Source organism: Haliotis rufescens, unplaced genomic scaffold, assembly GCF_023055435.1.
Source record: "Haliotis rufescens isolate VD_foot unplaced genomic scaffold, xgHalRufe1.0.p SCAF_22, whole genome shotgun sequence".
In the NCBI taxonomy this organism is placed as follows: domain Eukaryota; kingdom Metazoa; phylum Mollusca; class Gastropoda; order Lepetellida; family Haliotidae; genus Haliotis; species Haliotis rufescens.
The window spans coordinates 102,371-174,459 of record NW_025963913.1 but is presented as its reverse complement, the minus strand read 5'-3'; the positions used below and the strand labels follow the sequence as shown (position 1 = coordinate 174,459).

Here is a 72,089-nt window from a genome sequence, read left to right as displayed (position 1 = left end):
CAAAATAACTGACACGAATATGACCCCAAAAATATATAGGGGAAGCTCAGCGATTCAACAACATTGATACACTGGGTAAGGTAGATTGTACTCTACGGGCTTATACAAAGGGAAACCACTCCCATCTAGAGTATAAACTAAGATTAGCTGCCCTTGAGTTATCGAAAAGGTCACGGACGTTGCAAATCGCTTGCGTGACGACTTAGGTTTTTATCCTTCCCTTGTTTAGCGAAAAGGTATGTTGTTTTATATTTCTTTCAATATTGAGTCGGATGGGAATATTCCTTTTAGCTATCGACTCGATAGTTACGTATTTAACTATGGTAATTAACGATATTTCTGACGTTAAATTTGTGGTGCGTTCTTCATGTTGTTAAAGTGTCGATTCGAATGATAAAGTTTAGAAAAAAAGAGAGGCAATGTTTGAACGTAAAGCAGATTATTTATGTGAAACAGACTAAGCCTTGCACGCCATTTTGTCAAGTTTATTCAGGGACTACAACGATCTTAGATACTTAAGATTGGTCCGGACCAATTGTAAGTTTCGATTGTAGCTTACAATGATCTTAGCCTACAATCGCTTTGTGCAAGTGGATGACGATTGTAGCCGAAACCTAAGATCGCGATCTTAAGGATTTACAATAATTGTAGCGCTAAGATCGCTTTGTGCAAGTGGACCCTGGAGCGAGCATGATAATTTAATCATAGCATGCCAAATAACAAAGATGTGAGTACAGCATGATTTCCATAGGATGGGTGGTGCTGGGGTGGGTGGTGATGGGATGGGTGGTACTGGGGTGGGTGGTACTGGGGTGGGTGGTGCTGGGGTGGGTGGTGATGGGATGGGTGGTACTGGGGTGGGTGGTACTGGGGTGGGTGGTGCTGGGGTGGGTGGTGATGGGTTGGGTGGTACTGGGGTGGGTGGTACTGGGGTGGGTGGTGCTGGGGTGGGTGGTACTGGGGTGGGTGGTGCTGGGGTGGGTGGTACTGGGGTAGGTGGTACTGGGGTTGGTGGTACATGGGCATGGGCAGGCGGTACGTGGATCGGTTGCACTGGGTTAGGTGGTACTGGGTGGTACGTACTTGTCATCGGTGGGTGGTACTTGGCCAGTGTCACTGGTTCTTTGGTGGGTGTTACAGGGAATTGTGTAAGTGAGGCGGGTGGTACTGGGAATTGTGATAGTGTGGTTGGTATTACTAGGATGGTTGTTACTGGGATAGATGGCACTAGGGTGACTGAAACTTGGGTGGGTGGTCCTGGTATGTGTGCCGGTTGGGTCGGCGTATTGGAATGTGTTGCACTGGGGTGGTTGGTAGTGTGATGGGTGGTACTGGGGTGTGTGCCGGTTGTGTCGGCGTATTGGAATGTGTTGCACTGGGGTGGTTGGTAGTGTGATGAGTGGTACTGGGATGTGTGCCGGTTGGGTCGGCGTATTGGAATGTGTTGCACTGGGGTGGTTGGTAGTGTGATGGGTGGTACTGGGATGTGTGCCGGTTGTGTCGGCGTATTGGAATGTGTTGCACTGGGGTGGTTGGTAGTGTGATGGGTGGTACTGGGGTGTGTGCCGGTTGGGTCGGCGTCTTGGAATGTGTTGCACTGGGGTGGTTGGTAGTGTGATGGGTGGTACTGGGATGTTTGCCGGTTGGGTCGGCGTATTGGAATGTGTTGCACTGGGGTGGTTGGTAGTGTGATGGGTGGTACTGGGATGTGTGCCGGTTGGGTCGGCGTATTGGAATGTGTTGCACTGGGGTGGTTGGTAGTGTGATGAGTGGTACTGGGATGTTTGCCGGTTGGGTCGGCGTATTGGAATGTGTTGCACTGGGGTGGTTGGTAGTGTGATGAGTGGTACTGGGATGTGTGCCGGTTGGGTCGGCGTATTGGAATGTGTTGCACTGGGGTGGTTGGTAGTGTGATGAGTGGTACTGGGGTGTGTGCCGGTTGGGTCGGCGTATTGGAATGTGTTGCACTGGGGTGGTTGGTAGTGTGATAGGTGGTACGGGGACGGGTAACCTGGTCAGTCATATCATGATTACCAACCCTCGGAATTGTCAGGGTTATAAATTTCACGATGGTCCTCAGACGTATCATCCTTCATAAACGCTATATTATTTGTACCGGCCATTACATCATTCATCTCCTACCACTGATCAAAAACACCATCATTCCCATAAATTTTCTTTCCAAACGAAACACTTTCGTCAAGAGGGTTCAGCAATAGTGTCATGGACCTACGAGGACACTTTAATCCAGGAGAATTGCCACACTTATGTAGTGATTGTTTAGCAGCGATATCCAGTAAATTCTATTAACACGCCGTATTGGAAAGCCTAATGACATGACAGTGACAATGACCTTGGCCGTTAACATCCCTTGTTCGATTTGTATGCAAATTGCATTGAGTGTACTGGTCTGGATTTCATGGAGAAACCTGATGGGCAGATCTTATCAAAGTCTCATATGGGGACATCTTCAACAAGATGAGTAAGGATGCGGAAGCATGTGAATGGGTTTTACGCTGCAGTCATCGCAAGAAAATATAGGTCTTGGCGATTGCCAATTTGTCTTGTTTTGATAAAGACAATCAGTGGTTCATAACAAAATGTGAACTCTGAAACGAAATGCGACAAACTGGCATTGGTGTCCTGTAATCGACATGTGAACATCAGTTTGTTTCTTTGTTCTTTGTTTAACACCATACTCTACAATATTCGAACTATTATGACGGCAGCCTGTAGCTGATCGAGCCTGGACCAGACTATCCAGTGATTGTAATTGTGAACAACGATCCTGTACTGTCGTGAATAGAAATATGTTGGGTATTTTAGGGTAAATCAGCACCTCGACAGCATCTCACAATTGTCGTACATTAAGCAACGGGCATTTTAGGGTAAAACATTACCTCGACAACATATCATACTTGTAGATTGAGCTAAGAGCATTTCAGGTTAAAACAGTACCTCGACAGCATCTGACACTTGTAGATTGAGCTATGGTGATGTTAGTGTAAATCAGCACCTCTGTACTATTGGAAATAAAGTCCGTTTGGGTCTTTACATTTTCGCGTTAAGGTTTTGTTAATCATGAAAACTAACTGAACAAAGTTATTACTACCTGTGGTTTCAACAGGATCGACAAATAATTTACAGGTTAGAAAATCATGCCAAAATACAGAGAAATGATATATTGTTTTTATTACATAATAGCTATGGAACCTATGTAAATGTTTTTTGAGTCAAACCCCTGTCGCCAGGTGTGTTGTGACTCCTGTCAGGCGTTTTGCAGGGCGTTACTACCTTGTGCGCATTACCTTGCGACGATGACCTGTCAAGGCACACTAAATATTTCATCTATTGTGTCCCTGGGTTGCATTTTATGTATGCTCAACACATTTTTACGTGTAAATATTATTTTCCATAGATCCTTAGATGGCCAACGTGTCCGTGTTCCGGTGCTGTAACACAGGAAGCTATAAGAAATAATGATTGTCATTAGCTGCCGCTCACGTCTGGGACTACATGTACATCATTATTTTGCACAAAATCGCTATTAACCTGTAGTGGGTTGAAAAAAGTTAACCCTTATCAAAATATCATCCCTGTGAACTTTCAGACAACGCAATCTATATTCTCTCGGTATCATCGCCTCATTACCACGCGGTCCCCATTAATCTACTTTGCGAGAATATTTCAGGTTTTCCACTCCCTTTAAACTTTGATTTCGATACACCATAAGCAATTGCATACCAGATGTCCCTCTAGCCGGAAATTTATAGCTATTATTTGCGAAATTCATAACGATTTTATTCTGTACTGGACGTCCTATATTTAGAATCAACAACTCGAGATAACATGTCGGGCTTTTCATGGATGTAGTGATTACGGACCAATTCCGTTTCTAGGATTTAATTTGCAACATGCATTTCTTGGAGTTCTCTGCGAGGCATGTTAATCTTCTATTTCGTAATGGTAATTGGGAGCATCTGCAGATTATTTGAAAACCAGTCGATCAGAGTAAATCGCGTCCTGCACTTAGGCCGGGTACTTCCTTTGCCCCCGGTGTTAAAGTTGTGAATTTATCCGTTTGAGTGGTTTTACACTGCTTTTGGAAACTGTACATCTTAACCATGCAGCGGGTCGTACATTGATTTTAAGCAGGGTGAGAGAAATTTGAACCACCTGGCTAACCCACTGCCTGAACAATACAGTTTTTGGACTTATTGGATATTAACTGTTTCAAACCTAGAGCAGACAAGGTGTGCATACGAATAGGTTTATATACACTGACACACCGGTCACAAGTAGCATGGTGTACAAGGTTGTAGTCACGAAGACGCAATCGTCGAATTCGCGTTAAGGAGAAAACAGCACAAGGGCATTAAATTTTTGGTGGCGTTTGATTCTTCGCAAATGAATGACTGATCATTTTGAAGGACGTACGTGTTCATGTTCAGGTGTAAAAGCACACGTAGGCACGGTCGACCTTGGGTTTTTAAGGCCACAATTTCGTGTGTAGTGCGTCAGGAACCGCTGTTTCGAATACTAGACACTACTCCGGTATGATCTAAATGTCTTTACACATTGACAGTCACTGCAGACATGCAGTTTGTAGGTCGTTGTTAGCAACAGAGTGTCACACCGTGACATAAACACCTGTATTCATTAATACGCTGGTTTTATTTGTATTGTTCATTGTTATTTTAGGTTTGTTCCAGTTTAGTATATCAATTTATTTCACTTCATTGCCAATTGATCTTTAGTTGCTCATCCTACATTGCACAATAACTTAAGTATTCTTCCAATCTGAATCAAATATTGCACAAACAAAAATGTTAATTTCTATCTGTTAATGCAACTTGAGTAACGGATGTTGATACACTAACGTACAATACATATGCCAGGTTCAGGAAGCTATTTGTTTGATAGCAAAATGTTCATGACACACCTCAGCATAACAAGGATATTGCACAAAATGTGCATGTTATAGTCAGCAGTACAATGCACGAGTTGCCCGGTTATTTCAAATTGTAATGATCCATTAACGTGTCATTAAACCTCCATTGACTAATGTGCCATTAAATTCGGTGGTATCAAACTTTTAATGCCACCAACTGTTTATTGTATATTGTGTTTTGCACTTACACTCCAAAACACTTAAAGGACACAACAAAACGTCCGCAAAGAAATGATGCATTTGGTATGAATTACCTGCGACAAAGAGTGTTCACCGGTAATGAAAAGAGTCTCCTAAGCAATCTTCTTGTACACAGATCGTTTAACATCATTCGACATTTGCCAAGAAGGGAAGGCAGGGGTATTCGGCAACCACGTCACACAAGATGTGTGTTTATTTGTTTGTTTCTTTCTTTCTCTGTTGTTTAACGCAACACTCACGATTCTGTCGGAATAAAAGGTTCTGCAGAGATATTTTGTCTGATGATTTGATTAGATTTTTTAGCTGCAAAACCAGATAGTTTTTTTAATTACAACTATAAGCCTGGATACAATTTATTTTTTGTGGCTGACAATTTCTTCTTCTTTTTCAACAGTTTGGTGCATAATTATTTTTTTCAAGACATTTCTGGGACAATATTTTGTTTTCACTCAAATTCCAGCCCGAATACAGAACATCAATTTGTCGGACGCTTAACCGGTATTGATTTAATGTATCGAGTTAATGAAGCTATGGTTTACTGCCCATGGACTAATTACTGTGAAAACTTGACAGGGAAAACGAGATTGTTTAGCCATTATTTCCCATACAGCTATTTCGAATTTACCGACATAAGACGACCTCAGCTGACACTACAACTGCCTTTCTACGGTAACTGGGGTATCATTGGGTGTGGACAGCACCCGCAACTCACTCTTACACTTCACCATGAATGCGGAAGGTTATACTTTCCCCACTACTCGGAACATTCTGACCAGCAAAATACACCCCTATATCTACTGACCACATTCTTCACAGGGAAAGTCCAGCATGTCACAGCTTTCTCAGAATGGAGCCCACGTGACCACGGACAGATGTAGTGTGTAACCCATGTCCAGGCACCTTGGTCGTCTAGGTATAACATACTATAATAGTAGAAGCGCGTTTACATTCAATAGAGGTCACCATGACAATAGAACATTTCGACCTAAAAGGGTAATGCCGGTTTTTGCCCGTAGTGCCTGAAAAGATTCTGCAGGGACGACAAAGCTGTATCATCCTAGCTAAGTGATATAATTATCAACGAGTGAAGAGTGTAGGGAGTAGAGAGTAGAGACTAGATCGAATTAAGGAGGTTTCACCTAAACAGCCCTATGTTTCAGTTGATGTCTAGACCAAACCGTTGGGTCCTGCATCTTACTAATTATTGTCCAGTGGTTAGTCCTGGATATTGGGAGTTAGGTCTGGTTTTCCTACCAGCTACATATTGATATTTGAATAGGCTACGACAACCAATGTTTATGGAGACATTTGCTTTGATTGAAACATTATGCTATACACACTCCTTTTCACACACATGGTACATTACCTACAGAAACAAAAGGAGAGATATTGCCTTTTTGGACAAAAATATTACCTTGTGCTTGGAAAAAACGAGACAATGTATGCCTTTGTAGTATACAAACATACGCTACAGACTGATTTCAGACTTGTAGGAACTTATACCAACATTGACAAAACACGTCTTAGGTTCATCTTCATTCATTTGTCAAATCAAAGTAAAGCGAAGTCATGGTTTCCAGAAAAGATCCTCAACAAACATTGCAGTGCAATTGATAATGATACATTTTCGGCAGAAATTACAGGTCATTTCCTATTATTAGACACCTATTGAGACTTTACTAAAATGACGAAACAAGTTTCCGTGAACAGAAGTGTATGATATAAAATGGCGCTAAAGGGATGAGAGTGAGTGAGTGAGTAAGTGATTGAGTATGGTTTTACGCCGCTTTTAGCAATATTCCAGCAATATTACGGCGGGGGACACCAGAAATGGGCTTCACACATTGTACCCATGTCGGGAATCGAACCCGGGTCTTCGGCGTGACGAGCGAACGCTTTAACCCCTAGGCTACCCGACCGCCCCTAAAGCGATGAGAAGGCGAATTGTAAGTTCCATATCATTTGCAAATTATACCCATAGACGCAGGAAATCAGAAATCAGGTCCTTTTAACAGTTCTTTTTTATCCTCGCAAGTTGAAGCCAACTGAGTTTACAACTCAGCGAGGTATCCTGTTACATGAATACGTCGACTTTCAAAAAGGGAACCTAACCGGAAGCTGTACAGCTGGCCCGTATAACGGATGGATATTTATTTAAAATGAAAATTAGATGCTAGCAAGATTGACATAGGGTTTTCTGAATAAGTTTCTCGATGAATCTAGATGTAAAACGTTTTACATATGTGATTTGAATTTCAAGTGCTGCCAATGTTTTTAATGATGGCGGTAAATGTGGCGATGTGTTGAAATATAAATTGGCTGAATTGGGACGCAAACAATTCAATGAAGCTGAAATATCTGAAGTATCAAGTACCATTGTGATTTCTACAATCAGTATATGTCAGTGTTAATGCTGCCACTTGGATGCTAGTGGGACTTTTGCAACATATGGGGAATCATCTTAATGTTAACTGTCACAGTCGACAAGGTTTAAAGCGTGAACTACCTAAATAGTTCTGATCATGAATGTAAGCTCGCAAAAAGAACGAAATGTTGTCGTTTTGGTTTGAAACAAAAGCAGTACTGCAGAACCGTTATGAGAAGATGCATATCTTGTCAGAGAAGTCGTTTATTTATTTTAAAGATTTACTAAATCCAAAACTCTTTGTAACAGCTGTGATGGGTCGGATGCAACTATCAATGATTACATGACACACCATAATTGTATTATCAGATACGAGATTGAGAAATCGATCAAGTCACTTAAAATGAACTTTTTAACCATATTCAAAATAAACCATATTTAGAAATGGTATTCAATACTTTATTTGATATCGGTGTTTTTTCCCGATAGTTGGAATGCCGGCATGTGTATAAAAAGGGGATGTTTATGATTCAAATAATTCCCGTGGTATTTTTGTGTTAAATGTAATGGGTAAATTATTCACATATATCATAGAATCTAGAAAGAGGATATGGTAAGATGTACATGAGTGAGTGAGTGAGTTGGGTTTAACGCAGCTTTTAACAGTATTCCAGTCATATCACGGCGTGTCAGCTTAATGTGGGAGGAAAGCCCGAAGTGATGCAGGTCTCAGACGTTTACCACTTCGGTGAAACCCACGAGCACGGGGCTGACAAACCTAGAAACATAATCAGGGCGAACCGGGATTCGAACCCACAATCATAGGTTTCTGGCGTGCCCAAGGGACGCAACTCTGCACAGCGAATCGCGGCGCCTTAGACGACTGGGCCACCCGTGCCCCCCACATGTACATGAAGTATCACATGAATACCAAGCATGTTTTAGACATGACTATTCTACAATTATTTTCTAACATCTGTCAAAAGTTTTTGAGAAACCCAAAACACAGATTCTGTGCTGCTTTCATGGATTGACTTTGTTTGCAGAAATTAGCTATTGTGTGTAATTATGAAAGGTGTAGATGGAAAATTGTTTGACCAGGTGTGTTGCAATCGTAACTTAAAAAACTGAAATATTCACATCATGTGGAGTACGCCAAGAATGTTTGTAGAGTCCTGTTTTATTTTAAATGAGCTGACAGATGAAATAGAGAAACGTGGACTGAGAGGGGATTTTGTCAGAGATGGACAAAACGATATCATGCTGCTATTATTTGCAGATGACTGATGACACTGTAATAGGCCTACAAAGAACACTTGCTGTGTAAAATGCTTTCGTAACAAATGGGGCCTAGAAGTTAACCTAGAGGAGTTATGTATTATTGTTTTCAGAAATGGTGGATATACCTAAGTTATGCACAAAAATGACTTATGATGGTAAACGTATGAAAGTAGTATCCCTCTATAAATAGCTAGGTATTGTCTTCACATCAAGATTAATTTGGTCAAAAGCATGTAAAGCATTAGCACTACAAGCTGCTAAGGCTTCGTTTCCTACTCGTACTTTATTAAAGGATTTTCCAAATATTTCTCTTAAGGTATACAATACAATATTCGACAATCACATAGCTCACCAATTGTTATATGGTTAGGAAATATGGGGGTTACACTTCTAGTGCAAATATTGAAAAGATTCAGATATTTTACTTTAAACGATATTTATGTGTTAATAGGTAGAGGGTGGAACATACTTATGTGTTGATTATTTTAGTCGTTGATAGAAATTAAGAACTGGCATGCTAAAATTATTCCTTCATTATTTCTAAACAATTATTCTACATATAATTCTGTACCCGAACCAGAGAAATATATCATGTAGTTTGGTCCAAATAAAGATCTTGTCCGCATATTATGTAAATTCCGATGTCTGAGCCATAAGTTGGGTATTCAACAGTTTCGTTCCAATGACAAAGTTAATACTGATTTACTTAAGAGCAATAAATGTAATCATAATATAATGGAAGACGAATACCTAATAGTTTGTCCATTTAATATGGAAAACAGAAAGCTCTACATCCCAAGCTCCTATTACCAGTATCCATCACGAGTGAAATTCAATCAACTAGTAGCAACAAAATGTTAAGTTAATTAAAATATTGCTATATATTTGAAACGAAAATATGCCTGTGTAATGTATCATAAATATTGTATTGAGATAGTATAACATTTGTCCCACCTGTCCATGTGTAAAAGTTTTATCTCATCTGTTGAACTCTGTGGATGTGGACTTTGATACTGAATAAACGTCTTGTTCTGATATTGGTAAGATCAGTATTTTAGGTTCACCGCCAATTGAAATTACACACAACAGCAGAGGGAGTATTTATCGACATGCGTTGGTTTTTTTAATATAGTTTCTGTAAATTGAATTGATGGTGCTGTAGCCTAGTGATTTTACACGCGCTTGCCGTGCATTACAGAATTCTATTTTATATTACTCATAGTTGTGGCTGAATTATTGCTCAAAGCAAACATTATTGGAATAATCTTAACGTTTAATCTTCAATCGTGGTACGCGAAATAATCTGTGCAGTGACAAGCCTAATAACTGAAGTAAGAATATTTGAAAGTTAATGTAACATCGTTGGTCAAACACCTCTTACGTACCTTCGTACTTTTTACTCGAATTATTAAGACATCGAGGGAATAGCATTAAACAGCACACGCCAGAAAGGGTGATTGTCATGTTTTCGCTCAGGATCCTGCCTACGAGTATCATCATCAAGAACTGACAGCGCCCTTACGTCTTTGATACTCTATACCATTTGACTCCTCAATAAGGACATATATCAATATAGGCCCGATAAATGATGTAATAAACATGATTGAGTTTCGTATGTACATTGGTATTGTAGATTTAGATTTAGATTTTAAAATGAAATGTTATATTATAATTATTCGTTGCGATGTAGTCAAAGCCAATTAGCACTTTTACTTTCGACACTTCAATGGAAAGAGGTACAATTAGAGCAGTTTTCATCATACATATCATATCATTTCATCATATTCGAAACAGTGTCATGTAAAAGTTATTTTCGCAAGGTTAATTCATCTGAGAGGCATCGTGACTCCGAGCAAAAGTGAGTCATACTCAGCAACTGAGTAAATGGCTTTGTAGTGTTTCATTATTTGCAAAAAGAAACTTGCCACATAGCTTTTACAAACTTTTGCAGTTCATTTATTTTCTCATTGATCATGACATGATTAACAACCCGCCACTTTGTTCCTAATAAAGGCTCAACTTGAAATTCGCTGTTTTAGGCGTATATTATCACGGATCATGTTTGTGACAGTCATATCTCAACGAAGGTCACCAAGGGTGGACAAAACAGTACACATGGCATCAAGTTAGGGAAGCGAACATATGTTTTAAATGGAGTCGGTCATCTTCCTGAAGCAAGGGAGGTAACTGACTGTAAAAGTCCAGTTTCCTCTTTTATAGTCAGTTAACCCCTTTGACTCGGGAATATGGGGACGATTCACTAACGCACTGAATTTATAAGCGGTTTCTAAAGTTACTTCATAGAGAGAAATTAGGACATCGATTGGTATAATAAATGTTCGAATTCCTGGTATATTTCGCAATCGGCCGATGACTATCTCTTCTGCAATAAGGACGGCAACTATATTTACTCTACATCCGTGCCCCGCTCCACAAAGCGATCTAAGGGTTAAGATGGTCTTATCTGCCGTTAGTTAGTCATAGACTAAGGAAGTGGACTAGGGGCAGTCGGAGCCCTATGTATGTATGTATGTATGTATGTATGTATGTATGTGATGGATAGGTGGATATGAGTGAATGGATGGATAGTTCGATATGAGTGAGTGAGAATAATCTACGCCGCATTCACCAATTAACCAGTGTTGCCTTATAGCAGAAATACAATTGCAGGGGACACAGAAAATGAACCTCACTCAATACGTACCCATCTAAAATAAGAACTCTTGAGTCATATCAGTGTACACAGCGGGTACAAGTAAATTGGACTGTGATTCTCTCATAGAATGCATGACCATGCATGCACTCTTCGCAAGAGAAAAAAAAAGACGAAAAATAATTGTTACATTGAAATATTGACTCTCGCGTAGCAATTAAGGCGTCCAGCGCACGGCACATGGACGTACGGAATCACGTATCAAGGATCGGCATCTGCCGTACCAAAAGGAGCAGCCTTTGTAACCACCAAGCTACCTCGGCTTTATTAAAAAAATCCTGTCCGTATATAGAGTCAGAAACAATACTACAATAGTACCCTCCAGGTGTACATAGGAACTGTTTTATATCGATCATAACCTCAATATACCAAGCTGTCACTGCGGTACAACGCGTTTCAGGGAATCTCTACAACCCAAGCATATTGCTAAAAGCGTGGTCAGACCCTTGTCTGTCATACAGACACTGATACAAATATATATCAAATACAGCCCATGCAAGTCTATAATGTTTGGCAAGTCTAGATTACTGCAGTATCTGAATATGAAGAGAGTCACTGGGCTCCCTATTATTATATTAAGATATTATATTATATATTAAGATAACTGAACAACTGTTTTTTTTCTGTACGATATGTTTATTTCAAAGACTAGATGTTAGTCTGGTCAGACCCTTCATCACTATTAGTGAGTGAGTGAATGAGTATGGTTTTACGTCGCTTTTAGCAATATTCCAGCAGTATCACGGCGGGGGACACCATAAATGGACTTGTAGCATTGAACCCATGTCGGAATTCGAACCCGGGTCTTCGAACGTTTTAACCACTAGGCTACCCGACCGCCCCTAAATCACTATTACTGTGTTACAACTGGGCAATTCTGAATATGTGATACATTACAAAGCCACGAACTACATGTTTCATTTTATGTTCCTGCACTTACCTTATCGTTATTTTCAACGTTCCATTGAAAGTCACAGTGGGGCAAGAAATCACTTTGAAAAATCTTTCTTTCTGAAAAGCCTTCTTATTAATGCACGTCAAAAACCGAGAAAAAAATTCACTGTAGCCGTATTTAGCAGAAACATCAATAGTACGTCTCTGTTGTCATGTGAATCTTGATTAATAATGAATTTCTCATCAGTTTGATGGAATTAATTTGATATGCACCGTTGTTAATTGTACTTTACGTCTGCTTCCCGTCATGGTGTCTCGTGTTAACGCTCATCAAAACTCGTGCAGCGGAAGTGGGCCCTGATTGGTTTAATTTACAACAACCACATCACGTGACAATGCTGGCGAACACCTGCGTGAAATATACAAGGCTTCAAGCCTGATTTGACATGTGTTTATATAAACAGAGCGAAACGACGAAGCAAATTCTACAGAGGGATAGGGCGGTGGGTTCGACCCAACCTAGAAACATAATCGGGGCGAACCGGGATTCGAACCCACGATCATAGGTTTCTGGCGTGCCCAAGGGACGAAACTCTGCACAGCGAATCGCAGCGCCTTAGACGACTGGGCCACCCGTGCCCCCAGCACTGTGTAGAAAGTGTTGGAAGTTGGTTAGATTATGTAAGTGGATCGGGCGCATCCCTGTCACATCTCACATTTCATCTGACATCACATGAAGACCAGTTTTCGTGTGAGGATTACTTTTCACCCTGGTGTTCAGCCTTGGCCTATCTCCGAGGCTTGACCACTGTTGCATCGAGGTGATATTGTTCTTGTCATTGCAACTGCTCTCACATTTTATACTGCCACTGAATATTGTACTACCACTCTATTGTGTACGACCATTGTAATTGCTGGGTAGTTTTTAAATTTTTTGTATTGATTTCTAAACGTTGTTAATTTTGTAATACAATTATTGATTGTATAACATTTGTTGGTTGTTTGTTGTTTTCACACTAAATTCTTTTATGTACAGATTTCTGGATTAACATACTGTTTCAATTTGGGAATTGACATATAACAACAGACTGCCGTCATATAGCTGGATTATTGCGGCGCTAAATAAGAAACAAACAAACAAACTTGAGCTACTAACAACATAACGAGACATCCTTGCTTGCACATAATTTTACTTGCAAGGTAAACAATATATTATTATGAAACAATATGATACAAAAGATGAAGAATGATACAAGAATTGAGTACATGGTCGTTCAGTGGGACTCCTCGCAGCACACACATAGCATGTTCACTCTCAACGGTCTATGGACTTCGCTCGTGCACTGTCTGGAAGGTGGGCGTACAACAGCGTACAGGTAGAGTATAATGTGTACATAGTAGGGTATGTGAACAGGGTACATGTACTGATTGTGAACTATAATGAAATGACTTACTTTGTGTAAACAAATGTATTTAGTATTATCTAAAAATGCCAAAGTTGCAAATACATGGTAAATATCATCTTCCCGAGGCAAGAGAGTTAACTGACTTTAAAAGTCCAGTTTCCACCCTTGCAAGGGTGGAAACTGAACTTTCATAGTCAGTTAACTCACTTGCCTCGGGAAGATGTGTAAATAAATAAATAACATTCATCTCGTCTTGCCAAATACCAAACTTCTTTCATCCAGTGAAAGAATGAAAACAACACCTATATTTTACTGAGTGAGACTGCCACAATGTGAAAATACTTTTCGGTTATACTTAATACACGAGGTGACAATAAAGGTATTAGGCAAGGCAGTATGTCTAAATTGTTGATTTCATGGATTAGTCTCAGAATGGTAGTGTTTGGTATTCACCTCTGCACATGATGTCATTTACTTTATAGTGAGTGAATGTGAGTGAGCTTTGGTTTTACGCCGCTTTTAGCAATATTCAAGCAATATCACGGCGGGGGACACCAGAAATGGGCTTCACACATTGTACCCATGTCGGGAATCGAACCCGGGTCTTCGGCGTGACGAGCGAACGCTTTAACCACTAGGCTACCCGACCGCTCCCATTTCCTTATTAAGTGCCATCGTTGCAGTCTACATTTTCTAGAGTGACCATGTCAGATTGTTATCACCTTGGAGAGATATGGGACTTAGTCCAACTACATGATACTCCTACAGTATGTTGCTGTGTTACAGTTACAGTGTGCACAAATAATGCTACAGTGTTACATACAGAGTATAGAGACACCGTTACATACTGAATTAGAAGTGTAACCTGTACACAGACACTTTACATTGTATTATTGTATTGTTTGTTTTTTAACGCCGCACTCGGCAATATTCCAGCTATATGACGGCGGTCAGTAAATAATCGAGTCTGGACCAGACAATCCACTGATTTGATATCATGAGCATCGATCGACGAAAGTTGGATATGAGGACACGCATCAACCATTCCAGTAAGTCGCCTCATACGACAAGCATGAGTTGCAGAAGACCTATTTTACCCCGGATCTTCACAGGTCAGACACTTTACATGTACTTTACATATACAGTGATAAGAAACTACTAATGGAAAACGTGTATAGCATAAAGACACAGTTCTGCATACAAAGATGTGACACAATGTAACGTGTAAAGATGCTGTGTGTAGAGCAAAGAAACTGCAAATGGTGGACTGGAAATAGAACCGACAAATAGTGTACAAAGAGTGTTAAGAGTACATACACTGTTCAACATACAAAGTGTCAATTTACACAGTGTGGTGTAGCTGTGTACATACAGTGTAAAGAGTAGACACAGCTCTACATACAAAGTGTTAATTTACACAGCATAGTGTAGCTGTGTACAACCAGTGTAAAGAGTACAGACACAGCTTTACATACAAAGTGTCAATTTACACAGCATAGTGTAGCTGTGTACAACCAGTGTAAAGAGTACAGACACAGCTCTACATACAAAGTGTCAATTTACACAGTGTAGTGTAGCTGTGTACAACCAGTGTAAAGAGTAGACACAGCTCTACATACAAAGTGTTAATTTACACAGTGTGGTGTAGCTGTGTAGATACAGTGTAAAGAGTACAGACAAAGCTCTACATACAAAGTGTTAATTTACACAGTGTAGTGTAGCTGTGTACAACCAGTGTAAAGAGTAGACACAGCTCTACATACAAAGTATCAATTTACACAGTGTAGTGTAGCTGTGTAGATACAGTGTAAAGAGTACAGACAAAGCTCTACATACAAAGTGTTAATTTACACAGTGTAGTGTAGCTGTGTAGATCGGTGTAAAGAGTACATACACAGCTCTACATACAAAGTATCAATTTACACAGTGTAGTGTAGCTGTGTAGATACAGTGTAAAGAGTAGACACAGCTCTACATACAAAGTATCAATTTACACAGTGTAGTGTAGCTGTGTAGATCGGTGTAAAGAGTACATACACAGCTCTACATACAAAGTGTCAATTTACACAGTGTAGTGTAGCTGGGTAGACACAGTGTAATAAGTAGACACAGCTCCACATAAAAAGTGTTCATTTACAGTGTAGGGTAGCTGTGTAGATCTCATTCAAATCAGATCTAAGTTCTCCCTACCACAAAATTGAGATCTGATTTTGATGAGATTGAGATACAGCGTAAAGAGTACACTCCTCTGGTTGATGTTAGAGCAGGGATTGGTATTGGTGTGCTGGAGGAACAAGTAACACACTACACATGTCAATTGTGTTACAGAAAATGAGATTGTTTAAGTCGTGAGTGTACTAACTGAAAAATAAACTTAAATAATGAACAAACTTTGAATAATGTCCACCTTTGGCATCTATATCAAGTGTCATGAGGGGTATACCACCATATTTACAGTATTCAGTATTATCACAGGGGTCACTCTTACATACTGGGGTGAGTGACCTAATTTGCTGAAACACCAGTTTGAAAAGTTTTTCACTTCATTATCACTGTATGCCTTCTGAATGAAAGCCAAAATGGACCCAGTGATGAAATCCACAAGCATGGGGGGCGGTCGGGTAGCCTAGTGGTCAAAGCGTTCGCTCGTCACGCCGAAGGCCTGGGTTTGATTCCTGACATGGGTACAATGTGTGAAGCCCATTTCTGGTGTCCCTCGCCGTGATATTACTGGAATATTGCTAAAAGCGGCTTAAAACCATACTCACTCACTCACCTACCCTCAAGCATGGATATTGTGCTGACAGACCAAGGATCATAATCTGGGAAAAATATCAGATTGTCTGCGGATCCTGACACAATAAATGGACATAACTTTGAACTGTGGTGCTTTTAGTCCACCAGAAACCATTAACAAAAGATAGCATCCATTGTTCAGATTATTTTGTAACACAAATTAAAATAAATGGGCTTCCTGACCTCTTCAAAAATAAGAGAACATATTTTCATAACAAAACATGAATTCTAACTGGTATTTATTCAGTAATGACATATGATGACACATGTACACTTGTTAGTTTTAGGCTGAGATTATGTTTTTGCTTGTATGGACCAGCATACTCTAATGCTTTCAAACATATGTTCTTTTAAAAGAAAAACAGTTTGAATGAAAGCACGCTTATACTCTATATCCCTAAATGGGAGAGGACATGTTCAATGTTTCAGTCAGTAGGAGTGAGTGAGTTGGGTCTAAGTGTGCTTTGAACAGTGTTTTGGGTTTATCATGATGTGCCAGTGGGATGCGATAGGTAAGCCACAGTGATAGAGGTTGTCAACTTCTACTCTGTTGAAGAATCTCAAGGTGCCACACAGCAATATTCCAGCCATAACATAGGATACTGTTAATAATTGGGCCAGGCAAACCAGTGGTCAATAACATGAGCACTTAACCACATGGATCACAATACCCCATCATTAGCCATGTGACATACTGCAGCCACTGGTCGTCATCAGTCATGTCACACACTGTAGCCACTGGATGTCATCAGTCATGTCACACACTGTAGCCATTGGTCGTCATCAGTCATGTCACACACTCTGGCCACTGGATGTCATCAGTCATGTCACACACTGTAGCCACTGGTCGTCAGTCATATCACACAGTGAAGACACTGGTCGTCATCAGTCATGTCACACACTGAAGACACTGGTCGTCATCAGTCATGTCACACACTGTAGCCACTGGATGTCATCAGTCATGTCACACACTGTAGCCACTGGTCGTCAGTCATGTCACACAGTGAAGACACTGGTCGTCATCAGTCATGTCACACACTGAAGACACTGGTCGTCATCAGTCATATCACACACTGTAGCCATTGGTCGTCATCAGTCATGTCACACAGTGAAGACACTGGTCGTCATCAGTCATGTCACACACTGAAGACACTGGTCGTCATCAGTCATGTCACACACTGTAGCCACTGTATGTCATCAGTCATGTCACACACTGTAGCCATTGGTCGTCATCAGTCATGTCACACAGTGAAGACACTGGTCGTCATCAGTCATGTCACACACTGAAGACACTGGTCGTCATCAGTCATGTCACACACTGTAGCCACTGTATGTCATCAGTCATGTCACACACACTGTAGCCACTGGATGTCATCAGTCATGTCACACACACTGTAGCCACTGGATGTCATCAGTCATGTCACACACTGTAGCCACTGGATGTCATCAGTCATGTCACACACTGTAGCCACTGTATGTCATCAGTCATGTCACACACTGAAGACACTGGTCGTCATCAGTCATATCACACACTGTAGCCATTGGTCGTCATCAGTCATGTCACACAGTGAAGACACTGGTCGTCATCAGTCATGTCACACACTGAAGACACTGGTCGTCATCAGTCATGTCACACACTGTAGCCACTGTATGTCATCAGTCATGTCACACACTGTAGCCACTGGTCGTCAGTCATGTCACACACATTGTAACCACTGGATGTCATCAGTCATGTCACACACACTGTAGCCACTGGATGTCATCAGTCATGTCACACACATTGTAACCACTGGATGTCATCAGTCGTGTCACACACTGTAGCCATTGGTCGTCATCAGTCATATCACACACTGTAGCCATTGGTCGTCATCAGTCATGTCACACACTGTAGCCATTTGTCGTCATCAGTCATGTCACACACTGTAGCCACTGGTCGTCATCAGTCATGTCACACACTGTAGCCACTGGATGTCATCAGTCATGTCACACACTGTAGTCACTAGATGTTATCAGCCATATCACACACTGTAGCCACTGGTCGTCATCACACTTACAGCAAGCATGGCAAATTGAGCCCCTATTCTACCCCACAATTTCCACAGGGTGTCCTGACTGTGAGGCCAGGATAATGCCTCATAACATCAGTGATACCTCATAACTTGGTCAGCCTGCCCTCGTAGCTAGCTAATGGCAGGACACATCCAACTGATTAATGTCTGACTTCTATTACAGTAAGGTAAACATCATATAGTGTAGACTTCATTACCTATTATGCTTATTGTTCTGGCCCAGTTCCAAAAAATTGATCCAAGCACTGTGACTTTCGTAAGTCTATGTTAAAGTATGGTACTTACGATCATGTTTATGGCTTCGTGGAACGGGGCCCTGAACTACTTCATCTATGATAACTTACTCCCTGCTTGAACAGTATTTCCCTGATGCTGGAATGTGTAACCATGGTAACAGTACTAATTCCTAAAAAACATGTACATTTATAAGAAGGCAATATGTTTCTCATATTTACAATAGTCTCATGGTTAAGTATTGAATAGTTTCCTTAAATACAAACTATCAAAATACAAACAATCAACATAACAAAGCAACATGTCAATATTCACAAAATGAAACATCTACATTTCGATTTAACAAATCAAGCCCCTTACACCATTTATGGAGCTGAAAAAGGCCATTAACAGAACAGAAGCGTTCTTCATGTCTGTGCCCTACCCATGTAAACAAGCTCTTAGTGAACAGGCACGTTCTTGTTATGGATGCTCTGCCTATATAAACACGCTGTCAATGAACAGAAGTGTTCTTAACATCAATGTTCTTCCCATACAAACAAGCTGACCTGATCATGAAATAATAAATATTCAAGGTTCATTAGCATGCTAGGCCCCAGTCAATAAATAGGATCATGATCCAATATCATAAAAAAACATTCTTTTGTCACATGATAGTTGAACATTCAAAGTAAGTTTCCATGAATTGATATTATACAGAACACATTCATCATCGCACCAGGCACCCATCAGCTGTGTCATCCCCTACAAGAAAGCACTATGCATCACAAGGAATAAACAGGTTCCTCTTCCGTCTTTCATTCTGAATAAGTATCTTGGGCAACTCAACTCACGTAAATCTCACTCCCGTCCTCCATGTTGAGAAAATGCTTTGTCCAACAAAACCCATGGTTATATAGAACTGAAGTCATACTGAGTTTCCACCAGGTTGAAATTTCAACATGTCAGTGAACATAAGCCTCAGTCTGCAAATAACAGTCTCAGTTCATTATAATTCCTTTGTCAGACAAAATACATGGAAAACAGTGCCGAAAGACAAGTTTGGGCTAGTAGATTCAAATCACTTGGTACAGAATGGATGTCATCCCATCTTCCTGGTAGTCCTGGACACAGCCTTCAGCTTAAAGAAGGACTCCATAGTCTGGTGCTTAGTTCCAGTAAAGGTCTGGAAATTGGTGCCGAGACATTGCGTCATTACAATAAACGTCAAGTGCTAGTTTGATGTGAAGCATCAAGTTGGTCTAGACTAGGACTGCACATCAAATATAGCTCCCCTTTCAAGTGAACCTTACTTCTCTATATAAAACACAAAGAATGCTGCAGCTTCTGAAAATAATATATCCTCATACTTATGTTGGAATTTTGAAACCAAATTTAATTGGCTACAGCCAGGGAGCTGTAATGTAATCCTTGGCCTGTTGCAATCTATGATCTGGTGTTGGAACAGTGAATGAAAGAGTGAGTGAGTATGGCTTATTGCTTCTTTTAGCACTATTTCTGATACTGTAAATCATGAAATCAACGCATCATGATAATAATGCTGACTCGAGTACCAAAACAAAAATGTGTCCCTCAATAAATGTGACACACCCTACTTCTGATTTTTAATATTAAACAGAAGAATACATTCAAAACACACTGCTGATTGCTATTAGGGTGAACACTACATCATCTCACATCACACAAGCATCTTTCAAACAACACACTATACTTCAAAGCTGCACGTTTTTTTAAGTAAGTAATAACACAGGATCAACTCATTCATGTCTGCTCATCATGCTCATGATCACTCGAGTCGGCTTTTGACAGTGGCCGAGAATAAAGAAGTTGTCTTCCCGTGGGTGGCACCAATCTGGACTGTCTGACAAGCTTCAGTGAGCGGGACGTTATCAAAGTTGTTGACATCTGATAGTTAGTAGAAATCACAAAGCACTTCAGTGCTTGTATTGTAATGGGCTTTTGAATGTTATGTTTTCCTGAACTGAATTCAATTGATTGAAGAAAGACTCATGTGTAAATGCTCTTTTGTTTATATCATGAGTTTTCTGGCATCAAGAAAATTAGTAATCACGAACAGAGTTCGGATGGCAAATTTGGATGGCTAAATTCATAATAAAATGTGGCATTTTATTAATGTGAGCTACTAACGGTCATCATTTTTCAAATTAATTTCCTGCTTGCATTAAATTCATGATTTACAGTATATGAGTAATACTTTACCCACAAAGCTACCTCACAAGGCTTCCCCACCAGCACATGCTGGAACAGCAACAGGGTGTTACATATATCTATGATGGTACTTAACACAATATGATCACTCATTAATTATGTCCAGAATCCTGCCCACTTCAGGGTTAAGTTCCTTCCAGTGTTTCTCCAACAGCTGTAGAAACTTCTCCTTCTCACTTAGACTCTGAATAAAGAGTCGCACACAGAACTCTGGGCGGGGTTCTCTTCCCTTGTTCATACTCTCCTCACTGAAGTAGTCAAGTGACGCATCAACCACCAACTCCTCCTTCTCATCACTGAATATCAACTGGATCACGTTCCCTGAATTGCTGTACAGAACAACCCTCTTCAAGTTTTCAATTTTACGAGACTCGACAATCAGATGTTGTGGATTTTCAGGTAGACCTCTCACAAAGTCAGGCAGAGGGTACGTCACAATATCCTCTTCGGCCAAGCAGATGTGGGTACTACTTAAAATTATTGTCCTTGCCACAATATGATCTGTTGATCCTGTCAAGAACTCCTCTGGAACCACGTAACCCAAAATGTACATCCACAATGACTGTTTGCTGTTGTTCGGCAGAACCTTCTCCTTGACAAGATACAGAATGTCTTCGATTGCATCTTCTCCTGGGTAGCAGAAACGCACTTGACTGGGGTGTGTGTATTCCAGGCCTTCGATGGTGGACTTGGTCCTTTTGGTGAATGCCTTGTAGAAATCCTGTTCAAGGTCCTGCTTGTCCTTGTCAACCATGGGGGATGTGGCCAGGAGGGAGAGAACTCCGTTCATACTCTGGAGGAAGTTGCCGGTGGCAACACTCTCCCTGATTGCCAGGGTAAACACAGAATGTGCATCTTGACCCGTAAGCCTAATACACTGGTCAAACAAACCCACATTAACCTGCTGGAGGTCTGAGTACTTCAACACACAGTACGGTTTGATTGAGCCTCGTTTCTTCATCTTGTGAACGCTCCTATCTGAACCGTCTTTGCCCACATCGGTCTTCCAGGCAAAAGCTGAGTCTGACTGGTGTCTGGCATGGGTCATCCAGGGAGGTCGTGAACTTGACTTGGACTGGAGTGATGAGTCGGACACAAAGTAAATCCCCCTTGTGCTGAGCATGACCAGCGTTGGGATCTCCATCTTTGGGTTGCTGTAAGGTACAACATTTGTCCAGAGAACGTGGTGCAGCTCCTCCATGAGACCTCCCCGATCTGGGGAAGTCTTCCCTGCTATGACAGTGTGGAAGAATGTTGCCAAGTCTCTTCCATCCATTAGAGCAAACGGTTTCAGCTTTGTGGGGAGAGAATGAATCAGCTTGTAATCCCTGATACACATCTTCAAATGGCATTCTAGCTCACCACTGAGGTAGGCCATCACTAGCGAATCTATTTCACCGATATTCAAGTCTACAGATGAATAAATAGCCTCTTTTGTAGTATGCTTCTTCACTGAAGCATAGTGCACAGGGTTATCACTTGTAACAGGTTCAGGTGGGTGGGATGTTTGAATCTTAATCTCAGGAGGTAAAGTTTTTACACTGGTGTGTGTCTTGGACACATAATATTTGCTCATGTCAAAACTGGATGGTAAGGAGCTTGCTGTCGGCAGCTTAGCAATTCTGTGTGGGTCTGGGGGATGCACAAGTTCATTCCCTCCCTCGGGTTCTTCTCGCAGTGTGGGTGACATCCGGTGGGCGTGCTCTGCCCGAAGGTTTGTCAGTCTGTCAAGGTAAAAATCCCGCGAGGAGGTGGAAGGGAAGAGAACATCAAACAGTTTGGGTCCTGCAGTTTCATGGAAAATCATAGACAAGCCAAATTCAGCAAATCTGACATTCGTTTCTCTCATCTGTGACTTCGAAGTTTTAACTTTACTCACTGCACTGTACATGCTGATGTTGCTGATTCTATCTGTTATTGGTTGGTTCTGCATCACCCCAATCTGAAGCATCTCCTCAGACTCTGCCTCAAAGGAGGGCAGCGGCCAGTAGATACAGTCAATGTCTATCAGGTAAACTCTGTTCTCTGACAGTACAAGCAAGCATCTTGTGTGGGAAGGTTTGGCTATAACAACACAGGAATAAACAATGCGATCAGAGGAAGAACCAAATTTGTCTTCCATATTGAAAATTTGACGAGAAATATCAGAATCACATGACAAATCTAAGATCTCTGGAGCATTCAAACTTTTCAGACTTTCACAGTTTAATTTGAAAGACTCTACAAATGTTTTCAAGACTGAAGGGTCCAGCCCTATCAGAATGAAGGTGCCCATCTTCCCAACAAAGGATTCCTCAAGTTTCACATAAGCCAGACAACAACCCAGAACAATCTGCTGGATATTGCACATAGGGAGGATGTAGAAGGGTTCAAAGTCAGGCACACCGGGCAACCCTGAGTCAAGGTCTGTCAGTCTCTCAATGAAAATCTTACTCTTAGTCAACACAGCACAGCAAGAGAAAAACACAGTCGGATTAGAGTATTGCACAGCGTTACACCACAGGATGTCCAATATGTTCTCCTGAGTGCTCTCCCTTGATGGACTTCCTCCTCCAATCAGGTGCTTCTGCAGCCAGTTCAGGAACTCTGTGTTTGCTCCAGATGGAAGATCTGCATAGTTGATCACAGTCGACTTGCTGCTAGATAAGAAAAGAAACAACACAACAGACATGTTAACTATCTTTCATACTAGGTGAGATGAGGTGAGGTGAGGTGAGGTGAGGTGAGGTGAGGTGAGGTGAGTGAGTGAGTGAGTGAGTGAGTTTGGTTTTACGCCGCTTTTAACAGTATTCCAGTTATATCATGGCGTGTCAGCTTAATGTGGAAGGAAAGCCCAAAGTGATGCAGGTTTCACACCACAAACCACAGATCAAGCTTTTTGGAAAACAAGGGATGCACTTAACATCCTACATGCAAACAGTTAAAAATAATAATCTATGTTTGGTAGCTGCATTATTTTTGTTGATGCATATCTACAAAACTTGTTTTCTCTGTTTACACTTTGTTGCCTAGATTTATACATGTTTAGCATGCTTCATAATGAGAGAGTTTGCATCCCTCTCTCTCTTTATCCGTGTATAATCACAGACTGTCAGCTTCATCATGTTAATGTGGAAGTAACGTCACAGGGAGGCACAGTGTAGATAAGTTTGGTCAGACCGTTCAGCATAGGTGCCAAACAAGCATCACACTCAGGGTAAATCTGAGCTTCAAACCCACTCACTACAGATCCTTGCACATCTAAGAGCAACCATGCTTGCAAAAGGCGACTATGCTTGTCGTAAGAGGCGACTAACGGGATCGGGTGATCAGGCTCACTGACTTGGTTGATGGTTCTGATGGTTTAACTGCAACGAAACCGACCAGATCAATCTCATTAAAATCAAATCTTAGTTCTCGCTTCCGCTAAACAAAGATCTGAGGACATCCCATTACGGGTCATGTCCGACTGACTTTGACCGGACAATGGATTGACGAATCAGAAGGGACCTTTCTCGTGCTTTACGGCACTAATTTCAAATTGGCGACTGGTGGACTGGCAACTGGCAACCAGTCACTACTATTTTTTGTCAGTCCGAACTTTCAACAAATGAAAAAAGGTATGAAAATTACCTGGTTTTAATTCCATCAACATCATGTTTAATGTAATGACGTTATCTCTGAAGTAACTTAGTTAGATCTACACGTCATTCACACAAAGTCCAGTCACGAATTTCTCCTTTTTTTTAATATTACGTGACTAAGTCGCTAAAAATAAATAATTAACCTCGAAGCAAGGCAAAATGTTATTTCCTTGCACTATAATTGACAAGAGGAAACCCTGATGGTGACAGACCAGCTGATTTATTTAGAAAAAATATACTTATATGATTATCGCCGATGTTTTGTTCAACAACAAAGATTTATAAGGTACTCTATTTGCCGGTCCACAGGGACTTGGCAGTCACATGAATTCTCGGTCCAAGCCTAATTTTACCGGTAAAAAACTGGTACTGGGTAATTACCGGTAAAAGGGAAAACTGCCTTAATCTGCAGATATGTGGCTGCTCACAGCACACAATGGAAACAATGAATACACAATGCCATTTAGAAAGTGGTCAAATGTAACAAATGTTATATTTGGGATAACACTTTCTTAGTAAAGTACAGATTCTCGTACTTTTTGGGGTTGAGTCCCGTCCGGGATTCGAACCCACACTTGCCAGAGTGAGGTACCTAATCGCCAGCACACTAAGTCTGCGATCTAACCCACTCAGCCACCGAGGCTTCCACAAAAATGAAAGTCAGACAACTGGTAGTCTAGATCACGTACTTTGAGTACACCTCTGACAAGTGTAAATTGGCACAACTCCCATGGCCGAAAGCTATGAATACACAATGCCATTTAGAAAGTGGTCAAATGTGACAAATGTTATATTTGGGATAACACTTTCTTAGTAAAGTACAGATTCTCGTTCCTTTTTGGGTTGAGTCCCGTCCGGGATTCGAACCCACACTTGCCAGAGTCAGGCACCTAATCGCCAGCACACTAAGTCAGCGATCTAACCCACTCAGCCACCGAGGTTTCCACAAAAATGTAAGTCCGACAACAAAGTCAGGGACTTTGGGACTCAACCCAAAAAAGTACGAGAATCTGTACTTTACTAAGAAAGTGTTATCCCAAATATAACATTTGTTACAATAGAAACAATGTTTAAGGATTCCTTTCCCCTACAGTAGGTCTTGCAGAGGTGTGTATCTTTCATGTGTCTGCAGATTGGTGTGCATGTGCTTCTCAACACTTCAACAATGTCAGTGAAAGGATAATGCTATTACCTACGTTTTGTCAGAGGGAGGCTGGATGCTTTTATCACCAGTTTCCCCGCTGCCAATTGCGAACAGCCTCTCTCCTGGTGCCTTGTCTATTGGCTGTATATCATTGTCAGCTGGTTGTTTATCATTGTCAGCTGGTTGTTTATCATTGTTATCTGGTTGTTTATCATTGTCAGCTGGTTGTTTATCATTGTCAGCTGGTTGTTTATCATTGTCAGCAGGTTGTTTATCATTGTTATCTGGTTGTTTATCAATGTCAGCTGGTTGTTCATCATTGTCAGCTAGCTGTTTATCATTGACAGCTGGCTGTTTATCATTGTCAGCTGGCTGTTTATCTTTGTCAGCTGTGTTTATGAAGTGTTTCGTATCTGCAGCTGACGTGACTGTACTCAGCTGTGGCATATCAGGGGAAGACAAGGTGGGTTCCTGGAAAATAATGATAAAGAGATAGTCAAATAGTATTAATAAGTGTCGTCATGATGCTTTTTTTAGCCTAAATGGCTCCTTAACCTTTTGATACAAGTAGTTTTTACATACAGAGGGTCCATGACTGACAATGAAATAAGTGATTACAGAAAAAATTATCAGAACTTCAATTGTTCTTTCAGGCGCTTAAAGCACATACATGAAGATCTGGGTTCGAACTTAACTTCAGCAACTCATTCTTGTCATAAGAAGCAAACAACAGGATCTGGTAGTCAGACTCGCTCACATGGTTGATGCATGTCATCGTATCCCAATTGCGTAGATCGATGTTCATGATGTCAAATACTGGACTGTCTGGTCCGGACTCGATTACTTACAAACCGCCGCCATACAGCTGGAATATTGCTCAGGGCGGAAATAAACAACAAACAAAACTAACAAACTTAAAGGACACATGATGAAGTTGGTGATCAACCTGCTGTGTGAAGGTGGTGAGGCCATCAATCTGCTCATATCTGCTGATCCCCATCTGTGCTAATCTTGTAGGGGGGCTGCTGCTGGAGAGGTCCATCGGAGGACTGTTCCTCATCCCCATCTCTTCTGGCCTAGATGACGGACTGCTACTTTGCCCTTCATCTTCAGCTCTTGTTACTTGGCTGCTTATGGGCCCGGGATGTGCTGGTCCGGTGAGGGAGCTGTGAGTCAGCCCTGCCTGTTCAGCTCTTGTTACAGGGCTGCTAACTGGCCCGGGATGTGCTGGTCCGGTGAGGGAGCTGTGAGTCAGCCCTGCCTGTTCAGCTCTTGTTACAGGGCTGCTAACTGGCCCGGGATGTGCTGGTCCGGTGAGGGAGCTGTGAGTCAGCCCTGCCTGTTCAGCTCTTGTTACAGGGCTGCTACCTGCCCCGGGATGTGCTGGTCCAGTGAGGGAGCTGTGAGTCAGCCCTGCCTGTTCAGCTCTTGTTACAGGGCTGCTAACTGGCCCGGGATGTGCTGGTCCGGTGAGGGAGCTGTGAGTCAGCCCTGCCTGTTCAGCTCTTGTTACAGGGCTGCTAACTGGCCCGGGATGTGCTGGTCCGGTGAGGGAGCTGTGAGTCAGCCCTGCCTGTTCAGCTCTTGTTACAGGGCTGCTAACTGGCCCGGGATGTGCTGGTCCGGTGAGGGAGCTGTGAGTCAGCCCTGCCTGTTCAGCTCTTGTTACAGGGCTGCTAACTGGCCCGGGATGTGCTGGTCCGGTGAGGGAGCTGTGAGTCAGCCCTGCCTGTTCAGCTCTTGTTACAGGGCTGTTACCTGCCCCGGGATGTGCTGGTCCCGTGACGGAACTGCTACTTAGTTCGGACCTGAACATTGGGCTGCTACTAAGACCAGCCTGTTCTGTTCTTGACAAGGGGCTGCTACTAAGACCAGCCCGTTCTGTTCTTGACAAAGGGCTGCTACTAAGCCCAGTATGTTCTGGCCTAAAGAAGGGGCTGCTGCTGAACCCATTATAAGATGAACACAGAGGGGATCCAGATAATGCTTGTGTGCTGCCATGTCTTAGATCTACTGAAAAAGGAAACATAAATTTTATATTAGTAAAATCTAAATATTTTTAAAATTTGTATACTAATTCTGCAATACCACATTAACTGCTTTCTTTTGACAGAAAAACAAAGCTGTTTGAGGTCCAGCTGAAAGAATTTATTCAGACCCTCCACAGTGCCCACGAAAGTGCCGAGGTCACGTATCTACACATTACTGCAACAGTTGGGCAACTTTAAATGTCGTAATGCAGGATAATTAAACAAATGTAAAAAACATTTAGATTTGACTAAAAATTTTAAATTATGCTACATTACTCTTCAATGCATCTTTGTCAGAGGGAAACAGAGAAGGGCATAACTTCAGATGTGATGTTCAAGAAACCCTTGTTAAAAAGTCCAGATAACCATCACAGCATTCATGCAATAAACGGAACCATGTGACCATTCAAAGCTAATGCTTGCAGCTTGTACGCCTTCATGTCTGGGGTGAAAAATTAACACCAGTGAGTTTGGAAGGCCAGCTCCGGCCTCTGGAGAAATTAATGTTGTTTGGGGTTGTGACCTGTTGGGCGACCACCATGGTACCAAAACTGTCAACGCCCTCAACGTCCTCCATGGCCACATCCCGCATGTAGTGGCTGTCTCATTTCTAGAAGCATCCTTCCATGATGGATCTGATGGAGCTGTTGCTGTGGAGAGCAATGGTGGAGGCAAACACTCAGATGTCGTGTTACGACTGACTTTTGTTCTAGATCTTCAGAAAAAACCTCGTCAAAGGTCCAGGTAACCATCAAAACATCATTTGCGTTGATCGGAAACCAGGGGAACATTCCTGCCAGAGGATGGTCGAGCGTATGAGGAATGTAGGAAGGCCCAGGTAAAAGACAGCATAAGTCTAAGACTGACTTACCGAGCCAATGCTTGTAGCATAGAAACCTCCCGACCTGGCATGAGAAACACTGCGAGAGTTGGAAAAGGCCAGCTCTGGACAACTGGAGAATTTCAATGTCATCTGGGATGTGTGATCTGCTAAGCAGCAATCAGAGGGCCAAAACTGTGTACGCCTCTGACGCTTTCCAAGGCTGTGTCCCTCAGGTAGGTAATGGCTTGCAAAGGTCTCCAGAAACATCCTTCCAGGCTAGATCTGGTGGAGCAATTGCTGTAGAAAGCCATCATAGAAGCGACCCCCTGGATCTCATGAGGGCTGTAGGTCCTCGGAGGATCATGGCCAATGGCCTCATAAGCATGAAGGTCGACTGTGCATAACCATAAGGATAATGCGATATGACTGACTTCTGTCGTGGATGTCCTGGAGACGTTTCTGGGCAGCACATTGAGTTTTAGATACACACCCTAAGTGCACGAACTGGGCACAGAAGGAGTTCCATCTCATCTTCAGCACCCACTATCGAGGAGAGTGGTGGGATGGCAAAGGACCTGTCAGGCTGTCCTGAGAGTTGATTCTTGGCAATGAAGTCCCAGCACAGACCAAGGTGAACGGCGCCCTACACTCAAATCGGACCTAGGTGAGGTTGAGAGCATGCAGCACGCTAACCCTTGCCACGGCAGATGGAGCCAAGAGGTTTAAGAAGGAATCTGAGTGGATAGACTCAATCGGAGGACCACACAGAAACCTGAGAACCACGTTCAGATCCCAAACAAGAGGTCTGAACCTGGCCATCTGAAGGAGCGCAGCAAAGCTTGCAGGTCTGGAATCTTGGTCATTTTATGATTCTCCAGACCTGCCAACCCTGAGTTAATGGCCACCAGGAAGGTAGTGATGGTCTTGAAGTGCTGTCTGCTGTGCAGCAACATAAGTAATTCAGCCATGAACTGATGGGACCCTCAAGTGGGATCCTGATATTTCTCCTTGCTAAAGGAATCAATGAACGCCACTTGTCATCATAAGAGTCCACTGGTTGCGCAGACACCAAACCACAGTGATATCGTCTGTTGATATGGCTAACATAGCGTTCTGGAGATGGTTTCGCAAGTGGCATACTGTCAGAATGAGCGCTTCCAATTCCAACTTGTTTATATGCACTGTGCGCTGATCATGGGACCACAGACCTGAGGTTGTCTTGACCTCCAGATGAGCGCCCCAACGCTGTAGAGATTCTTCCTAAGACATACCTAAGACTGCACCATCCACCACAGGAGATGAGGTTTGAGGTCCGATTGGGTGCAGCCGGAGGCGTCCCCTTGATGTCAGATCCTGTATCATCATGAGCAGCCCCAGAAGCATTTGCCACTGGCAAAGTGTAAGCGGCTGATGAACTGCCGGTAGCCCATTTAGGTCAGGATATCTACAAGACTGTAAAGTTAAAAAGCCAACTTTAGGTGTTTCCAAGTTCTGTGTTGAATACATGACGCCTGGTCATGTCCTGTGAACAATGAACCTGAGAGATACCCGGTAGCATATTACAAATCTGTCAAATGTCCAATCGATCATGAATGTGATGGTCTTCAAGTTTTGCAACATATCATGTCTACCTGAAGTAACACAAAATAAATTCTATGAGAGTACTATCGCCCTCTCTGTGGAAGCGTCTGCAAAGGCTAAGGCCAAGGGCGCCTGTAAAGGCTCAGGCGGCACATGCTGGAAGGGCATCTGTGCAGATGGGAAACCAGATGGCAGATCAAATCCCAGAGGCACCATGTAGATGCTCAGAGATGCTGACGGTAGCTAATACCTTGGGCAAGCGTTGTCATCTGGGAAGTCAGAGGGATGTAGGCATCAGCTGCGGGGACATTGACTGCTGGAACATGGACTACAGAAATATCTGCATCCAGGACGAGTCAATGTATGGTGCCTGTAAATGATGAGGCCGCGCTTCCTGGAAAGACATCTGTAGGTGCTGAGGGTGCTGTGTAGCTGCTCAGAGGCGCTGAAGATACGTGATGAGCCTGGGTAAGAGCTGTCATCTCGGAGGTTGGCGGCGCCAAGGGTGGCGCCAGCACCTGGGTGGTCATGGAAGTGTCTATCGTCCTCTCCTTGGATGCATCTGTATAGTCGTTGGCACCTGTGTAGTCATCAGGAGTAGGTAAATGCTCAATTGTTGACAAGCAGTTGAAGGATTCTCTTGGGAGTCAGATATCTTAGTGTGTCTGCCTGCCTGCTGCGTACGGCTCTTCCTCAGTACCCTCAGGTACTTTTTGAAGGCTGTAGGAGAGAGGGGAGAGCAAGAGCTACACTTATCAGCTTCTGCACAGGGATCGGTGCAATCCAAACACAAGGGGTGAGGATCCCTGCCTGACTTGTTACCTAGGCACTTAATGCAATGGGGCATAAATCTGCAATTTAAGCAGAGGCGGTAATCATAATGTGTACAAAACAACGAGGAGAAATGACACTGACACACGAGAATTCAAAGAATTCAAAATGGCTGATTGAGACAGCAATCTGCATGATATTTACCGTGACTAATAGCCACTTCCAAACGCAACATATTAATTCAATGGCACACATTAATGGCAAGACATGAAGTCACAAGACATTGGAAGGTTATAAATCAGAAGTAGAATATACAACAACACAAAGGATGTCAGCAGATAGCTGGAACAAAGTTCAAACACAACAGTGATGTGCAGAAACCTGATGTCAGCACTTCCATGGTCACATGGGCACTGTGGAGGGTCTGCCTCACAACAGGTTGGTTTTTTTCGGCTGGACCTCACAGAGCTTTGTTTTAGTCGAAAGAAAACAGTAAAATGCATTAAGGAATAACACAGGATAAGTTAAAAAAATTACTCTTTTGGTTCATGACGAAGATATCAGAAATGCTAAAGGAAAGAAGTAAAATATATAGAAACAATATATTTTTGAATGCTAACATTTGAACATGTGACAGTACTGAAGGGTGGGACAATGTTATACATATCCTCCCTAAGCTCCAAGAGGGAACTAATATATGACAGATTGGATCTTACATGTCATTTGGCATGGCATCAGACAGGTCCGTGTCAATAGATGCGCCAATAAACGAGTGGCTACCACTGACCTCTTAATTATGTCTATTCATTCCTACAATCTTACCACTAAATCACAAACTGATTCTCAACACACCCTTCAGCGAAAACTATATTTGTATATAAATGTATAAAAAACTATGTCAAACTAGACCTGTTTGTGTGCCTTACAGATCAAGTGAGTGAGTGAGTGAGTGAGTGAGTGAGTGAGCAAAGGAGTGTGTGAATGCCAGGGTGATTGAGTGCCAGAGTGAGTAACAGTGTGAGTGAGACAATATCAGGGTGAGTGCTAGAGTGAGTGAGTGAGGGCCAGTGTGAGTGAAAGAATTCCAGTGTGAGTGCTAAAATGAGTGAGACATACCTGTGTGAGTGAGACATACCTGTGTGAGTGAGACATACCTGTGTGAGTGAGACATACCTGTGTGAGTGAGACATACCTGTGTCAGTGAGACATACCTGTGTCAGTGAGACATACCTGTGTCAGTGAGACATACCTGTGTGAGGGCTGCAGTGAACAGGGGCCAGTGTGAGTGAAAGAATTCCAGTGTGAGTGCTAGAGTGAGTGAGACATACCTGTGTGAGTGAAAGAATTCCAGTTGGTGTGCTAGAGTGAGTGAGACATACCTGTGTGAGTGAGAGAATACCAGTTGGTGTGCTAGAGTGAGTGAGACATACCTGTGTGAGTGAAAGAATTCCAGTGTGAGTGCTAGAGTGAGTGAGACATACCTGTGTGAGTGAGAGAATACCAGTGTGACTGACTGCCAGATTGATCGAGTGTCAGATACTGAAGAAAATCTGACACCTTGAACTTTTTAGTGTCTTTCCTAACAGAAAAGATACATCTATCTACAATTTTGATAAGTCCCGTTTGTTGATTAATGGTGCATTCGGACCATTAGTCACATCATGATGAGGACGAGTTGCTGATCATGAAGACCAACCCTAACCCTGATCTTCAAGGGGGTTTGATAAGTCTAAAGATTCAAACAGTCAAACTTTCTTGCATCCAACATGTTTCACAGTTCAAATTATCCATTCATATTTATGTACTCATATAAGCACAATATTTTGAATCCAGAAACACCCTGGCATGTCAGCTTGGTGGGGGAGCAAAGCCCACAGTGATGTTGAGATGTATTTACCATTTAGCCATAAGTATGGGCATGGTGCCGATCATGCCCACTGCAAATCTAGGGCTGCATTTATAGCACAGTGTCTCAGACCACTGAGCCCCAGGAGGTAGATCAGGTATCCGTGGATTTGTCTACCGGTAAGGATTCAAGTAACTCAGTGTTAAATACCCATTCATGGTGTCAGTGCAGGAATATGTCAACTGCCTTAAATGTCTCATCCAGAAGTTCCTCGTCCAATGTAGGAATACTGAGTGAGTGAGTGAAGGGGATTTAAACCATATATGCCACCTTCAAAATGTAGGGAAGCCAGTGGTCGATAGTGAGAGCCTCTGATCAGGGTGTGATCACACACTAACACAGCCAGGCTACACATCAGAGTTGTCCACCACCATTATTCAACTCTCCGGCCAAGTAGTAGCCATTAGGGTCACTTCATCACTGTGGTCGAGGAATTCATATCTCAATCGTGTCAGTATGTAACACACAATGCCATTTAGAAAGTGGTCAAATGTAACAAATGTTATATTTGGGATAACATTTTCTTAGTAAAGTACAGATTCTTGTACTTGTTTGGGTTGAGTCCTGTCCGGGATTCAAAACCACACTGCCAGAGTGAGGCACCTAATCGCCAGCACACAAAGTCAGCGATCTAACCTACTCAGCCACTGATGCTTCCACAAAAATGAATGTCCAACAACTGGTAACCTAGGTCACATTCTTTGTGTACCCCTCTGACAAGTGTAAATTGGCACAGCTCCAATAGCCGATGCCATGAACACACAATGCCATTCGGAAAGTGGTAAAATGTAACAAATATCCCAAATATAATATGTTACGGTGTCAGTATAGTTTCATCAATTTTGCAATATTCAAATCATTTTGTTCCGAAGCCCCCCCCCCACACACACCCACGCCCAAATCTTTCACACATTGTACCTGTGATGGCGATTGAATCTCTGTCAAAACATGATGAACACACACTAAGGGTACCTACCCCACAGCCCGATTCTCCACAGGATTATGCACTCCCATGAAACTTGGGAGTGCAAGTGATGGTGGACAAGCATACCGTTGTTAGTATGTATAAGGGAATAAAACACCATACCTCTGAAGTGTACCTCTACATAACACAAAAGAAAGCTGATAGCAGTTTGTGACAGCGCAGTCATTCTGTCAAGGCTCCCGAAGCTAGCATGCAGTGTACAGAGGAGGGTGAGATACATACTTGATTACCTGAGGATGGGGAAGTTGTGCCATTTCTGGCTTCCCCCGACAGGTTGGGGGGAGTCCTACTGTATTCAGAGTCTGTTAAACTTGCACTGGAGGCCGTCTAGGAAGCATACAATCCATTTGTTAGCATATTCACAGGGAGGTGTGAGAAGTTAAGCAAAAACAACCCAAATCTCAGGCAATGACTCAAAACTTATCCTGTTGATAGGCAAGACCTGTTTCTTTTCTAGTTTCAGCTGTTAGTGGTCACAGTATCAACCGACCGGGGGTAAAGAAATACTTACTATAAAAAAGTCTCATTTGATGTTAATTATCAGAAACACCAGACATGAAAATTTAAGCAAAATAAAATATGATAAAAAAAAAAAATTACATCAAACATATTCGACCATTTTACAAAATTTAGGTTAGGCTTGTCTATAAAACAAAAAAGAAAACATAGATTGGTCTGACTGAACATCAAGAGTTGAAATGTTCATGTTCAGTATAAAAGCAGATAGAAAATGTTTCTTTGATGTGGATGTTGTTACCACTGCAGAATCGAGAGCTGGACAAACAGAACAGGGTCCAGGCAGACTGGTATGTTAGTGTAGGTGATTATTTACAGTAGGCGGCTTATTGTTTGCCAGAAATTTCATGCATCATCATAATAATTCCTGCTTGTGAGCTCAACCTGGTCACTGTATAGGGTCACAATAATTGCAAGTAAAGGCTACAAACATAGGGAAATGGTTATGCAAAATTCAAATGGTAATAACCTGATTTGATACCCAATTTAAACATTAATAAAATATTTTAAATTTTAAAGAATTGTCCAAGTTAATTGGAACTGATGCATCATGTAAAGACGTGTTTTTAGCATTCTATTCAGGATCATGAATGCCAAGTATTGACAACCAGCCATACAAGCAGAATAAAGGGGAATAACTCCCATATGCTTCCAAGGGGAATAACTCCAACATGCTTGCAGCCCTTCACCAGCCTCATCCCCATGTTTTCCAGCGTGTCGGCAAGCTTACTGACCTTTTTAGGGGTGAGCCTCTTCACCTTGTCCTTGTTGTCGCGGGCCTTCTGGAGAGCCTGCAACACGGCCACTGTGTCCAGCTCCTTCTGGCTCGGCTTCTGCTTGTCCAGCACCACCTGCACATAATGTCATGGGTTGTCACGTATAGTCATGTACTGATGTCATGGGACGTCACATAGTCATGTCATTTACTGATGTCATGGGATGTCATGTGCAGCCATGCCATGTACTGATGTCAAGGGACGTCACATAGTCATGTCATTTACTGATGTCATGGGTTGTCACGTATAGCCATGTCATGTACTGATGTCATGGGACATCACGTAGTCATGTCATGTACTGATGTCATGGGACATCACATAGTCATGTCATGTACTGATGTCATGGGTTGTCACATACAGCCATGTCATGTACTGATGTCATGGGATGTCACGTAGTCATGTCATGTACTGATGTCATGGGTCGTCACATACAGCCATGTCATGTACTGATGTCATGGGACGTGACATAGTCATGTCATGTACTGATATCTTGGGACGTCACGTCCCATGTCAAGCACTATTATCATTAAGACTAACAGTATTTGTTATGTCATCCTGTACCTACCTCATTGACCCGGTCCCCAAACACCTCAAGGACCTTGGTCCGGTAGTCCAGCACGATGGTCACTGGGTTGCCAGTCAACAGCAGGTTTTCCAAACATGGCAGGCCACCGATAGGCTTAATATCAGACACCTGGAGACAACATCATAACGTCTTTGTTACCACATTTGCTAACTTGCTGTCAGCTGGGCAAACCACAAACAGGCTTTACATCAGAGGTCAAGAGTATCACAGAGTATTGAAGTGCAATGATACACAACTCAGCTGGTTGAACCACTCCAACAGCACTAGTGGTGCTAGGCTGCTTCAACTGCACATGAAGTTGTTTAAAGATAAGGGACCAAAGAATAAATTATTTGTCCTCATCACTTCTCACAACGGAGGTGCCAAACAATTTCTTTCAACCAAAATGCACTATTTTTCAGAGCATCCAGCATTTCTAGCCTTTGTAAAACCTTATGAAAATATTTTTTCAGCAAACTTGTGAACTGATAATTAAATGTTTATCCACTTAGCAAAAGGAGAGCTTGTTACAATATACATGTTTATGAGGCAATGTCTTACCTGTCCAATTTCATTGTTGCTAACGTCAAGAATCTCCAGGCTAAACAACTTTGAAAATCCTGTAAAATGAGAAGACATATTCCAGTAACTGTAAAATGAGAACACATATTCCAATTACTGTAAAAAAAGACATATTCCAATATTGTAAAATAAGAACACATATTCCAATAACTGTAAAATAAGAACACATATTCCAATAACTGTAAAATAAGAACACATATTCCAATAACTGTAAAATAAGAACACATATTCCAATAACTGTAAAATAAGAACACATATTCCAATAACTGTAAAATAAGAACACATATTCCAATAACTGTAAAATAAGAACACATATTCCAATAACTGTAAAATAAGAACACATATTCCAATAACTGTAAAATAAGAACACATATTCCAATAACTGTAACATGAGAACACATATTCCAATAACTGTAACATGAGAACACTTATTCCAATAACTGTAACATGAGAACACTTATTCCAATAACTGTAAAATAAGAACACATATTCCAATAACTGTAACATGAGAACACATATTCCAATAACTGTAAAATAATAGCTTAAGTTTCAGAGGTGTAAGCATACAACCTATCCAACACTTGCTGCATTAAACAAACACTGTTAATCCTTTACCATAACCAGTGTTCACATTGAAGGGGGATCCAGGGGTGCTCATGATCTTCTCCTATTACTTGAATCTATGGACCCCAAAATCTTTACCTTGTAACATTAGGGACATGACACGGACCCCTTGACTTTCATGCTAAATTTCGAACACTGACTACCCTTTCTCCCCGGGGCGACTTGCACAAAGAGCTCTTAGCGCTATGATTATTGAAAGTCTATGTTAAAGTATGCTAGTTACGATCGTCGTAGCGCTACGGTCGCTTTGTGCAAGTGGGCCCTGCTCTCCTGTTCCTACGATGTCCTACAACTGCCTACCCTGCAGGCTCCCAAGCTTGTTGCCAGCCAGCTTGAGGGTCTTCAGGTTGCCCAGCTTGGTGTGCAGGGAGTCCAGGTTGTGGATGTTGTTGTGGGAGATGTCGAGGAAGGTGAGGTGGCTGAGCCACTGTAGATGTTGGATGCTTGTCAGCTGGTTGTGACTGAGGTCCAGATGCTCCACCTTCGGCATCAGTTGCTGCAACATCATCAGTGTGGATTGATTGTTTGTAGTTATAATGCTGCACTCAGCAATATTCCAGCCATATGACGGCAGTCTGTAAATAATCAAGTCTGGACCAGACAATCCAGTGATTGATGTGATGAGCATCTATCCACGCAATTGGGATACGATGACATGCATCAACCAAGTCAGCGAGCCTGACTACCCGATCCCGTTAGTCGTTGTTTGTTTGTTTGTTTGTTGTTTAACGCAGCACTCAGCAATATTCCAGCTATATGACGGCTGTCTGTAAATGATCAAGTCTGTACCAGACAATCCAATGATTCACAACATGAGCCTCAATATTTTACCAGTTGCACTCAGGGCAGTCTGATTATAAACTAAGGCTGGATTAGCCGATTTTAACCAGGACCAATGCAGTCTTGTCAAGGGGAAATCACACCCTGTGAAACATCCAAATCAGGTAAGTCTGGGATTGAACCCCAAATAAGCAGATCCTGGTTCAACTCCTACTCACCACACTGTCGTCAATGTCAACAATGAAGTTGTGGCTCATGTCGGCCTCCTCCACAAGCTCCCAGTACGACACCAGCAGAGTGCCATCCTCCCCGCGCCAGGCTGGAATGTCTTGAAGGAGGAATTCCTGCAATTAACACATGTCTCCACATGTATAATTTCCTCAAAGGTGAACATTATAATATCCAAATGCCTTGACACTACAAATAACAGATAAGACATCACAAGCCAACATTCTTGCAATCTCTCAATTTTTGTGGCACTATTTGACTTGTAATCACCTTGGCGTAACAGACTAGAGGCTATGGCATTAGTTCATCACACTTTCCCATTACCTGGATCAACAACACAAATGGAAGTGCAGGAGAAAACGTTTAACTCTGCAGCCAGCAATATTCCAGCCACATCATGGCAGCCTGTAAGTGAGTCCGTCCCACGCAAACAAGTGACTGAAAGCATGAACATCTAGAAAGGTGTTTGTATTAAACAAACAGAAGCAGACCCCTCCTTAACTTTTCCTGAATTCTTTAAAATTGTGCATCAAGCTCCCTTTGTTATGAGCTCTTCCAGCTTAATGAGTGAGTGAGTGAGTTGGGTTTAACGCTGCTTTTAACATTATTCCAGTTATATCATGGCGTGTCAGCTTGATGTGGGAGGAAAGCCCGAAGCGATGCAGGTCTCAGACATTTACCACTTTGGTGAAACCCACGAGCACGAGTATGGTGCTGACAAACCTAGAAACATAATCGGGGTGATCCGGAATTCGAACCCACAATCATAGGTTTCTGGCATGTCCAGGGGACGCAACTCTGCACAGCGAATCGCCGCGCCTTAGATGATTGGGCCACCCGTGCCCCCTCCAGCTTAATGAAATCACAAACATGCCCATGCGGTACAACTTGGAAACAGAAAGTCCACTGCCTCAGGAACTTCAATGAAGGTCACTCAAAAGCCAACCAATTCAGTGCCCAGCCCTAAGGATAATCTGCACAGAATTCCATTATATTTCAGCAAACGCTTTTTGGGTTATCACAAATATAATACATTTTTAGTTTATGACCTTGCGAATGAATTTGACCTTCAATACTAGAGGCAAGCATTTCAAGTACAATCCAAAGAAGTGTCCTGCATACAAACCAGACACGATGTCCCTAGGCAGACTTCAACATAACAACAACAAAAAAGCAAATTCTCCTCCCTGAACGCTGCTCACAGTGGCCATACACTGATGTCATTAGATTGTCATCACTTGTCATACATAATTATTCAAACAATAGAGCTTTAAAAATATCTGCAGAAAAAGGCATTTTATTAGGCCTTTCACAACATTTCCACCTATCCATTTAGTCAAATCTAATTCAAAGTATAGGAAACTAGGGACCTATTCGAGTCTGGGATCCCCAAGGGGGCTCCGAGTCACAGAATCTGCCCGCCTAATCCCCTTCATAGTCGTCTCTTCCAACAAGTAGGAGGTCATGGGGACCCAGAGAAACCACAGGAGCAACAAGTATTTGTGAAAAGTTACCCACTCGTATTGTTTTAGTTGATCTGCATAGCTGGAATTCCTTGAGTGTCTGTTTTATTGTTTCTAAGCCAACAATATTCCTTGGACTACAATTCAAAATCTGAAAACAAAAACATTATTAATCAGTTAATGTAAATAATTTAAAGAGCTAAATGCTCATGTGAAGCTGTAGCAATCATGAAAAATTTATCTGCTAACTAGAAACTCCACAAACATTAATGGAATATATGTGAGGATGTCGCTTTATTAGAGTGAGTGAGTGAGTGAGTGAGTGAGTGAGTGAGTGAGTGAGTGAGTGCGTGAGTATGGTTTTACGCCGCTTTTAGCAATATTCCAGCAATATCACAGCGGGGGACACCAGAAATGGGCTTCACACATTGTACCCATGTCGGGAATCGAACCCGGGTCTTCGGCGTGACGAGCGAATGCTTTAACCACTAGGCCACCCGACCGCCCCTCGCTGTATTAGAAACAGGAGCATGACCATGTGGTTGTTCATATCAAATAATCTTGGCTTGTATGTGTCAATGTCTGAGACTCACCTCTAAATACTGTATCGACTTGAACAATGTGAGATCAAATGTAAGCTGGTTCATATCAATATTGCTGGAACCAACTGACTCCTTGCTGCCACAGATCTGGAAGGGAGGTAACTCTGATATGAAAACTCTGAAGACATAAGTTGCAGTGTTGAAGATATTCGCTTTAACAAAAGATACAACTATACGAAGATCTGAGATTAAAAACATCAACATAGTTCTGACATTGCTAACACGTTCATTGAAATTAGGGAACGTACACAAACCAAGTATTTTCTTATTTAAGACTATAAAACACATTCCATTGGAGTAAACATACAGACTCTAAACATTGTGATATGTGCCTTGTTAAAACTGAGACACTTTGTGATATTGGGGTAGTCATGCAAGACTGATACACATGATACATACTCAATTAGCAGACATCAAGCTGGTCATAAGGGATTTTAATGCAACTTGCTGGGACTAGTAACCATTTAGATACTAATCCCCATGAAAGCTGGTACATCTCATACAACTGTCCAGACACTAATCACCCATGAAAGCTTGTACATCTCATACAACTGTCCAGACACTAATCCCCCATGAAAGCTGGTACATCACATACAACTGTCCAGACACTAATCCCCCATGAAAGCTGGTACATCTCATACAACTGTCCAGACACTAATCACCCATGAAAGCTGGTACATCACATACAACTGTCCAGACATTAATCACCCATGAAAGCTGGTACATCACATACAACTGTCCAGACACTAATCCCCCATGAAAGCTGGTACATCACATACAACTGTCCAGACACTAATCCCCCATGAAAGCTGGTACATCACATACAACTGTCCAGACACTAATCACCCATGAAAGCTGGTACATCACATACAACTGTCCAGACACTAATCCCCCATGAAACTGGTACATCTCATACAACTGTCCAGACACTAATCCCCCATGAAAGCTGGTACATCACATACAACTGTCCAGACACTAATCCCCCATGAAAGCTGGTACATCACATACAACTGTCCAGACACTAATCCCCCATGAAAGCTGGTACATCACATACAACTGTCCAGACACTAATCCCCCATGAAAGCTGGTACATCACACACAACTGTCCAGATACTAATCCCCCATGAAAGCTGGTACATCTCATACAACTGTCCAGACACTAATCACCCATGAAAGCTGGTACATCACATACAACTGTCCAGACACTAATCCCCCATGAAAGCTGGTACATCACATACAACTGTCCAGACACTAATCCCCCATGAAAGCTGGTACATCACATACAACTGTCCAGACACTTATCACCCATGAAAGCTGGTACATCACATACAACTGTCCAGACACTAATCCCCCATGAAAGCTGGTACATCACACACAACTGTCCAGACACTAATCCCCCATGAAAGCTGGTACATCACATACAACTGTCCAGATACTAATCCCCCATGAAAGCTGTTACATCTCATACAACTGTCCAGACACTAATCACCCATGAAAGCTGGTACATCACATACAACTGTCCAGACACTAATCCCCTATGAAAGCTGGTACATCACACACAACTGTCCAGACACTAATCCCCAATGAAAGCTGGTACATCACATACAACTGTCCAGACACTAATCCCCCATGAAGGCTGGTACATCTCACACAACTGTCCAGACACTAATCCCCCATGAAAGCTGGTACATCTCACACAACTGTCCAGACACTAATCCCCCATGAAAGCTGGTACATCTCATACAACTGTCCAGACACTAATCACCCATGAAAGCTGGTACATCACATACAACTGTCCAGACACTAATCCCCCATGAAAGCTGGTACATCTCATACAACTGTCCAGACACTAATCCCCCATGAAAGCTGGTACATCTCATACAACTGTCCAGACACTAATCACCCATGAAAGCTGGTACATCACATACAACTGTCCAGACACTAATCCCCCATGAAAGCTGGTACATCACATACAACTGTCCAGACACTAATCCCCCATGAAAGCTGGTACATCACACACAACTGTCCAGACACTAATCCCCCATGAAAGCTGGTACATCACATACAACTGTTCAGACACTAATCCCCATGAAAGCTGGTACATCTCATACAACTGTCCAGACACTAATCACCCATGAAAGCTGGTACATCACATACAACTGTCCAGACACTAATCCCCCATGAAAGCTGGTACATCACACACAACTGTCCAGACACTAATTCCCCATGAAAGCTGGTACATCACATACAGTATGGCTGATACACACCACCACCCCATCTGCTTACTTTGAGTCGCTTCATTCTTGTGATGAAGTCAAGGATGTGGCCAATGTCCTTCTTTACATCCCCACTTTCTGAAAATACACAGTTGACAGTGTTACTGGACCAGCCCCTACCGACTTAGGCTGGCATGTATAGGAGTCAGTGTTCAGAGTGTTACACAACTCTCTGGCTGCCACAGCATGCACAATGCAGAACTTGTTAATGTTTGGGAAAGATGAAGCTTTTTGTCAGTGGGAGACGCAGGTGTGCTTATATAAGTTTGTGAGATGTTAGCTGTACAGCAGTGAGTTGGGTTAACAGTCGCTTTAGTAATTCAGTTATGTGAGGTCCTGACAACTACCATTCTTGTAGGGCTGGGACGAGTCCAGATTATGTGTAGTGTTGATAAACCCATGTGTTGGGTATTGAGTTAATAAACCCATGTGTAGGCTGTTGAGTTGATAAACCCATGTGTTTGGTATTGAGTTAATAAACCCATGTGTAGGGTGTAGAGTTGATAAACCCATGTGTTTGGTATTGAGTTAATAAACCCATGTGTAGGGTGTTGAGTTGATAAACCCATGTGTAGGGTGTTGAGTTGATAAACCCATGTGTAGGGTGTTGAGTTAATAAACCCATGTGTAGGGTGCTGAGTTGATAAACCCATGTGTAGGGTATTGAGTTGATAAACCCATGTGTTGGTTATTGAGTTGATAAACCCATGTGTAGGGTGTTGAGTTAATAAACCCATGTGTAGGGTGTAGAGTTGATAAACCCATGTGTAGGGTGTTGAGTTGATAAACCCATGTGTAGGGTGTTGAGTTGATAAACCCATGTGTAGGGTGTTGAGTTGATAAACCCATGTGTAGGGTATAGAGTTGATAAACCCATGTGTAGGGTATTGACCTTTTTCACATTTCGCTACTTCCGGTTTGAAAGCAAGGTTTGGAGAGCAGAAGGTGAAGGCTGGATAGCACATGGAGATGTCAACAAGGCACGCAATCGGGACAAACTGTGACAATTAACCATCCATGTACATTTATCGTAAGTATTGAACAATGTTCTTATTCTTATCATTGACAAACTATTCTACTGTTATCTGGTCTCCTTACCGATATAAATTTGAGTCTGGCCGTTCTGTTGTGATTTCATTTTAAAATATCCATGGCCACCTGGTAACTCCCGGTGCAGTTTATGGTAGCTGAACAGACTAAATACAAATGCTACTGAGATCTTGTAAAGAATAATTCATTGTTTACACACCTTAAGCCAAACTATTTATTGTGAGTTTAAATAACTTTGCGGGTTGTACTTGAAGTCGAAATATTGACCTTTTGACTATATCTAGATATATATGTTAGAAACTAACTAAATTGATATGTTGATATAATGTATCAAATTGTAACCTACTGAGAATTTACAATCGTAATAAATCAGAATTTTGCATCAGTTGCGTATTTGATGTAAATTGTAATGGACTCAAATGCATTCCAATAAAATATTAGACCTCTAGATCTACTTGTGCTGTCGATATTGTGAAAGTTGTTATTTTGATTCTCAATGTTGACAGATTAGATACCATGAGGTGTAATATTTCAACTGAATTATTACATAAAAGGTGTAATTTTGTAAACAATTATCTACCAAAATGATATTTACTTTACTGTACCAAATTAATTATGTCATGAAATGAACAAAAACCCAATTAATTAATGGCAAGTAAATGTTCAATCTACATGTGATCTTTATATAATTTACACAAACAGATAACTCTTTAACAGTTTGTATTCAAATATTTCAAATGCATAAATTGATATTGACATTACTATAAACTTAAAGTATAAACAGAATTATTTCTAATTCCAATGCGTATTGCAATCATAACTCATTTATTCTCTTTGTTTAATTGTGAAACCCATCTGGCTTTATGGCCACAAACATGTTTTGAAACTTTAAAAACAAAATGATTTCTTTTGTGTAAGCAATTGCCATGTATTATTGATTATTAATCATATCAATTTATATGTAAGAATATAGTTGTGCTTACTCTGTCATTTTGCAATAATTATATTGTTATGATGTAATATTTTACTATTGTTAACAATCTTTAGAACTTTAGTTTATTTCAATCAAGTCAAGTGGTGTGATCATTTTGATAATTTTTATAATTCAATCAAAACGAGAAATATAAAAAAATATAAATACATGGAAGAAATTTTATTTCCTTGTCAAATAACAATGATAGCATGAATTTATCTCATCTTGTGATGTGACAAAGTTAATATTTTTAAGTCAAGATATCAACTTTAGTAAACAATAAGAAGAGATAAACATTATATTTGACAAAATAAATTCGAGCCTTATATTTTCTTTGTGATCTTCATGACCTTACCATAGTGTCAATGAGGCAGACTGACTGTAGGGATGACAAAACATGATATTTCACCTTATTTTAATAAAAATCTTATTTATTTCACTCTAGCGAAAGTATGTTTTCAGCATGGTCAGACTAAACAAAGTATGTCATGATTAAATACATACCGGTAATACAAATATCAAAACGTGTTTCATTAAAACAAGAGTAAATTTCTGTGTGACATTGATATAAAGAGCTGTAGTACACTGTCATTAAATTGATGCATCTGTTGAGTTTACTGTTTACACAGAATATACTGTTTGAGTTTTAGACATATCAGATGAATTGATGTCTTCAAGATTGTTCTAAAGTTGCATGTAATGTGACACACTGTGATTAATTTTCCTTAAATTTCTCTATTTGAGATGAATGTTGAGTGTTGAGTTGATAAACCCATATGTAGGGTGCTGAGTTGATAAACCCACGTGTAGGGTATAGAGTTGATAAACCCATATGTAGGGTGCTGAGTTGATAAACCCACGTGTAGGGTGTTGAGTTGATAAACCCGTGTGTAGGGTATAGAGTTGATAAACCCATGTGTAGGGTATAGAGTTGATAAACCCATGTGTAGGGCATAGAGTTGATAAACCCATGTGTAGGGTATAGAGTTGATAAACCCATGTGTAGGGTATAGAGTTGATAAACCCATGTGTAGGGTGTAGAGTTGATAAACCCATGTGTAGGGTGTAGAGTTGATAAACCCATGTGTAGGGTGTAGAGTTGATAAACCCATGTGTAGGGTGTAGAGTTGATAAAGGCATATGTAGGGTGCTGAGTTGATAAACCCACGTGTAGGGTATAGAGTTGATAAACCCATATGTAGGGTGCTGAGTTGATAAACCCACGTGTAGGGTATAGAGTTGATAAACCCATATGTAGGGTGCTGAGTTGATAAACCCACGTGTAGGGTGTTGAGTTGATAAACCCATGTGTAGGGTATAGAGTTGATAAACCCATGTGTAGGGTATAGAGTTGATAAACCCATGTGTAGGGCATAGAGTTGATAAACCCATGTGTAGGGTATAGAGTTGATAAACCCATGTGTAGGGTATAGAGTTGATAAACCCATGTGTAGGGTGTAGAGTTGATAAACCCATGTGTAGGGTGTAGAGTTGATAAACCCATGTGTAGGGTATAGAGTTGATAAAGGCATATGTAGGGTGCTGAGTTGATAAACCCACGTGTAGGGTATAGAGTTGATAAACCCATATGTAGGGTGCTGAGTTGATAAACCCATATGTAGGGTATAGAGTTGATAAACCCATATGTAGGGTGCTGAGTTGATAAACCCACGTGTAGGGTGTTGAGTTGATAAACCCATGTGTAGGGTATAGAGTTGATAAACCCATGTGTAGGGTATAGAGTTGATAAACCCATGTGTAGGGCATAGAGTTGATAAACCCATGTGTAGGGTATAGAGTTGATAAACCCATGTGTAGGGTATAGAGTTGATAAACCCATGTGTAGGGTGTAGAGTTGATAAACCCATGTGTAGGGTATAGAGTTGATAAACCCATGTGTAGGGTATAGAGTTGATAAAGCCATGTGTAGGGTGTTGAGTTGATAAACCCATGTGTAGGGTATAGAGTTGATAAAGGCATGTGTAGGGTGTTGAGTTGATAAACCCATGTGTAGGGTATAGAGTTGATAAACCCATGTGTAGGGTGTTGAGTTGATAAACCCACGTGTAGGGTGTTGAGTTGATTAACCCATGTGTAGGGTATAGAGTTGATAAACCCATGTGTAGGGTATAGAGTTGATAAACCCATGTGTAGGGTGTAGAGTTGATAAACCCATGTGTAGGGTATAGAGTTGATAAAGCCATGTGTAGGGTGTTGAGTTGATAAACCCATGTGTAGGGTATAGAGTTGATAAACCCATGTGTAGGGTATATAGTTGATAAACCCATGTGTAGGGTATAGAGTTGATAAAGCCATGTGTAGGGTGTTGAGTTGATAAACCCATGTGTAGGGTGTTGAGTTGATCAACCCAAGGCTGATAAGCAGGGCCAACCTGAAATCGGACCCCTACAACTGATCCTGGCACAAGCAAGGGAGGGCATCTCACAGCACATTGGAGAGCCACAGGCCCCATGCCCTACCATTGCTCACATAAGATTTCACATATTTCTGTCAATGCAATAATATTACACAGGAGTATGAATGTTACAAACAGAACAGACAAGCATTTAGATAGATAGTGTTTCAAGAGCTTTTTGAACACATTAAATAAGCTTTTGCTAAATTGCTCAATATGTTGTTCACATGATAGTTATTTATGGTATATTTTCTTAATATTTATCTGACATATAATTACAAATGTGTAGACTCTCTTTCAGAGTGATTGGGCAAACATAATTGTTATTTAGACAATTAATATGCCATGTCTGTCAGAGATTACTTCAACAACAGTGAGCTGGCTATTTGGGTAGATGTTGGTCCAGGAAGCAGGAAGAACGTGAGAAGGCTACATACTGTGTTGTAGGGACACAAAGTAACTATTGAAACGCATCATAACTCTTTAACATGGTTAAAGTACCACATGTTGGTTCAGGCAGCTTCAGCCTCTCCGTCAGAGCGTGGAGCTGCAGCGGCGACATCTGGAACATCTCATGGGACAGCAGGATTGTCTCCCCTGCAAGGTTACCATCATAACTGGATTAGTTTATTTGTTTCTTCTTTAATCAGGCAGTCACCAATATTTCAGCTATAGAACAGTCTGTAAATAAATGGGTCCGGACCAGACAGTCCAGTGATTGATATCATGAGCATCGATCCATCCAATTGGGATACAACGACATGCATCAGCCAAGTCAGCGAGCCTGACCATACCATTCATTCCGTTGGTCCCTTCTTATGACAAGCATGGGTTGCTGAAGACCATCTAACCCGGATCTTGGTAAATGAATTAAGTGTCACTAATTATACTTAAGTCATCATTAGTGAAACAGATATGACAGCATAAACTCATAGGTCATAAGAATGTAATGTCATGAGTTATGATGTGATGAGTCAAATGATAAGGAGATTCTTGCATGCCAGGGAAACTGTCATTTTGAATGTGTACACTACATAGAGTGTACAACAACTCTAGTCGAGACTTTTCAAAATGAATTATAGATAAACGAGGTTGGTGTTCTTGAGCCAAGACAATTATTGTAGTCACCTACCTCTGTTGTAGAGCTCTTCTGCAAGGGCCTGTGTGATGCCATGGATCTCCTTTAAGTATATAAAACATAAATGTTACTGATGATAACCACATATTTGTTGAAGTATAGGAAGGAGGCGAGGACGGGGGGCACGATGACTTACATGTTTGTTGAAGTGTAGGAAGAAGGCAAGGATAGGGGGCACGATACTTACATATTTGTTGAAGTATAGGAAGAAGGCAAGGACAGGGTCAAGGTGACTTACATAACAAATTTGTTGAAGTGTAGGAAAAAGGCAAGGATAGGGGGCACGATACTTACATATTTGTTGAAGTATAGGAAGAAGGCAAGGATAGGGGGCACGATACTTACATATTTGTTGAAGTGTAGGAAGAAGGCAAGGACGGGGGGCACGATGACTTACATGTTTGTTGAAGTGTAGGAAGAAGGCAAGGACGGGGGGCACGATACTTACATATTTGTTGAAGTGTAGGAAGAAGGCAAGGATAGGGGGCACGATGACGTACATATTTGTTGAAGTGTAGGAAGAAGGCAAGGACAGGGGGCACGATACTAACATATTTGTTGAAGTGTAGGAAGAAGGCAAGGATAGGGGGCACGATGACTTACATATTTGTTGAAGTGTAGGAAGAAGGCAAGGACAGGGGGCACGATACTTACATATTTGTTGAAGTATAGGAAGAAGGCAAGGATAGGGGGCACGATGACTTACATATTTGTTGAAGTATAGAAAGAAGGCAAGGACAGGGTCAAGGTGACTTACATAACATGTTTGTTGAGGTGTAGGAAGAAGGCAAGGATGGGGGGCACGATGACTTACATATTTGTTGAAGTGTAGGAAGAAGGCAAGGATGGGGGGCACGATGACTTACATATTTGTTGAAGTGTAGGAAGAAGGCAAGGATGGGGGGCACGATGACTTACATATTTGTTGAAGTGTAGGAAGAAGGCAAGGATGGGGGGCACGATGACTTACATATTTGTTGAAGTGTAGGAAGAAGGCAAGGATGGGGGGCACGATGACTTACATATTTGTTGAAGTGTAGGAAGAAGGCAAGGATGGGGGGCACGATGACTTACATATTTGTTGAAGTGTAGGAAGAAGGCAAGGATGGGGGGCACACGGTGTGCCAGGTAGTAGAGCACAGTCTGGAGGTACACCTCCAACTCCCCCTGACGTTTCTTGATGAACGTCTCGCTCTGGTTACCAAATAGCTTCTTGGGAGGCAGCAGGTTCTTGTCTAGCTTACATGTTGAGACCAGCTGTAAGCAAAGAGATAAATCAGACTGTTATGATTACATACTGTGTAAATGAGGAACTTATTCCTGACATCACAACATCCTAGCTAGGAGTGAAACAATACATCAGTGCAACATCGTGAGTTTTCATACCACGATAGGATACACAATACATTTTTTCTGTATTAACTTAATACAAGACAATTGACAAAATAGTACTTGACTTTTTATTACCCCCAGTGTATTTGTCAGTCAAATATCGCAAAATGTGTTGTAATTAGCTCTTCAAGAAATTTCCATGTGACTAGACGTAATCATGGCCTATTCATTGTGATACATATCGTATCATCACCTTGTTGTATCGTAACATCCCTAAACAGAGCCAGTTGAATACACTATATCACATCGTTTGTTTGTCTGTTTGTTGTTTAACGCTCTCCTTTCCGATATTCAAGATATATGACAGCAGTCCGTAAATAGTTGCATCTTGACCAAACAATCCAGTGATTGACATCATTAGCATCAATCTATGCAATCAGGATACGATAAGATTCATCAACCAAGTCGGCTGATGAATCTCATCATATCCCGATGCATTCAGCTATCCTGACCACTCGATCCCGTTAAGCCATACGACAAAAATAGTTGCTTCTTACGGCAAGCATGGGTTGCTGAAGACCAATCTCAACCTGGATCTTCACGGGTCCACGACATCATATCAAACTTCCTCGTAGGTAATAAATGCATTTTTACTATTATTATCATACATTTATATACCACACTTATCCAGACATCTCTGCTAAAATGCAGTTTTATTTGTTCCCTGATCAGTGGATACATATGCATTCCAGTTATCATCCTCACTCCACCTCCTACATCGGGTCCCCCTTCCCTGATAGGTGGACATAGGTACACTGGAACCAAGTCACGTGCTCACAGCAACACCACACGTGTTTCGACCGCTTAGGTTTCGGGTGTATAGACGTATTCGTGTTTCCACCATCTGGTCATCTACCATTGGATGAGTGGGTTCTTTTGACTGCACAGGATGAATGTACTGTACACTAGGGGTAGTGACAACACCATAAAGACCTGAAAACATTGTTGGTCCGTAGGCTGAATAGCAACCTGAGCCTCGTCCCACAAGGCGATCATAACTCTCATACTTTAACATAAACTTATGATGATCGTAGCGCTTACATCGCCTTGTGGAATGGGGCCCAGGTCACTAGCAGCATATGACCTCAGCATCAGGTGCTTTGGACCGCTTGCCCACTCTGCCGCGATTATTTTGTCAATGTCATTGGACTTCAGTCATAAAACCGAACAATAGTTACTCAAAGCTTTGACCCTTGGAAAAAATTAAACTCTCAGCTCGTGACTGCCACAAAGTGCTTGTACTAATACATCCCCAGTAATATGAAGACTTCAAGTATAGGTGATTACTCATATCAAATAACAAGGCTTATCTGTAATCAAACATAAAGTGCACACAAAAGCAAAACACTCTTAAGTTCTCAAACAACAGTCTGAACATACAAGAAATACATACATCTCCATCTTCATGGGTACTAAAACCTACAGGGTTTATTCATGCTCCTAGAAGTACCCTGCCCCACTCTGTAACCTGTATGTCTGCTCCTTGTATAGTTCTAGAAGTACCCTGCCCCGCCTGCCCCCATGTAACCTGTATGTCTACCCCCTTGTATAGTTCTAGAAGTACTCTGCCCAACCTGCCCCCATGTAACCTGTATGTCTGCCCCCTTGTATAGTTCTAGAAGTACCCTGCCCCGCCTGCCCCCATGTAACCTGTATGTCTGCCCCCTTGTATAGTTCTAGAAGTACCCTGCCCCGCCTGCCCCCATGTAACCTGTATGTCTGCTCCTTGTATAGTTCTAGAAGTACTCTGCCCCGCCAGCCCCCATGTAACCTGTATGTCTGCTCCTTGTATAGTTCTAGAAGTACTCTGCCCCGCCAGCCCCCATGTAACCTGTATGTCTGCCCCCTTGTATAGTTCTAGAAGTACTCTGCCCCGCCAGCCCCCATGTAACCTGTATGTCTGCCCCCTTGTATAGTTCTAGAAGTACTCTGCCCCGCCAGCCCCCATGTAACCTGTATGTCTGCTCCTTGTATAGTTCTAGAAGTACTCTGCCCCGCCAGCCCCCATGTAACCTGTATGTCTGCCCCCTTGTATAGTTCTAGAAGTACTCTGCCCCGCCTGCCCCCTTGTATAGTTCTAGAAGTACTCTGCCCCGCCAGCCCCCATGAAACGTGATGTCTGCCCCCTTGTATAGTTCTAGAAGTACTCTGCCCCGCCAGCCCCCATGTAACCTGTATGTCTGCTCCTTGTATAGTTCTAGAAGTACTCTGCCCCGCCAGCCCCCATGTAACCTGTATGTCTGCCCCCTTGTATAGTTCTAGAAGTACTCTGCCCCGCCAGCCCCCATGTAACCTGTATGTCTGCCCCCCTTGTATAGTTCTAGAAGTACTCTGCCCCGCCAGCCCCCATGTAACCTGTATGTCTGCCCCCTTGTATAGTTCTAGAAGTACTCTGCCCCGCCAGCCCCCATGTAACCTGTATGTCTGCCCCCTTGTATAGTTCTAGAAGTACCCTGCCCCGCCAGCCCCCTTGTAACCTGTATGTCTGCCCCCTTGTGTAGTTCTAGAAGTACTCTGCCCCACCTGCCCCCCTGTAACCTGTGTGTCTGCCCCCCTTGTATAGTTCTAGAAGTACCCTGCCCCGCCTGCCCCCCTCTAACCTGTATGTCTGCCCCCTTGTATAGTTCTAGAAGTACCCTGCCCCGCCTGCCCCCCTCTAACCTGTATGTCTGCCCCCTTGTATAGTTCTAGAAGTACCCTGCCCCGTCTGCCCCCTTGTATAGTTCTAGAAGTACCCTGCCCCGCCTGCCCCCCTCTAACCTGTATGTCTGCCCCCTTGTATAGTTCTAGAAGTACTCTGCCCCACCTGCCCCCTGTAACCTGTATGTCAGCCCCCTTGTCACTGTCCAGCATACAGCAAGCAGTGGTGGACATACCAACACCCTCTTACCTTGTCATGGAGATCATGAAAGTCACTGTATCGGTGCTTCACAGTCCAGCTGTAAGGTCCGACAGACACCTCGATCAGGTACACCTGTTAGGATATAGGAACAGAAGATAGACTATGTTCCAACTGCTAAGAATGAATTGAGGAAAATATTTTGTAAATTTAAAAAAAATAAAAAATTATTTAATAAGCATGATAAGCATGTACATGATCATGACATACGTTTGTTTATGTGTAACAGTTTCCCGCATATTGACTAACTACAACTATCTCTAATCATACAACTTCTATCTCATAGTCATACTAGTGATGTTGTAGAAGTTCTAACTGTGTAATATCATTGTCTGTGTTCCATGCTGCACAAAAGTTCACTTTAATCAAACACTGTAGCAGGATTCACTTGTCAAATTATTAGACCAAGCAAACATTTCTCCCTGATTCTTCTGGCAAATCATCAGCAACTATACATTACTTTGGTTAATTCAAGTGGCATTTAGAAAAAACCCAGCTCCTTTGTTCTCAAACTTATCCCTGTGATATTGTTGATGTGTCAGATGTTGGTGACAACTGACAAGGCCATATGGTCTCAGCTTACAACATAAGTACATGTCCACTAGCCACGCTGCCTTTGACTGTGTTATCAGTGAACGGATGTGACAGTGACACACATATCAAGTGCTGCTAATGAAGGCTGTGTGTCTTATAAAGCCACCACAAAGTGTGTTGTAATCATTGATAATTTCCTTCTATCATGTCCTTGTGTAAGGGCAAACGCGGTCCTGAATGATATGCGAGACAGACATATCTTGTTTGACAGTACAAGTCATTGCAATCACATTATGGACAACAGCAACCATGCTTACCTGTACAACCAATGTTAGAAACTGGCAGTAGTCCTATAATCCTTACCAAACTGCCTAATAGTAAAGGTATCCTAAGGACTAGTAGAAATTGGCCGATTTAAGGGTTTTGCTATATGTTATCATTATAAGGACTAGTGGACAAAAACTGTTAGTTTCTAACCCTGACAACCATATTCTCTGTGTATAGCGCACGCTTCTTTTTAAAAAAATACAGCTGAAAAGAGGGGTGTGTGAATAATCCACACAAACAATGAGTTTTGATATTCTCCCCCAGCAAAATGAAATAACTGTCAGCAGGCTCAATTTAAGGAACTTGACTTAACTTGCACTAGGTGCGTGTTGACATGAAAACCTAGTAGCACCAGAAAAAAACAAGTTGTGCCCTGGTCCCATAAATTTCTCAAAGTTAAAACATGTGCACATAATCTTGAAGTACCCACAGTTTGATGACATCAAGCCCCCAAAAGCATGACAAATTACACATAACACTAACAGAGGAATTACTGACGTAGTATGGTTGATTGGTTTGCTGTTTAATGCCACACTCAGCAATATTCCAGCTATATGACGGCGGTTTTTAAATAATCCAAGTCTGGACCAGACAATCCAGTGATTGATATCATGAGCAAGCATAGTCACCTTTTACGACAAGCATGGGCTGCTGAAGACCTATTCTACCCCATCTTCCCGAGGCAAGTGAGTTAACTGACAATAAAAGTCCAGTTTCCACCCTTGCCGAACTAGGCTGGTATAATGGAGTTACATTTTGGCCGGACTAACGAGTCCATGCATAGTCCAATCAAAATCGCGCACCGAAATTGAAATCCGGTTCATAAAGTGTCATGTACATTTCGGTCGACTGCAGGATTTGCAAAGCATGTGCACCGCTAACTCGTTGGCAACAGATATTTTCTATATCTTTTCATGTTTTTAATCAAGGTGCTCACGTAATTTGATGCACTTCGCGATGTAAGACTCGTTTGATCACAATATAGATCTTAATTATCGATCAGATCGTCTTGACTGGGCGCCACCGTTTTGTTTGAAGAAAATGCAAGTAATACGAGAGCTTGAATCTGATTGGTCAATAGGAGAGGCATAGAAAGGACATAACTGGTAATAGCCACTGGTGGCGCTACTATCGAGCCCAGGAATTCCAGCCTAATTCGGCAAGGGTGGAAACTGGACTTTTAAAGTCAGTTAACTCTCTTGCCTCGGGAAGATGATTCTACCACGGATCTTCACTGGTCGACATAGTATGGAAAAAACCCATTCAAATACAAATGCTTAGTTATTACTTACCCATCAAACATGGCCTTCACGGTCCATGTGTACACGTCATTAAAATCATGTGAAAAGCATGATCTGTAAATTGCATATGTGTAATATGTGTAGATGAGAAGCATACAATATTCCAGTTACATTCTCTTATGATGCAATTTAATAAAAAATCATTAGGCTCATGACATCAGTCACTGGATTGTCTGGTCCAGACCTGATTATTTACAGACCACCGTCATATAGATGGAATATTGCTGAGTGCGCTGTTACTTAACAAACAAACAAACAAACAATCCAAGTGCTGTGTTGTGATATGAAGGCAGTCTGGGGGAGGGGCTGTCAGCTGCTTCAAAATAGAGGACACCTAAGACAAAGCAACATACTCAGTGGAAACCATGGTAACAGATCACATTCACACATCCTCCTTCTCTTTCCAATCTTTGACTGTGTGAGACCTCCGAGGGCTGAATATATATACATTTTAACTCTTGATAAGCATATTCTGAGTGACCTGTTTAGGGTTGAATGAAACTGATTGTTTGGAAGTGTTGTCATACAATTAGTATCTGATATTGCAATGGAACTGAGTGATGTTTGATTTCATCAAACAAAAGAACAAGATTCATTAATATTTTGTCCACTTGTTTTGTAATAGGGTAAAACATTGCAGCAGCTCTATCAATTGTTGAGAAGTATAATTACCAGTCATTACTGATACAGTGGCAGAAGTAATTGGTACAGTTGAATTAATAAGTCTGTGCGAGGTGACTCCACCAGTGACATTTGAAAGACTGATTCACAGCCAAGTAATTACTATTGTTCCACACAGATATTGTCACAACAGCTGCAGATGTTGATACAATGGCAGCATCTATTTTTAGATGCGTAAGTCCTTTGTTTGTTAACATGCCACATACACAAGATGAAATAGGATGTCAGTGCATATGATCAATTCTTCAGAGTGAGTGAGTGGGTTGGGTTTAACGCCACTTTTAACAGTATTCCAGTTATATCACGGCGTGTCAGCTTAATGTGGGAGGAAAGCCCAAAGTGATGCAGGTCTCAGACGTTTACCACTTCGGTGAAACCCACGAGCACGGGTATGCAATTCTTCAGAAGGGCTGTTGGGTAGCCTTGTGGTTAAAGTCTTCATTCGTCACACCAAAGGCATGGTTTCAATTCCCCACATAGGTACAATGTGTGGGCCCCTAGCCTAGAACATTTCTACCAAAGGCGTATAATAATACTCACTTTTACCAGCACATCAATCAATGTTTCAATGTAAATTAAGCCAATGGGGTTATAAACAATTTATTTTTTCGTTTTTAGGCCCAGGGGCTAAATAAAGAGGGGGCTGAAAAAACGTGCAGTCCAAGTATAGGAATGGAAGTGTTTCAGCTAAATCACTGGTCAATATTTTGCTTTTCAATTAGTAAATCCATAATTTCAAAACTTACGAAAAGTTTGTTGTGAGAGAAACTCTTCCATAAATGAGAGTCTGCAGTTTGTGTTAGGCCTTCTGTTCAAGTTGTACACTTACTGGGAAAACTGGCCAACATAAGCAAAATAAATAGTTTCCATGGATATATTGTCAACTGATCTAAATGGATTTTTGAGAGTATCATGATGAGAGGGATTGGTCTTAATAACTCCACAAGTGCTGAGACTCTGTTTTCTAGAGTATCGTGAATGAATTAGTCAAGAAGATTAGTTGTGGATGAATGTCAATGTCACTCTCACCTGTGCAGTACCTCCAGATACCGACACCATAACATTCTGTTATTTTATGGGTGTTTTCATATTGCCCTTTTAACGACATATTTATCGATGGACTGCCCAAACTGTGTGTTTCCAAATACAATGGAATCTGTCCCAACAACCAATACTGAAAAGAAGCTGTTTTGTTTGTTTGTTTGTTGTTTAACCAGAGATCCAGATAAGCTGTGTATCTGCGTAAAAAACGCATCAGAAATGCAGAAATACGCAGTAAAATAATATCCAAGCGTATCAAATACGCAACGAACATTACAGATACGCTACAAAAATAAAACTTGTGCGTATATTCAAAATATTGTGAAGTAACCCTGCGTATTCGATTGGCAAATCAGCAACTTATTTTGAAATTATAAACGGGCATTCCGTCAACCTTGCCAAACTCCACGATGACAGTTACATCATGATCATTTGCCATCATACTTGTGGAAGTATCTTGGTATTTTTGAGTCCTATAAAGCTCTCGAACCCACACAACAGCAGTTTGCAGGGACTAGATGAATAGTGTTTTTAAATATTTAACTTAAATACCCACATGTGTAAAAACTAGTGGGTAACAGAAATTTGAATACCCAGATAGAATTACTGATACGCAGTGATTTTAAAATGCATGGGTAAAATACCCACAACACCAAAAGCTTATCTGGAGCTCTGTTAACGTCACACTACAGCAATATGATGGTGGTCTGTAAATAATCGAATCTGGACCAGACGATCCAGTCATTGATGTCACGAGCATCGATCCACTCAGTTGGGATATGATGACACACATCAACCAAGTCAGCGAGCCTGACCAACCGATCCCATTAGTTGCCTCTTACAACAAGCACAGTCATATTTTATGGCAAGCATGGGTCGCTGAAGACCTATTCTAACCTTGATCTTCATGGTATTCACAGTTATAAGAAAACAGGATCAAACAGTCTATTAATGCCTTGTTGTGATTACAATGTAAGGAACGCAATCATGAGCAAAAGCCATATTGGCCCCTAAACTTGTATTTGGATTTCATCACTGATCATAGCTCGTAATCAGTTTGTCCAAACCAATCAATCGTCATTTATCATGATGAAAACCTCCACCTGCGACTTTATCCACTGGTTAAAAAATCAAGTATAGTTAAATTTTGTTCCATCTAGTAAAGTATTAGTCCCATATAATAACACTAAAATTGACTGAAAATGAAGTGAAGAACCAAGTTCAGAGGAGTAGCCAGGAGCTCTACTGAAAACAAACTTTTTAAAACGTTAATGTTAAATAGTCTTACAAAGTACAGATTTACAAGAAAAAAGAGTCAGATGTGATTTCATTCTTATCTAAAAAACAACAAACAACTGCCCTGATCTAACAAACAGTGCATTACATATTTAAACCCCAGCTGAATGCCAAGCTGTAGCTGTGACATCATAGTTGAGAGATGTCCACCATTTTGTTTTGTTTACAGTGCATTACTCTAAAAACCAATGAAGTTATTTTCATTATTCTTGGTGAATTGAAGATGCAAAATCGTCAATTGTGTGGGTGTGTACTAGTTCATATATTTTCTTTTAGGGTGCCCTCCGGCTCCTCCCCTGAATCCTGAATACCATCTAACAATGATCTAAGATTTCCACCCCAAGTCTCATTTGCTCTCCCCTGAAACCAGAATACTACTCAACACAAATCTCAAAAGCATTGAGAAAAGGGTGCGATTTCAAGTAAAATTACTTAAAAAATATGGAAAAAATGTAAATAAATAAAAGAAACTTTTGCGTACACCATTATTTTTTTATATAAATATTGAAACTGCATACCAAATACAATTTTATAAGAGTCCCACATACCACATTGCTGAGTATCAATACCTTCTAAATAGACGTACCAATAGGGGGTTGGCAACCTCATTTGGGGGGAGACTTTAATAAATTAGACTTTGAAGTTGAGAATCAGTTTCTGTAAGCAAGAAAGCGTACAACCTTATGCATAACAACTCCTGGAATATTGCATATACCAGTAGCTATGTTTTTATGTAGATTCTTATACGTTATAAAGCTGGAGTGATCATCTGCAAGTCCACTCTCCACTATGACATCACGTCATGACAGCTCTTCTCATTGCCTTTAGAATGTTTTCATTCATTTCCATATGCTTTATAAATGATTTAATCCCACATTTATAGTTTACTGTAAATCTCCTTAAAAGGCTTATGACACAAACTGTAATCTGTTACGTAATTCATCAAATTTATTTATTTTTTAGGAATTATACACATAAACATATTTATTCTTATGATTCAAAATTTTCAACATATTATTGTTAAAATAAATAAGCCATGTAACATGTATAAATGATTGCTAAAGTGTAATTGTACAATGAACAAATACCTTGATCAAATACTCTCCACCAACGATAAGGGACACAATGAATCTTTGCATCAGCTCTGTTTTAATGTCATTGAAACATCACAAGACCATGGTAGAAACTAATATTTTTGCTCCATTAAACCATATAATGATAACATAAATCAAATCCCTTAAAAATGGCAAATTTCTACTAGTCCTTACGATACAGTAACTTATGGGCAGTTTGGCAAGGACTACAGGACTACAGGACTAGTGCCAATGTCTAACACTGTTAAAATTGATATTATAGCTAAAATTGATAGAATTATCATTAAACCGCCCGCACGTTATCAGAAATGAGCGGGCCACTGTAACTTGATAATGCCCTCATATTGCTTGACGACGGGCCATTATCAAGTCCGTTGTTAGGTGACGTCATAGGGTAGAGAAAATGACGTCACGTATTATAGTGACGTCATCTGGTTTGTTCTATGACGTTTCCATATTTGTAAAATGTGGTCAGTGAGATTCGTGTTGATTGCAGTAAGTGTTTCAAAACCGATGTTGTTGTTTCTTTTTATTTGATAACAAATTCCATCCATTTTAGCTATAATAACGGTAACGCTCTTTTTCAGGGCATTATCATTTGCAGAAGCCCTCGGTCTTTTCAACTGCCCTCCTTCGTCGGGCAGTTAATAGAAAACCTCGGGCTTCTGCAAATGATAATGCCCTGAAAAATAGCGTTACCCTTCTATTATCACATGTTTCTGTTTGAGCCATAAACCAAGCACTAGCATGTTGTTCAACCTGACCTTATGCGCTCAGTAGTTTTTCTGATATTTCCTGTACTGGTCACAAGAAGCTGTCCGCTCCTTGTACCCAAGTGTTTCATTAGGCCACTTCCTACTTTATTGAATGATGTTACCGTGACCTACAATAACCAGTGGGTAACGAACAGTACCGGAGACCACTGCACTGGACAAAGAGAAGGACACAGTACACATATTCAACAAACCTTTGGAAATTCCAATAAACACCGCCATACTACCCGCAGTAAACAGGTCCGGTGGGAATGTCTTATGTAATGATTGCAACAAAAACAAAGGTTGCAATACATGAACATCGACTTTTTAAACACATGACGTCGTCCCACGTACCGTGTAGTTTTCAGCTGATTCAGAACTCAGGATTCGCACAGTTCTTGAAGCGCTGAAGGAGTCGAGATCTTTACCGAAGTGAGCCATTGTCAGTTATGCTTCATCACCATCTTATCATGTTTACAAATATCTTCTCATGATTACTTGACACAGTTCGACGCCATGTTCTGTCGTCAAACACACGCCCTCTCTTGTCAGGATGTAGATATTGAGAGTGACGTCCCTTGGAAGCGCTTGTAAAATCTATGCTATTTGTTACGGAACTACTTGATGAGCAGTAAGACAAGAAAATAGTGACACCAAGCATCAGAAATCCAGCAACATTCAGACATCAGTAGAACTATGATGTAGAGAAATGTTTGGATCACAGAAAGCAAATCGAAACAGTCCCTTCACCTTGGAAACAACGGCTCTTCAATAGGTTAATAACGCGGCGACATACCGGGAGTCTGTAATTAACAGACCGTCTTAGTGTAGAGTTGGTGATGTAAAGTGAAGTGTGTTTGTTTGTTTGTTTGTGGTTTAATTAAGCACTCCACAATATTCTAGCTACGGCGATCTGTAAATAATCGAGTCTGGACCAGACAATCCAGTGATTGACATCATAAGCATCGGTCCACGCAATTGGGATAACACATTCTTAAGACAAGCGTGGGTGAATGGTAACTGTTTTATGATCTGGACAAACAAGGTGGGTCACTCTGATGAGTACTGACGACACATGAATTGATATAGCAAGAATATATTCCTTTTATGACATATGAAATCCGAAACGGTTTTATGACCAATTAATGACACAACACGATGGAAATAATGTCGTTCCCAAGCACAATTTACCTTTTCATTTCTTGAACTAAACGTAACACAGAAACTGAGGATTGAGTATGGTTTTACACTGCTGTAAATTATTAAACGTCCTTGCCAGAGAATAAGCAGATTCCATTGCTTGTAAAGGCAAAATAGCCATGAACCAAATAGCATCTGCAAAATTTGTATAAGAAAGTATGTCTTTGTTTCCTGGCACATCACAGCAGTACTCCTGCCATGCCATTTCCCTCTCCTGCTCCTGTGTCTCATATTTCTCAACCAGCTCCCCAACTTCCCAACTTTGTCCTACCTCCATCTCACAATTGTACTTCCCTCCTCCTCTCCGTGTCCTATATCCCCCGTCTCGTTTCCCCATCTGCATTTAATTCAGGCCTTCCGCTGCACTTCCCTTCTCAACAAATACACCCATGTTCCCCTTTTTCCCCATCTGCTCCTACATCCGTCACACAAATTACTTCCCTTACTGTCTCCTCCAATGTCCTTCATTTCCACACCTGTTCCTACCCCCGTCTTACCAATGTACTTCTCGTCACCTCTCCTCCTCCAATGTCCTCCATTCCCCACCTGCCCCTACCCCCGTCTTACCAATGTACCTCCCTTCACCTCTCCTCTTCCATTTCCCCACCTGCCCCTAAGCCCGTCCTACCAATGTACTTCCCTTCACCTCTCCTCTTCCATTTCCCTACCTGCCCCAACCTCCGTCCTACCATTTCACTTCCCTTCACCTCTCTTCCTCCATTTCCCCACCTGCCCATAAGTCCGTCCTACCAATGTACTTCCCCTCACCTCTCCTCTTCCATTTCCCTACCTGCCCCATCCTCCGTCCTACCAATATACTTCCCTTCACCTCTCTTCCTCCATTTCTCCACCTGCCCCTAAGTCCGTCCTACCAATGTACTTCCCCTCACCTCTCCTCTTCCATTTCCCGACCTGTCCCATCCTCCGTCCTACCAATATACTTCCCTTCACCTCTCTTCCTCCATTTCTCCACCTGCCCCTAAGTCCGTCCTACCAATGGACTTCCCCTCACCTCTCCTCTTCCATTTCCCGACCAGCCACTACCTCTGTCCTACCAATATACTTCCCTTCTACTCTCCTCTTCCGTTTCCCCACCAGCCCCTACCTCCGTCCTACCAATATACTTCCCTTCACCTCTCTTCCTCCATCTGCCCCTAAGTCCGTCCTACCAATATACTTCCCTTCACCTCTCTTCCTCCATTTCCCCACCTGCCCCTAAGTCCGTCCTACCAATGTACTTCCCCTCACCTCTCCTCTTCCATTTCCCGACCTGCCCCATCCTCCGTCCTACCAATATACTTCCCTTCACCTCTCTTCCTCCATTTCCCCACCTGCCCCTAAGTCCGTCCTACCAATGTACTTCCCTTGACCTCTCCACTTCCATTTCCCCACCTGCCCCTAAGTCCGTCCTACCAATGTACTTCCCTTCATCTCTCCAACCCCGATGTCCTCAATTTCCCCACCTGCCCCTAAGTCCGTCCTACCAATGTACTTCCCTTCACCTCTCCACTTCCATTTCCCCATTTTTGTTCCCACTTCTTCACCTGCTACAATGTCCAACATTTCCCACAGCCCTGTCCCAACCTCCGGCTTACCAATATACTTCCTTGTCGTCTTTGAATAAAATATTTGCATATACAACCAGTTTAATTTCCAGCCTCACATTTCTTACTTTATGGCAACGATTTTGCTCTACATCACTATCTTTCTTACTTTAAATATTCCAGTTGAGCAACTGTGCCTTGGCGTTATGATTATTCCTATAATAACCATTGTTGCCAAGGGAAGGGGTTAATGAATTATGTTGCAGTGACTTAACTGGCTTCCCTTCTATTGAATTATTTTGCATAGGATAAGAATTTTCAGATGTCTCCTGTTTGATTCCTGTAGTAGCCATTGTGACAGTTCCGATCTTGAACACGCCCTCAAGCTGAGAGAAAGTAATACGTTGACGTAATCTGTTTATCAATTACTATATACAATGGTAATGAACTGCCTAAACCTTAACATATGTAGTGTCAGGGTATTTTATTTAACATTGTGAAGGGGGCACAGGTGGCCCACAAGTAACTCACTCACTCACTCACTCTCATTGCAAAAATGAAGTATTTTTAATGATTCATTCAAGCGTGCATAAAATCCTCATTCAAGCACGGTAACCCCTTTTAAGTATTAACCTCTACTAGAGTAGCTTCCCTTGGAATGACCTTCACATTTCACAACGTTTGTTCTCAATGTTCAACCTGGAGATGGCTACCAAGTGTTGATGTAGATCTGTCTATATTTACAATGTAAGGCAGATGGAAGTGCCGGGTTATGCATAAGGTCGACGCATGCGTGGTTTTGCCTAGAGTAGCGGCGTCATGACAACAGCTAGCCCTTCCTGTGTGTCAGCCATTTTGAGAGATTTCACTGGAAGTGATCACAGTATTATTGTGCAAAATACGACTCTACAAGTGCGTACGACTTGAAGAGGTGGAGAAAACTATGAATCCCACTACGACAGGTATTTGAAATTTGTATTTTGACCAATGACAAAGTAACATGTGATTGTTTCAATGTGTTTACAAAGCAAACAATGAAACGCTGATGTTTCCGGACCGCATTGACTGTATGAAGGTCTTATATTACAGAGTAAGAGTTGCACAATAACCAATTTCAATTTTCGGAATTTCCAGTGTGTTATATTGTAGAGTTTCACAATAACTTTAGATGGTGATTGGTTACCTGAACATTTTAGGGAATTTTAGTTGTACTGTCACAAGACGTGAACATGATACACAACATTTTCGACTTTGTGGAATTCCTGCAGACACGCTGATCTTGTTTTCAAAAGACATAAGTCTAATGAACAGTTAGATATTGGTTCTCACTATTATTGAAATGGCGAATTATCTTGTAGGCAGTTTAGGAAACTATTCACTGTTACAGTGCCTGTGACCCGCTTGCTCCCCGGGCTGCCAACAGTGGTGTTGGGAGATGGGACCAGATGTCTGATAGATAACAACACTATCTGGATACCTGCTGGTAATCCTGTTAACCTCTCCCTGGATGCTGGTTACCTACAGCCAAGACTCCTTCAGCCTGGAGGTCAGTCATCTGTGACTGCTATCCCCTTGCCTCCTGCAGTCCAGCCACCATCTTGCAATAGACGTAGGGAGATGATGCCTGTCTGCCAGCTGCCTGTCAGCCTGCCCAGTGCAGTGCTAGACCTGGAGCTGATAAGACCAGAGGTATGCAGGAGTATTCTTGTTCTTTTGATGATTTATAAAACGTAACTCAAAAGATAATTATACTTGCTTTTATAGTAGAGATATACTTCCATTGTACTTAAGTAATCATGAAATATAAAAATGATACAATGACTGTATCGCCCATTAGGCCTTCTCCTGTGTTCTGCCCCAACTTGACCCACCCAGTCCAGTTCCTCATCCCCAGTCTATGGCCCATGTTGAAACTCCTCCCATGCCTACAACAAGCAACCCCAAACCCAATGTCCATCAAAAGCAGAAACTCGAGCTCAAGCCCTGCAAACGCAAGCCCCGCACGTTCAGGCCAAAACCTCAGCCAACGCCTCGCATTCCGAAGGAGAAAATGATCAAGCATCAGCCAGAGAGCAAGCCCTACTTTGTGCCTCAGCCTCTTGGCGCTCAGCACATCAAAACCCAGAGCAGACCCCTGGGGAACCGTATCACTAAGTCTGGGGGTAGAAATAGTATCATTAAGGCCTCACCTAAGAGTTTTGCTGAACAGTTGTTGTCTGCTGATGGTGCATACTTAAAGCCAAAGTCTGTCTTGCCCAGTACAGGTTGCAAGACATCCCCTGTCCCTGTTAAGAATGTAAAGGATAAGGTTGTTTCAGCACCAGAGAGTCCTAAGTCAGGTGGTGTCACTGCTGCAACATTAAGTGTACATTCTGCCAAGTCAGTGGACAGATGTGAGCCAAACTCTGATGATGAATATGATGTGGAATATCTGTATCTTACCAAACTCATTTTAAGGAAAAAGAAGAAACCCACATCTGAGCCCAGCAAGGAGCCCCTGCCTTCACGCAAGAGGAAGTGCCCAGATGACAACAGCGAGGTGTCCCAAGCTGTAAAGCAGGCGAGACTGGAGGAGCCCCAGGACACTCTTGAGGACCTGGAAGCTCTCCTGGCTGAGTACAGCTCCAGTCTCTCATCTGGCACCAGGGACTTTTTCTAAACAGTGTAAGGGGCAGGGAACAGGTAGGTATAGATTGGTGTATAGTTAGGTTGAGGTTTATACATGATTTTCACGTCTTTCGCTAACAGTCATTGTTTTTGTACTACTTTGTACTGTTGTGCTCTACACTACCATCTACTGTGCTACACTTCTGTGCTATGTACTATCCTACACTAGTCTGCTATGTACTATCTGACACTACTCTACCGTGCACTGTCACACACAACTCCTATGCTACTCTACTATGTACTGTACTACCTTACCCTACCATGTACTGGCCTAATCTACACTACCATGTAATGTTATACACTACTCGAGTCAGTCTACTATGTACTTTCATATACTACTCTGCTACATACTTTCCTACACTACCCTGGGGCAGTCGGGTAGCCTAGTGGTTAAAGCTTTTGCTTGTGACACCGAAAACGTGGGTTTGAATCCTGACATGGGTACAGTGTCTGAAGCCCATTTCTGGTTGTCTCCCGCCGTGATATTGCTGGAATATTTCTGAAAGCTCCGGAAAACCATACACACTCACTCACTCACTCCTACTCTACCGTGCACTGTCATTCTCTTCTTTACTTTATACTGTCCTAAACCACCCAACCATGTACTGACGTACTCTGCCCTCTTCTGTACTATCCTATTCTATCCTACACTATTCTACTGTAATACGCTACTACCCTACTCTATACTTACCTAATCTATCCTACTATCTTTCCTGTCTGGATACTCTCCTACACTGCACTGTATTGGCCTACACTAACCTACTCTCTACTGACCTACACTATCCTCTCAGTTACTGTCCAACACTACCCTACTGTGTACTGCCAAACATATATGCACTCTCCAGTCATTCACTATCCTAACTGACCTACACTAGCCTAAATGCAGTCCTACACTACACTATCCTATCTTACTCTATCTTACTATCTTACTATCTCCTGTCTTGTACTATTTGCTATCTTAATTTTCTTCTCTCTATTATCCTACTCTTTCCTGCCTTGTACTATCTACTATCTTATCGTTGTCTCTCCTATCCTACTCTCTCTCCTGTCTTTCTCCTTCCTCCTGTGTGCTGTCTTATATTTGATTTTATTCTCTCTACCACCATGACTATCATCCTCTTTCCTTCCTCGTACTACCTACTATCGTAGGGACCTCTCTACTATCCCATTCTTTCCACCTTTGTACTATCTACCATCTACTATCAGTATCTACCTCTACTATCCTCTTCCCTGTCTTGTACTATCTACTATCTTATTGTTTCTCCTAACCTACTCTCTCCTGACTTGTACTGTCTGCTATTTCATTTTCTTTTCTCTACTATCATACTCTTTCCTTCCTTCTGCTACCTACTTAATGTCCTCTCTACTATCCAATTCTCTCCACCTTTGTACTATCTACCATCTACTATCTACCTCTACTTTCCTGCCTTGTACTAATATCTTAATGTTGTCTCTGATATCCTTCTCTTCCTGTTTTGTACGATGTACTGTCTTACTGTTCTACTCTCTACTATCCTAGTCTCTCCAGTGTTGTATTTTGAACCATCTATATGTTTCCCCTACTATCCTACTCTTTCCTGTCTTGTACTAGCTATTATCTTAATGTTCCCTCTACTAAACTACAGTTTCCTGTCTTGTACTATCTAATATCTTAATGTTGTCTCTGATATCCTTCTCTTCCTGTTTTGTACGATGTACTGTCTTACTGTTCTACTCTCTACTATCCTAGTCTCTCCAGCGTTGTGTTTTGAACCATTTATATGTTTCCCCTACTATCCTACTCTTCCCTGTCTTGTACTAGCTATTACCTTAATGTTGTCTCTACTATCCTACTCTTTCCTGTCTTGTACTAGCTAGTATCTTAATGTTCCCATTACTAAACAACAGTTTCCTGACTTGTATTATCTCTTATCTTAATGTTGTCTCTACTATCCTACTCTTTCCTGTTTTTTTCACTGTGAATTATCTAAATATTCACTCTACTATCAAGTAATGAAAAATATACAGTGGAAACATGTCACTGTACAGTTTTGTAAGTGTATGTGAGGTGTGGAAAGGGGCGGCTGTGAGGGGAGGTTGGAGGCCGTTTATTTAGTATGTAACTGAAAAACATGTGTTTGTTTCTAACTAATGTCTACAATGGTTTCATAATAAAATATCACTTTGCAGTCTTAGTAGTAGTTATGTTTTATTTTAACAACTGAAGTTGAGTTGTGTGGTTTGTTAAAGTAGAGGAACAATTTGAGTGAAAGTACATTGCTAAGCATCGCAAAAGTGACTCAGTAACCAATTATAGATAGTTAACAGCATTGTCTTGGTGATGTCACTCAGTGTGTATGACTGTTGTAAATGAACAAGGTTGTAAATGGTCATGAAGTATCAGCTTGTATCTTCAACGAAAAGCCACCAATATATTCTGTGATTTTAATCCTCATTGTTGCACAAACAATGCCTGACGAGAGCCATAAATTGCAACGATAAGTTGTCACATTAGTGATTCATGAGTAATATCAGTGTTCATAGCTGATGCAAGTAAATTAAACTGGTATTTCACATACAATGCATGGCCAAGTAAGCTCATTAGCTTAGAGATAAATCTGTTATTAAATTGTCACTCCTTGCAAGAAAAAAAAGACGAAATATAATTTTCAACATTGAAATATGGGCATCAGCATACCAAATGGGGGTTGGCACACTCTTTTAACCCACACCATATATTACTTTGAGATGTTTGTGCATCACTCGAGACTGAAAATGCTTTTATTAGGGGGAATATCAAATTTTAATTTCACTTAGATTATTTGTCATATACTTAGCACCAGATATTAAGAGAACATGTGAGCAATTGTTTTAATTACTGTGTCTGACATTGAGTTAAATCTACTTCACACTTGCAATATTGTCACAATATAGTGACAAGGGACAATATACGATATGTCCATTGAGACGGAGGTTTTGTATTTTCTCAGACAAAAGCTCAGAAATGCTTTAGTATGACTGCCAAGGTGAGAATGGATTTCTCTGATGCGAGTAAAACAAATGTGGAACATACTTGGTAAGATGTGAGTGAGTACCTGTATCATTTTCCAAACCAATAGACCTGATACAGTGGTATTATACTTCTATAGCCTCAGTTGTTTCTCTGAATGCAGAAATACACACATGGAACATGTTATGGTAAACAAACCAATGGGTGAGTGATTGAAGTAGTTCGTAATCTTACAGCTGTATTGTGGCGGCATGTAAGATATTTCAGTCTGGACCAGATAAATCACAATGACACACAACGAACCAGGTCAGAGGTGGTCCTTCATCATATAATATTCATAGCCAGGAGCTGATTTGACCTACACATTCTTGAGACAAGAATGGATGACAGGTAAAAGTTTTCTAATATGGAAACCAAAAGGTGTTACTTTCATGAGCACTGATCATAAGTTGATAGAATATGCATGTCACAGGTGGTCCTCCATAGATCACTTTTCACAACTAGCTGCCATTGTCACTAACTTATTCTATAGACAAGCACGGGTGAATGGTAAATGTTTCATGATCTGGACACAAAAGATGGGTCACTCTGATGACCACTGATGATACATGCATTGATATAGCAAGTATGTATTTTGTCATATCATATACTTCTTCACGAGCAATACACGGGTGGGACACAGATTTGCCTCATGTAGATGTACTTGTGGCATTGTGACAGTTTAATTTCAGCTCATGTATTTGCCAGAGCCGTTCTCTCAGCTATTAAGAGAATGTGTCATATGAAAATATGAAAACTATGAAACTTCCTTTCCTGACATATGAAATCCGAAACGGTTTTATGACCAATTTATAATATAACATGATGGAAATAATGTCATTACCTAGCACAATTTACCTTTTAATTTCTTTAACTTAAAGTAACACAGAACCTAAAGGATTGAGTATGGTTTTACACTGCTGTAAATTATTGAACGTCCTTGCCTTGCCTTTGAATAAGCAGATTCCATTGCTTGTAAAGGCAAAATAGACATTAAAAGTTTATGAACAGAAGGGTGAAAATCAGTTGATGACACCAGGTGTTCACGAAAATGGTAAACATTTCCTGCACTACGGGTAGTACCTCCCAAATTTGCACAAGAAAGTATGTCTTTGTTTCCTGGCACAACACAGCAGTACTCCTGCCATGCCACGGGGCATGTAAACAAACCAGACAATGAAATGATGAACCAGAAACCAGTATCATGATGGCGCATTTACCTTCTTTGGACAATGGTAAACTACCTCAGAATTTCAATTTCTATCAATATTTCTCTTATCTTCGTCCTCCCACTTTACTACCTATCCTCTCTCATAACACATGACCCTAATTTCCCACCATTTCCACAATAGTTTCCTTCACCTTGGCTACTCCCATGTCACCAATTCAAGACCAGTTTCTACCTCCAGTTTCGGTCCCTTAAAGTACAACACCTCTCTCCTACTCTAATGTCCCAATTTCCACACCAGCCCCGACCTCCGTTCTCCAATAAAACTTCCCTTACCCTGTCCTACTCCTATATAATTTCCATTTCCCCTTTAATCCTGCCTCTGTATCATCCAACCCTTCCCCTGTCTCTTTCGCTCATGTCCTTTGTTTCCCTCCACTTTTTTTTTCTTTTTCTTCCCCTCTCCTGCTCCCATGTCTCCTATTTCTCAACCAGCTCCTGCTTTCCCCACTTGCTCCTACCTCCATCCAACCACTGTACTTCCCTCAACCCCTCCGTGACGTATCTACCCCATTATGTTTCCTAACCTGCACCTACGTCAGGCCTTCCACCGCTCTTCCCTTCTCTACAAATACTCCCATGTCCCCCTTTCCCCCCATTTGCTCCTACGTCCATCACACCAATTACATCCCTTACTGTCTCCTCCGATGTCCTCCATTTTCCCACCTGCTCCTAACCCCGTCTTAACAGTGTGCTTCCCTTCACCTCTCCTGCTTCAATGATCTCCATTTCCCAACTTTCCCCTTCCTCCGTCCTACCAGTGTACTTTCCTTCACCTCTCCTCCAATGTCCTCCATTTCCCCACCTGCCCCAACCTACGACCTACCATTGTACTTCCCTTACCCTCTCCTCCTCCAATGTCCTCCATTTCCCCACCTGCCTCTACCCCCGTCCTAACAATGTACTTCCCTGAACCTCTCCACCTCCATTTCTCCGACTGCCCCTACCTCCGACCTGCCAATGTACTTCACTTCACCTCTCCACCTCCGATGTCCTCAATTTCCCCATCTGCCCCAACCTACGACCTACCAATGTACTTCCCTTACCCTCTCCCCCTCCAATGTCCTCTATTTCCCGATCTGCCTCTACCCCCGTCCTAGCAATGTACTTCCCTGAACCTCTCCTCCTCCATTTCTCCGACTGCCCCTACCTCCGACCTACCAATGTACTTCCCTTCACCTCCCCACCTCCGATGTCCTCAATTTCCCCACCTGCCCCTACCTCCGACCCACCAATGTACTTCCCTTCACCTATCCTCCATGTCCCAACCTGCCCCTAGCCCCGGCCTACGAGTGTACTTCCCCTCTCCTCCTCCAATGTCCCCAATTTCCCCACCTGCCCCTACTCCCGTCCTAACAATGTACTTCCCTTCACCTCTCCTCCTCCATTTCCCCGTCTGCCCCTACCTCCGTCCTACCAATGTAACCCCCCTCACCTGTCCTCTTATAATCCCCATTTCCCCCACCTGCCCCTACCTCCGTCCTACCAATGGACTTCCCTTTACCCCTCCTCCTCTATTTCTTTCTCACTTTGAATACTCATGTTGAGCAACTTTGCCTTGGCGCGATTTTTATTTCTGTACTAACCATTGTTGCCAGGGGAAGGTTAAAGAATTATGTTACAGTGACTTAGTTGGCTTCCCTTCTATTGAATTATTGTGCATAAGATAAGGATTTCCGGGTGACTCCTGTTTGAGTCCTGTAGTAGCCATTGTGGCAGTTCCAATCTTGAACACACCCTAAATCTGAGAGAAAATAATATGTTCATGTCATTTGCTTATTAATAACTATATACAATGGTAATGAATTGCCTAAACCTTAACAGATGTAGTGTCAGGGTATTTTTTTTAACATTGTAAAGGGGTCACAGGTGGCCCACAAGTAACTCACTCACTCACTCTCATTGCAAACATGAAGTATTTTTTTATGATTCATTCAAGCGATCATAAAATCCTCATTCAAGCACGGTAACTCTTTTTAAGTAGCAAACTCTACTAGAGTAGCTTCCCTTGGAATGACCTTCGCATTTCACAACGTTTCTTCTCCATGTTCAACCCTGTATAGATGGCTGCCAAGTGTTGATGTAGATCTAACTTTATTCACAATGTAAGGCAGACGGAAGTGCCGAGTTGTGCATAAAGTCGACGCATGCGTGGTTTTGCCTAGAGTAGCGGCGTCATGACAACAGCTAGCCCTTCCTGTGTGTCAGCCATTTTGAGAGCTATCACTGGAAGTGTTCTCAGTTTTATTGTGCAAAATACGACTCTAAAAGTGTGTACGACTTGAAGAGGTGGAGAAAACTATGAATCCCACTACGACAGGTATTTGAAATTTGTATTTTGACCAGTGACAAAGTAACATGTGATTGTTTTAATGTGTTTACAATACAAACAATGAAACGCTGATGTTTCCGCACCGCATATTCAATTTTCATTGTCTGTATGAAGATCTTCTATTACAGAATTGCACAATAACCAATTCAAATTTTCGGAATTTCCAGTGTGTTATATTGTAGAGTTTCACATTAACTTTAGATGGTGATTGGTAACCTGAACATTTTAGGGAACTTTAGTTGTACTGTCACAAAACGTGAACATGATACACAACATTTTCGACTTCTTGGAATTCCTGCAGACATGCTGAACTTGTTTTCAAAAGACATAAATCTAATGAACAGTTAGATATTGGTTTTCACTATTAACGAAATGACGAATTATCTTGTAGGCAGTTTAGTAAACTATTCACTGTTACAGTGCCTGTGACCCGCTTGCTCCCCGGGCTGCCAACAGTGGTGTTGGGAGATGGGACCAGATGTCTGATAGATAACAACACTATCTGGATACCTGCTGGTAATCCTGTTAACCTCTCCCTGGATGCTGGTTACCTACAGCCAAGACTCCTTCAGCCTGGAGGTCAGTCATCTGTGACTGCTATCCCCTTGCCTCCTGCAGTCCAGCCACCATCTTGCAATAGACGTAGGGAGATGATGCCTGTCTGCCAGCTGCCTGTCAGCCTGCCCAGTGCAGTGCTAGACCTGGAGCTGATAAGACCAGAGGTATGCAGGAGTATTCTTGTTCTTTTGATGATTTATAAAACGTAACTCAAAAGATAA

At 41.7% G+C, this 72,089-nt stretch overlaps 3 protein-coding genes across 7 annotated transcripts in view; 2 read left to right on the top strand and 1 right to left on the bottom strand.

Moving 5' to 3' along the window:
- Positions 1 to 13,577: 13,577 nt before the first annotated feature.
- Positions 13,578 to 59,843, bottom strand: LOC124117384. 5 transcript variants are annotated; one of them, XM_046479224.2, is made up of 17 exons: positions 59,666 to 59,843; positions 52,274 to 52,357; positions 49,066 to 49,248; positions 47,986 to 48,034; positions 47,334 to 47,450; positions 42,425 to 42,492; positions 40,130 to 40,225; positions 39,592 to 39,687; positions 38,064 to 38,189; positions 37,366 to 37,561; positions 36,421 to 36,479; positions 35,860 to 35,988; positions 35,253 to 35,369; positions 34,233 to 34,329; positions 26,853 to 27,919; positions 25,959 to 26,377; positions 13,578 to 23,778 (listed from the first exon to the last, which is right to left on the bottom strand). In XM_046479224.2, the coding sequence occupies exons 1-17, from the start codon at positions 59,750 to 59,752 to the stop codon at positions 21,225 to 21,227; spliced, it is 5,544 nt and encodes a 1,847-aa protein (XP_046335180.2). In that variant the 5' UTR covers positions 59,753 to 59,843; the 3' UTR covers positions 13,578 to 21,224. The 5 variants fall into 5 exon arrangements, with proteins under 5 accessions (XP_046335180.2, XP_046335181.2, XP_046335182.2 ...); XM_046479225.2 differs by having other exon boundaries at positions 13,578 to 23,775; XM_046479226.2 differs by having other exon boundaries at positions 26,853 to 27,916.
- A 2,910-nt stretch (positions 59,844 to 62,753) lies between these two features.
- On the top strand, positions 62,754 to 64,714 carry LOC124117387. Its single transcript, XM_048401546.1, has 3 exons — positions 62,754 to 63,017; positions 63,443 to 63,744; positions 63,893 to 64,714. The coding sequence occupies exons 1-3, from the start codon at positions 62,999 to 63,001 to the stop codon at positions 64,712 to 64,714; spliced, it is 1,143 nt and encodes a 380-aa protein (XP_048257503.1). The 5' UTR covers positions 62,754 to 62,998.
- A 3,201-nt stretch (positions 64,715 to 67,915) lies between these two features.
- Positions 67,916 to 72,089, top strand: part of LOC124117359 (pollen-specific leucine-rich repeat extensin-like protein 1) — a 5,072-nt gene continuing 898 nt past the window's right edge. Inside the window, exons 1-2 of the mRNA XM_046479183.2 lie at positions 67,916 to 71,298; positions 71,731 to 72,032. Coding sequence (XP_046335139.2) covers positions 71,280 to 71,298; positions 71,731 to 72,032 — 321 coding nt within the window. The 5' untranslated portion in view covers positions 67,916 to 71,279. The remainder of the gene's footprint in view (positions 71,299 to 71,730; positions 72,033 to 72,089) is intronic.

Bases quoted from the DNA above. Each gene is read 5' to 3' on its own strand.
- LOC124117387 (XM_048401546.1), top strand. The intron at 63,745-63,892 runs GTATGCAGGAGT...ATCGCCCATTAG, and splicing joins TGGAGCTGATAAGACCAGAG to GCCTTCTCCTGTGTTCTGCC.
- LOC124117384 (XM_046479224.2), bottom strand. From the start codon at position 59,752: ATGGCTCACTTCGGTAAAGATCTCGACTCCTTCAGCGCTTCAAGAACT. The intron at 35,989-36,420 runs GTAAGACATTGC...TGTTGTCTCCAG, and splicing joins GCAACAATGAAATTGGACAG to GTGTCTGATATTAAGCCTAT. The intron at 34,330-35,252 runs GTCAGTAAGCTT...TATGCTTCCTAG, and splicing joins AGAGGCTCACCCCTAAAAAG to ACGGCCTCCAGTGCAAGTTT.